We start from the raw sequence: 72,089 nt of genomic DNA, 5'->3' as shown, positions 1-72,089 counted from the left end.
ACAGCTAGCTAGATTTAGACCTTGGTTGTTAGCCTGAGAAACTATCTCTTGGTGATTAGTAGTCATAACATCCGATCTTTCTTTACACATGTGTAGATACACTTTACACTCTTATCACATGTCTTTATTTGTTATCAGTGCTAGGATTGTGCCTTTGATAGCTAGATTGACATCTCCATTTTGCTGTGAGCTTAAACTGACTTGCACATGTCACATTTGATGGAATATGAGCTTATATTTTGACCTAGAACTTTGTAGGTACGTTCTAAGTAAACCTTCACGAGACTTAACTCGTCCACTAGGGACACTTAGTGGTTTAAAAGGCTTAGTGCATATGCTAAATGCATTCGAGAGACCAGCGACAGTGGTATAGGTAGGATTTCCTTAGTTTTGTTTTACTTGAGGACAAGTAAAATTCAGGTTTGGGGGTATTTGATGAGTGCTAAAAAGTGCATATTTCTATATATTTTTCTTGGCATTTAACTCATCTTTTGTGCATTAATTCTACATTTTATCCCATATTCTGTATTTTCATTGTTTTCAAGAATAAATATTTTTATTAATTAATTTTGTATTTTTAGGTACCAAATAAAGACTAGATGAGTTGCGGAGCCAAAAGAGCAAAGACACGGGAGAAATCCGGTGGAATCTCTAGCGGAAAAGAAGTGAAGAATGTGTTATGGAAGACTCAAGGATAAAAATGGGCTTAAAAAGGAAGAAATTGTTCTTAAAGAAGAAGTGGGCTCAAGATTACCTAAGCCCAAATCCAATTCCTAAGCCCAAATCCATATCCTAAACCCAAAATTCAATACCCAAACCCGTTTTCCTTCTTAACCATAAGATTGGATCCATTCCATCATCCAACGGTCGCTGCGTCATCATGCATCAGATTTCGATGCACCTTACCAACACTACAGCACCTAACTCCATCTTGAGACGTTAGTTTCGTTGTATTTTTGCATCCAACGGTCGCTCATAATCTGTCTCCATCTCGCCGTTAGATCCGTTTCAGAAGTTATCATCCCACGGATTCCCTTCACAAAACATCAAATTTGATGATCCCGTTTAACACCTAAGCAACCTAACCCTATTACCCGCACCAAACGCACCCTTCTGCCAAAACCCATCGAGCCATCTCCTTCTTCCCCTCTTCTGAAACAGCGACGCTGTCTCCATCACCACCATCTTCTCCCCCAAATCACTCCACCATCTTCTCCCCCCAAATCATTCAACCATCACCACTCGAGCCATCATCACTTAGACCTACTTTTCTAGCCACTTATTACATCACCTCCTAATCATTTCATCTCACAGAAACCCTAGGTTAGGAGTTGATGAAATAGGTGAGGTTAGAGAATAAATCGAAGGCATGGGTAGTATCAGCAGACGACAAGGAAGCATGGGTGAGAGATATCAATCGTTTTCAGAGATTAGGTAAGGATTTTTTGTAAAACCCTAATTTTACTGATTTGGGGATTTTAGTTTTTTTTTGGCTGTAACTATAAAAGGGTGTTAGGGTTGTAAAATTCGGCATCTCTGGACTAGCCAGTAGACATTTTGAAGAAATTTTCATTACAATTTCAAATTCAGTCCCTTTATCATAGTTGACAGTTGAATGTTATGTGTATGTTATTTGAATTATCTTGTATGATGAATGCTTGTGTATGTAATATGTTGAGCATGAGCTAAGTAGCATTAAGTTAAGGCTCAGTTGAAGCCTTATGCACTGTCAAATGACAAGTTGCTAGGATAGTTAACTCCTTGCCCTGTTTTGCTTGAGCAATGGGAAGAGGTTAATGCTCATAGTGCCTGTGATTGATTGTTCTGTCAAAAGACAGTCAATGCTAGGGGCAAACTAGTGAGCAAATTAGTTTTCCTTCCATTCTAGATGTATGCATAGGATTTTCAACTCAACCTAGAAATATGTTGTTTGATTAGGACACAAGGTGGATACTAAGCCTTAGCTTAGCCACAATCCCTTTTTACAGTCACTTAAATTCAGTTCTGTTTTGCTTCCTGTTCAGTTTATCTCCTTACCTGTTTTGCTTGTTTAATTCCTTGCAATTTGTAGCTGTTGTGCACTGAAATCAGTGCACAAACTCCCCCTGCCCTTGGCTTACAGCCTTGGTTCCCTGCTATTTTTATTTTATATCCTCTGCCATTTAATCTTTGTTGTTTTGCCATCTTGTGTTAACTGCTTTGGTTTGTTAACTGTTTTGGTTCTTTGCATCTGCCATATTACCTTGCCTTGCTCACTGCCATAGTGCTTTGCACCCATTGATAGCTTAGGATAATTTCTTGTATGCTCCCACTCCCTGTGGACTGATCCCATTCTTACTTTCTATACTAAAACTTGACCTTGTATACTTGCAAGTTTTTGTGTGTTTTCCATTTTCACACCACCAGGTACATAAAATACATCCATTATGTATGCTTTTGAACCATTCTTAAGAACAATTCCTATTCTTCCTTTTCCCATAACAGGAATTTTAGAACTATTACCAAACACTAGTGGAAAAATGATGATCCGTTACAGTTATAAACTGTTACTGTATTATTTCCGTAACAGTTTTAGTTTTTTCTGCGGTGTTACTAAAGCCCCTGTTACGGAAAGTTTATAAAACCTGTTACGGAAAGGCTATTGAAAAATGACTCATAAATTCTAAAATTATTACTGTTGGTAGTTTTCAGTAACACTTTATAAAATATATGTTACTGAATAATTTCTACTGTAACTATTTTACATAAAACCGTTACCATTAGCAGTTTATTGTAACATGTTTGGGAACAAACTGTTGCTATTATTTGAGTAACCGTAACAGTTTTTATTGAAACTGTCATAAAAACTGACAGTTTTTACTGACTACCATCACCTCCTCCACTAGCGCCACCACTACCTCCACCACCAGCACTGCCACAACCATCAACACTAGCATCTCCACAACTGTCACCACCATGTCCTCCGTGTCCACTACCATGAGTTGGTCTTCTTGGACATGAAATATAAATTCTATAAAGTACACTTCACAAGATTCGACCTTGAGACCTATTGCATTAATTATAACTCTTGAATCACTCTTCCATGTTTTCCTTTTGTTTAATGTTATCCAAATAAAATATTTACTCTCATTAGACAGTAAACTATACCTCCACCACCTTCGTCGTCAGTCGTTACACCACGCAACTACAACACAATTTATATTTTTAATATTCCTACATATTTTTACAACTTGTTTATTATTTTATATTATATTTGATTTTTTCTCAAACCTTAGGTAACCATCAATATGAGCCGTGGCTAGCTCTCGTGCTTAGAACTTAATCAAGATGTTAAATTAATGTCAGTCCATAAGTAGTTATTTTTTTGAACCGGATACCCAAAAACTAGTTATACAAATAAATAATTTACATAAATGTCACGATAATGTCAACTATGGTAACATATTAAACATGTTGCAGTAACATAGATATATAGTAACATTTAGTTTAAAAAACGTTACGATAATGCCAACTACGATGAATATTAAATATGTTACGGTAACAAAGGTATATAATAACAGTTGGTTTAAAGAACTGTGATGGAAATGTCGACATACGAAATATGTTACAGTAACATGGGTATATAGTAACACTTACTATAAAAACAGTTACAGTATACAACCTGGATGACATTATGTAACAGTTCTTATGAAAAGTGTTACTGTTATTTAACTATCTAACATTTAGTAACAGGCATTTTACGAACTGTTACTTTATAAAAGTTTGAAATGTTACTAAATGTCACTTTTCTACTAGTGAAACTTCACAGTTGATTTTATAGACTCATCAAGCTTATCAAATAAGTCTTTTCTTCCACACATATGATTGCTACAACCAGTATCTATGGACCACTTAAGTTGAGGTTGTTCTTCTGCAGTATGACAAGAAAGTAGCATGTTTTCAGCTTTCTGTTCTTCTTCTTGACTCACAGCTATATTTTCTTTGAAGTTGGCTTTGTAGTTATTTTCTGTTGTTTTTCTAGGATTTGGACAATCAAAAGAAAAATGTCCAAAATCTCCACAATTCACTGAAGCTTTGCTTTATCTACTGGTTTTCTTCCCCGATAACCTCCATTATTTGATTTTCCTACAAAATTATATCTTCCCTGATAACTTCCATTATTTGATCTTCCTCCAAAGCTAGAATTTCCTTGATTGTTAGTCCACCTGACTTGACTTTGTATTGCTTCTTCTACTGTTTTTGCAACAACTGTTTTTTCAAGTAACCTCTGTTCAGAAGCCTGTAATGAACCTAATAACTCATTAAGAGTCATAGTTGCAGCAGTATTGCATTCCTCTATAACAGTTACTTTTGCTTCAAACTTCTCACGTAAGCTTCTTAAAATATTTTCCACAATAGATGAGTCTTCTATGGTGTCACCATTAACTTTCATCTCATCGAAAAGATTCAATGTCTTTGAGAAGAAGTCTGATATTGTCTTCATATTTACGCTTCAGAGTTTGTAATCTCACCTTCTTAACTTTGTCAGAACCTTTGTAATAATTTACCAAACCATCCCATGCTACTTTAGCTTCTTTAAAATAGATAACTCTATCCATGAGAGACTCATGAATACCTCGATGAAGAATATAGGTTGCTATAGAGTTATTCTTCTTGTTTGCTGTTAAAGCAGTTTGTTGTTCTTCTGTTAAAATAGCTCCTGCCGCTGGTTCATCATAACCATCTTTCACAATATCCCACACCTCTTGATATATGAAAATATTCTCCATCTGTAACCTCCAGTGTTCAAAGTTTTTACCTTCAAACACTGGTACCTTGATTGAACTTAAACTCGTCATCTTCTTATTCTCAACAACTCATACCCACAGTCCTAGAATATGATACCAGTGCTCTGATACCAGATGTAGAAAATGTGATATCAAAGACTTAATGAACACAAAACGTAACTCAAACAATTCTCTCTATTTATATAATTCAAACTCATGGCTCAACAGCCTATATATATTGTTTAACAGACTTGACGACTAAGAAAACACTTTCCTAATATAACTCAAATTCTAAACATATAATTCTTTTAGAAACTCAAAACTCTAAACAAATTCTTAAGCCAAACAAACTCCTCGATAACAAACTTTTCTAAAACTGACACCTTCCCTATACAAGAAAAACCGTGTTCACACTATAAACTAGTTTCCTAAAACTGGCACCTTCCGTATATAAGAAAAACCGTGTTCACATTATAAACCAGTTTCCTAAAATTGGTACCTTCCACAAATGAAACACCGTTTTTATACTCTCTTGGTTTAACCTTCAACGAAACTACATATATAAAGTTGTACGAAAATCCCTATTATGGTGAGAACCACGGTTCGACTAAAAATGGGGTAAGCTTATCGCGGTAAAAGGCATATTAAAAGAATAATGGCCCTACAATGGGTCTTCAGGGCTTCGAACTCTTGAAGGAGGACTTACGGAGTAAAGTTAGAGATGTTCTTCTATGCCTTCTTAAAAATAAAGATATCCCATATAGGCGAAGCCAAACTTCAGTATTATATACCTAGTGCTAACTAAAGTCTTCTACTCCTCCTTTGATTGTTTTTAGCGCTCCTTGTTTTTGTAGATGTTTGTTGTATCTTCAATGCTAACCCGACACTTTTTTATTTGTTGAATAAAATTTTATTTTTTCGAGAAAGAAGAAAAAAAAGGTATTGTATACCTAGTTGTTCTTTGTCTTTCAAATCGTATGTGTCAAGTTGTGGTGGTAACCTTTTTTCGTTTAGGTTTCTTAAGATTGTCCCTGCATGGGCGTTTCCGAACGCCTTATTTATTCTTTTTAGTTTTTTTTTCTCCAGAAAGAGGGGATTTATTAAATAGAGGAGAAAGAATTACAAATAAAAGTTACCAGAGAAAAGGAAAGTAAGTATGAAAAGAGATTACAAGGGGATACAGACCAATCAGAATGGATTGGAAGTGAAAGAGATAGTAAAATTGTAGCTAAGCATTAATGGAAAGATGCAGTAGTCCAACCTGAAGTTATTGTTTCTTTTGAAGGCTGATCTCCATGAAAGAAAAGATTCTTTGACATCGACGCTTACTTGGAAATATGACTGAGATTTTCCTGAAAAATTCTTGTGATACGTTCATACCAAATTCTTTCAGAGAACAACTGCAGGAACCAAACCTCAAATCAGTTCAGCAGACCCTGTGATGCCATTACCTTACCATAATTGTGCCAACTGCAGAATAGATAAAGGAGGGATCCAAGGAAAATGACTAAGGAGAATAAGGGACCACACTTTGCGAGAAAATTGACAGTTTAAGAGCAAATGTTCGATGGATTCACAGTCAAACAGACAAAGTGGGCATCGACTGGCAAGTGAGTTTGAAGTTCCTCCTTTAGTGAGAGTCTTGAATAGTAATTTTATTAAGGGATGCAGTCCAATAGAATAAATGGACTTTTGGAGGGACATGGGGGTTCCAAATTGTCTTGTTTGGGAAATTAAGAAAGCTTGGGGATTGACTGAAATAATAGAAAATGCTTTATATTCCCGGAGAAAATTCCGGTATTTTTACCGCAACTCACAGATCACGGGACTCATTTCTGTCAACTTATAATCCCAATGTTAGAGGGATTTGCTCTCGTTCGTCCGATCTCCTCACGAGATTTTTCTCGGTTTTCTTTGGGCATCAACCTGTAGGTATAGGATTCCAATTTCTAGTTTTGTGTTGATCCGAGAGCAGGGTTGGAGAGTGACCAATGGGTGCCAACATGGATGCTAGTTGATTTACTTCGTCTTCTTTAAGGAGTCTCTTAAAGTGAAAAGACCAGATGGAACCATTTATGGATATCTCTGAATCCCTTTTGTGACTGAGAGATATGTGCGTATGTAAAAATGTCTGCTTCATGTATCCAATGCCAATCATTTACAACGGTGTATTCGATTAGGATTTACATGATATTTAACAATCCAAAAAACTCCTAGGTATTCAATTAGGATATGTAAGGAATCATAAAATATCCATGGTATTCAAATAGGATTTATTTAGGTTTCACAAATATTTTAGGTATTCAATTCATTTAAGATTTTTTAGGATAGTTAATAATGGCAACTGCAAGATGAAACTTATCTTATATAAAGACAACTCTCTTTATTGATGTTTAGAAAATCTCGCAAAACTAAAAACAAGCTCTAATCTTGCTCATATGATCAACCACAACTTTGGTGATCGTATATATATATAGAACTATGAATTCCTTTTCCTAGTCCTATTACCTTATTACATGTCTTTCCTTTTCTTAGAACTAGATGACTTCTAATTCCCTTAGGATTACATCAATTGTCTTTTCTTATCCTAACCAACTTGTTAGAGATTATCTTAGTCTTAATGTTGAAGTTTATCCAACATTCTCCCCCTTAAGCTTCAACTGTGCTTGTGAAAAATCTTGTACTCCTATTAATTTCCTCATCTCTTCAAACTTGATCCGAGCCAATGCCTTTGTCAATATATCTGCTTTCTGCTCAGTTCCTGGTATGTGTTCAACGTTAATGACCTCCTTCTCGATGCATTCTCGTATGAAATGATACCTTTTGTGAATGTGTTTCGTCTTCCCATGAAACACTGGATTTTTAGTGAGTGCAATTGCAGACTTATTATCAATCTTGATGAGAACTTTTTCAGGTTCTCTTCCTTTGATTTCACCCAATAATTCTTGAAGTCATATTGATTGTTTAGCTGCTTCTGTTGCGGCCATGAACTCAGCTTCACAGGATGAGAGGGATACAGTGTCTTGCTTCTGTGAACACCATGTAATAGGTGCTTCACCTAGATAAAATATATGACCAGTTGTACCTTTTCCATCATCTTGGTCAATATTATGACTGTTGTCACTATACCCAACAATTTCTTTTGATCCTCCTCGACCATACTTCAATCCATAGCTGATTGTTCCTCTTAGATATCTCAATATATGCTTTATTACATCACCATGAGACTTGCGTGGACTCTGCATATAACGGCTTGATACTCCCACAGAGAAAGCCAAATCTGGTCTTGTGTGTAACAAGTATCTAAGGCATCCAACATTTCTTCTATAACTCGTTGGATCAATCTCAGCTTCTTCTTGTGCCTTTGAAACTTTAAGTCCAAACTCCATTGGTATCTTAGTTGGATTACAAGTTTCAAGTCCTGCTTCTTTCAGAATTCTCCTTGCATAAGCTTCTTGTTTAATCTGAATCCCATCTACTCCTTGATGGACTTATATACCAAGGTAATAAGTGAGTTTTCCGAGGTCTGGCATCTCAAACTTTGATGACATTTCTCTCTTGAACTAATTGATCACCTTAAGGGAGTTGCCAGTCAAAAATAGATCATCTACATAGACTGCAATCAAAAGAAGCGTTCCCTTTTCTTCTCTTCTGTATACTGATGTTTCTTTAAAGCACTTAACAAATCTGATTTCTCTTAAGATTTGATCTAACTTTGTATTCTAGGCTCGAGGAGCTTGTCTTAGACCATATAGAGATTTTGATAACTTATAAACCTTATGCTCTTGTCCTTTTACTTCAAAACCTTCTGGTTGTTCAACATACACATCTTCTCGCAATTCACTATGTAAGAATGGTGTCTTAACGTCTAAGTGGTGAATTTCCCATGAGTTTGATGCATCTTCTGCTATTAAGATGCGTATTGTTTCAATTCTAGCAACTGGTGCAAAAACTTCATCAAAATCTATGTGTGATTCTTGTACATATCCATTATCTACAAGCCTTGCTTTGTATTTATTGACAGTACCATCAGCATTGCGTTTTATTTTGAAGATCCACTTAAGACCAATCACTTTTACCCCACCTGGATTATCAATTAGAAACCAAGTCTTGTTTCTGTTGATTGAAATAATTTCTTCTCTACATGCTTGTGTCCATTTAGTCGAGACCTTTGCTTCCTGAAAATTCCTTGGTTCATCATTAACAGAAAGTAGCATAATCTCACATTCTTCTGCAGCTTGAAGAACATAATCCTCCAGATACTGTGGCTTTTGTATCTGTCTTGTTGATTTTCGCAGTGGAATTGGTTGAGTTATTTCATCGATATCTTCTTCTTCTACTTCTTCGTTATTCTCAGTGGTTTCATTATTATTCTCTTCTTCTTGATTAACATCATTGTTTCCATTGGTATTGATGATTATGGGTCCTTCGCCTTCATCAATTACTTGACCCCATCTCATGTGAAACATTCCTGGATCCCTACTTGGTCCATCATTAGTTTCTTTCGAGTTCCAGTTTGCTTTTTCATCGAATACCACATCTCGACTCACTATTACTCTCTTTGTTGTTGGATTGAATAATCTGTAAGCTTTGGATCCAGGCTCAATTCCTAGATGCACAAGAGTCTGAGATCGATCATCCAGTTTCTTAAGAGTTGCAGAATCAACTTTTTCGTATCCTTTGCAACCAAACACTCTTAAATGATCTATGTTTGGTTTTTTCTTTCGCAAACTTTCATATGGAGTCATATATTTCAGAGCTTTCGTGGGTATCCTGTTTATTAGGTATGTGGAGTGTCGTACAGCTTCTCCCCATAGATAATTAGGTACCTGCATAGCCTTTAAAGAACTTTTTGTCATCTCCATTAGAGTCCTGTTTCTCCTCTCCACCACTCCGTTTTGTTGTGGTGTATATGGTGTAATAGGACCACATAAGTCATCATGAAGAAGCTATAATGGCTTTGAGCCTCTGAGTGTTGTTGCTTTTGGAAAACCTTGACGCGTTTTTTTCCCAACTAAACATGATTCACAGATCCTTGATTCATCGTTTATCTGTGGTAGCCCTCGAACCATCTTGTTCTGAGACATAGTTTTTAAGGTTCTGAAACTTATGTGTCCTAACCTTGCGTGCCACTTCCATGTCTGATCTTCCAGTCTCATATTCAGACATAATGGTCTTCCAATCATGAGACTTATCTTGTAGAGTCTATTCTGTGAACGTGAGACTCTAACTAAAAGTCTTCCACTTGGGTCATGAACTGTTAGATAATCTTGTCGCATTCTAACATCACATCCAACTTCTATAGCTTGTCCTAAACTTAGAATGTTGGTTTGTAAGTTTGGAATGAAGTAGATGTTTGTGACAAGCTTCTGTTCTCCGGTCTTGCTCTGAAATAGAATTGATCCTTTCCCTTCAATTTCTACAGAAGATCCATCCCCAAACTTCACTTGTCCTTTGATTTTCTCATTGAGTTAAGAAAAGTAGTGCCTCTTACCAGTCATGTGATTGCTGGCTCCATTATCTAAATACCAGATTCCTTCTTCTCCATCCTTTGATTCGTAGTTCTTTGGTATTATTTTCCCTTCGTTTAAGAATACAACTTCGTGCATGGAAAGAGCTGTATCTGCTTCCCTTGTTTCATTCTTGTTTGCTTCTTCCATCTTTTGTATTCTTTCAGGGAATACAGAGGAGAAGTGTGCTGGTTTATCATATCTGTAAAAAATAATGTTTGATCTATCCTTCTTTTATTTCCCTTGGTTTTGATCATTCTGACTTGTTGTTCTATCTTGTGAATTAAACCTTCCTCCCCTTCCTCGGCCTCTGTTTCCTCTACCACCTCTTCCACGATCTCTTCCTCTTGTCGCAGAGTTTTGTTGGTAAGAGTTTGTGTAGAAGAGTTTTCCTTGAGTTTCTCCATTGTTTTCTTCATCAAGGATTATTTCTTCATATGCTTTCAATCTTCCAATTATATCTTCATAGCTAGTCTTCTTTAAATCTAAGACTTGTTTGAGAGAAGCTATGATATGAATATACTTGGATCTTGGTAGACTGTTGAGAAACTTCTTGACAAGCTTGTTCTCTTCAATAGTTTGTCCAAGTGATGAAGCTTTTGAGGCTATCTCTGATAGCTTTCCTGCAAAGCTGTCAATAGTATCAGTGTCTTTCATCTTCATTCTTTCAAATTCAGACATTAAGGTTTGCAGACGGGCTTCTTTAACTCGATCAGCTCCGAGATTACGTGCCTTTATTGCATCCCAAATTTTCTTTGAAGTTTCCTGTTCACCAACTTGTAGAACAAGACATTCTGGTATTGCTTGAAAGAGTAATCCAATGGCAACATTGTTTTTGTCTGGGTCCAATGTACCAGGATCAATTATTTCCCATACTTTGTAGATTTTCATCAGTACCTTCATTCTCATGGCCCATACTGTGTAGTTTGTGGCGTTGAGGATTGGAACTTGTATTGATGGTGGCGTGAACTTTTTTGCACCCACAATGGTGGTTTCGTTTTCTATGGCTCAGAAAAAATCTCTGATACCAATTAATGACAACTGCAAGATGAAACTTAGCTTATATAAAGACAACTCTCTTTATTGATGTTTAGAAAATCTCTCAAAACTAAACACAAGCTCTAATCTTGCTCATATGATCAACCACAACTTTGGTGATCGTATATATATATATATAAAACTATGAATTCCTTTTCCTAGTCCTATTACCTTATTACATGTCTTTCTTTTTCTTAGAACTAGATGACTTCTAATTCCCTTAGGATTACATCAACTGCCTTTTCTTATCCTAACCAACTTGTTAGAGATTATCTTAGGCTTAATGTTGAAGTTTATCCAACAGTTAAGGACCAAGATATATATATATATATATATATATATATATATATATGCATTCTTATGGATATTTGTGATCAAAATATGTGTTTTATTATCTCATATCAATCTCAACCCAAAGCACAAGAGTTTTATGGATTCTTATCGGCAAATTATTATTTTCTTGGTTTTATTTATTTTTCACAGCAAGTTATGTTTCTCCACCACCACCGTCCCTCACCACCGCCACAAACTGCCAACCAGCACCACCAACAAAAACCACCACTGACCACCAGCACCGACCACCGACGACTACCACCACCACCACACACCACCAACCACCACCACACCACCACCAACCAGCACCACCTCCAACAATAACCACCACTGGCCACTAACAATCACCACCGTCACCACCACCTCACACCACCCACTACTACTAACAACCACCAATATTTCCACCATCACATACACCTACCACCACCACCAACATTTATTGATGGTTCTTTTTTGAAAGGAAAGCATGATAATCTTTGTTTTTCAATTATATTACGGTTTGATAGTCCACTTTAATTTTCATTAATTTTTTGAAAGGAAAGCATGATAATCTTTGGTGGCTTCATTATAAATCCACTAGATTCTTATAAACTAGCATGTATTGTTATCTATATAAATCTTGACCCAATACATCCTGTTAATGAAAAACGAAAGTAAAAATATTTTCACTGCATCAATTACTTACGGTGTATCAGATATGAAAATAGAGTAGATCTTGTTTTATACGGGTGGTTTTTTAGATTCTAGGGAGATTTTTAAGTATCGTAGAAAACAAAATGAGAAATCAATAAATCATGCATCAAATTTAAGTCAACCATTGTTGTTTGGTAACCATTGCAAAATCGTCTGTTATGGACAAACTTTATAGTACCTTCATAATCAATCATTACATGGTATCACTTTGGCTCTTCACGCCTTTTATATGAAAACTCATTATACTTGGCTTGATTTTATCTAAAGTTGTTAGGATCGATCATGATTTTTACCTGGACCTGTTTATGCGTGATGTACAAAGTTATCTAAGCTGTTGGAAAGGAGTTCCGCAGGTTACGCTTTTGTGCCACCTTATATACAGGACACTTCATACACATAAGGATAGATATCTAACATTGATGGAAAACATTGAGTTTCAATAAATAAGACGGGGAACTTTGAGATATGGGAGGAAGCTAAGAGAGAATATACATTATGAGATGACCGGACTTTGACGGATAAGTAACCTTATCCAAACTGTTAGTATTTGATTATTTAACCGAGTAAAAAAAAATAGTATTTGATTATTTACAGAAATGACAAATAATTATTCCGTAGATTTTGTATCAATAAGGTATTACCTTATCTCCAAATCCAAACATATGGTTGTCTTTTACTAGCTATATGCATTGTTGACTAGAGAAAGAGAGGCAGAGAGAAGTAGATAACCATTGTTATTAAATACACAGAATTGGTTAAAAAGACTAAAACCAATAATTTCTAGGTGAAAAGGACACTTAGATTTTGATACTCTTTAAATGGACAAAAATGTAAAAATAGCCAGGATGTAAACAGTTTCATCCTGTCAATTTTCAAATACTTTTTTTTATTTTTTAATTTACACAGGATGCATCCAATTTCATCCTAGCTATTTTTTAAGTTTAAGCAAGGATGAATCCAACTTCATCCTTGCTAAATTTTTTTTTGTCCATTTCACCCATACTAATTTTTACTCGTCAATTTGAACCATGTTTTAAAAATATTTGGACAAATGACCCATTTTCCGTATTAAATAGTTATTGAATGAGTAAACATTTTGGTACTAAACATTTTGACTCGATTTTTCTTCATCGAAAACGCTATTTGAACAACTGTTTAACAGCTGAATAACAACTGATTTGAACAGGGCATGCGATGTGGTGGAAAGAGATCACTTTTCTTTTGCCATATCATTAGAAAGAGGTCTAGAAAGTAAACTAGAAAAAGTGAGATTAATGTTTCATCTCCATCCTTTGTGCTCGTTCACCTTGTTCCATCTTCATTAATAAATTTTTTTTTCCAAATGTTATATCCTACTTCGGATTTCACGCCCACGAAACTCCTAAGTTTACTAAAATTATGATCAAACTAATTTTTACCATTTTATTCCATGGTGATGACTTTTTACCTAAAAAATTCAAATTTCACATGGAAAGTAATGATGATTTATTTGGTAACCCTTAATTATTCAAAATTCTTTCAATTTCAGGCAACAAAATCGAATAAGTCTCGGTCCACCTGATTGTATAATTGCAGTTCTGAAACTTAACTGCATAAATCATGGTGTGTTTTTTCTTTTGTTTTTTTGAAGAGCTTATGAATAGCATTGGCAAGTTGGTTAATTTTAGAAATGGGAAAGAAAATTTAATGGAGATTTTAATCTTTAAAGAAAAAGTAGTATCTTTGATTGATAACGATGGACTTATGTTATATGTCTTCGATAGATATGTATCGAGTTGAGATCTGGCTTATTAATTTGATCAAGAATATAACTAAAATTAGGGCAATGAAAGTAAAGATCTAACACACTGATTCGAGGGAAGAGTGACGAAAAGCCTTTTTTTTTTTTTTGATGACATGGGTTGGAGGAGTAAGCACTCCAGTCTGCCACATCAGGTGCCATGTGGATCAGCTGGTACCTAGCTGTTCACCTAGCACGATTGTTTCTTCATCTCGATGCCTAAAAATGAGTTATTAAATAGCCGTTTCAATTCTCAATGGTAAATGAATTGAAGCATATATGGTTTCTGATACTATATACATATCCAAAACAAATGGTTTCATCTTCACCTTTTCATCTAAAGTTTCAAAAATATATCTTCGCTATTCAAACATAAATTTCATAATGAAAATGGCAAAAAGTAGTAACCTAATTGTTCACTTCAACGGCTTCATCATTATAACCACTATAACTAATGATCCTAATAAGGTGAAACTTTTTCATGCTGACTTGGTGCGTCTCTAGCTGCAAACATCAAATATAAAATGAACGACAACATTCAGTACTCTTACCACTATTCAGATGTGCCATGGAAATCGCTGTCTCGTTATTCAACTTTCTTACTTGGATTCAGTCCCAGGATCCCTGTAAATATTTTTAGGTGATATGGTTTGCTGGTGTTAATATACATCGAGGGTAAGGTAACGCTATATCGTGTGTGTGGGGTCTTAAATGTATTGAGTTTGGTGCAATGGATGATAACATTATTGACATCTTATGTTACGCTTATTTTCAAATCTTGGGTAGTCTGAGTTAGTTGTTGAGGCACTATAGGTGTGGTCATTGTGAAGCCACCAAGTATACCTCGGTCTGACTGGGAAGTTAGAGTTCTCACTGGCGAACAAGTCAAATATGCTTTAGATGCTGATGCTTGATTTGTGATTGTAAAGAAGTTGTCAACTGTTCATGGAAAAAACTTCAGGAGGTTCTTGTAAGACTGCTTGGCAGAATATCATGAGTATACGCAAAATGAATTGATATGTATGTTTCGTTTCATTGCTTAATTATGGTTGAAACTTTGGGATGTGTGTAGGAGTGAGATATCACACATGTTAGTAAGTATGCGAAGTGAAGACTATATAACTTAAACGAGGGAGATCGCACACAACAAGGTTGAGATGACGTAATGGATGATGTCAGCAAAGTCACGAGTAAAGTGTGAACATCTGTGCGAAGTATAGTCCGTGCGAGAACGAGTGATTATACATGAGCGAGTGTATCGCATAGAGATTCCGAAAATAAAGGATCTCTTAGCTGTCATCCACTATGTAAGATCTTATATAAAGAGGAGAGGTTATTACTTGTGGGAAGAACTCTTTTAGTGAGTATTAGACAAGAAATCAGAAGAGAGAAAGTAAATCTAGGAGCAAATAAGATTGTTGTAATACTTGTATCCATCTTGTAAACCGACTTAAGTCTTGAGAATCAATGAAGAATTTAATGATGATTACCTAATACTGATTATAGTTATAGTGGAATGTGGTTGTGAGGAAACTTGCAACTACATTTTTGGCGCTAGAAACAGTTTTGGGTGATAAATCATGTTAGTAAATCCATTGAATCTTGGAAAAAGTAAGATCTGGAAATTGTGGAGAAAACTTTTAACTCTTTGAAATTAAAGATGATGAGAATTGGATCTACTGTTGAGCATGGAACATTGGCTAGAAGGAGCAATAGAATCGCAGAAAGGAGAAGAAATACAAATCTTGATCACCAAGAGGAAATAATAGAATAAACTCAAGAAAATGAACTCCAAAATGAACCTCAGCCCGAACAAGAGCGGAACAATGATATTAATTATGATAGAGTGAGTGTTCATACTTCGCAAACAAGTTTTACTGAAGAAAGCACACAAAGAACTGGAATACCAGGAAGGATTGATGAAAATGAAGAAGAGCGTGCGAATTTGATTCGTCAAAATGATGATCTGAGAGAAGAAAATCTTAGGTTACATCAACAGAGATCCAGAAGCGCTACAAGATCAAGGAAGTTCATCAAAACAAAGTCAATGTAACCGTGAAAGTGATAGGAGAAGACATCGCATGGAAGTTATTGAAGAAAAATCGCAAGAAAATAACAACTTACAGGATCAACAGGAGAGAAGACATATAATTCAAGATCGAGGAGTCAAACGATATGAACATCCATGTGAGCTTCTTCGACGCACAAATCATGATCTTGAAAGAGAAGAAACAGATCCAAGGAAAGGACGGATGATATTGCGAGGAAGAGAAATGTTGAGAGAAGAGAATGAACGTGAAAGGGAAGCTACACGTGCGAGAGATGAAGGAAATAGACAGAGAAAAAGAGAAGAAATCGAAGAGAGAGAATTGCAGGAAGCGTTACGTCAAAACAATCATGACAATATATAAGACGACATGAATGTTATCACATGGATGATACAGAACAAAAAAAAGATGAAGAAGAGAGGCATGATAGAGTGCATAATGATATGAACATTGAGAGAGAAAGGCGTAGCAGAAGAAGAGAAGAAGCTGAAGAATGCGAAATACAAGAGGAAGTACGTCAGAATAATCATGAGAATAGACTGAGGCAAGCAAGATTAAAAAGACCAATGCGAGAAGATTTAGATCAAACCTTAAGTGAAGAAATTTTGAGAGAAATGGCAGAATTAAGAGAAATGATGACTACACGAAGAAATGGTGGAAGGAGACAATTAGAAGAAGCAGTAGAAGAAGCTGGAAAAACTCCTTTTAAAATACAAATCCAAAGGGCAACAATACCGTCCAAGTGCAGATTACCAGTTTTTACTAGTATATTTGATGGAAGTGCTTGTGCAATACAACATGTGAAAGCCTACACCCGATCTCTATTGCAATGGAAAAATAATGATGCAGTCATGTGTAAATATTTTGCTGCGAGCTTGGCGGGAGAAGCTTTAAAATGGTTTGAAGGGCTACTAGTAGAATCAATTGGGTCATTTCACCATTTATGGAACGTATTTTTAGGACAATAAATCAGCAATAATATGTCAAGACCAGGGATTGAGACAGCATTCGGACTTCGCAGAAGAACAAATGAGACTTTATGTCATATAACAACATGCTGGAGAACCATGTGTAGCACAATGGGAAGAAGAGTAGATGAGAGACACCTTATTCTTTCATTTATCAATGCTCTCTGTGCTACAGATTTATTGTATACACAAATCTTTCGGATAAAGGATACGATAACAATGTCAGAATTGCGCGAATTTCAAGAAGATTACATAGTACTTGAAGAGAAACAAAGAGATATGGAGTCGTACCCAGTTGCAATACCAGATGCGAAGGGTGAAAATGCAAGTTTACTTCCAAGATTGACAAATACTTATGCGAATACATAGCAAGGGAATCAAGGAAGGAATGTTGCAGAAATGGAACAAAAACTGGTAGCCATGGGTAGTGCAGATCAAGCAGAGTTTGAAGAGCAACATCAAAATCGCGGAGGTACTGATACGATTCCACCAGGATATTCTGGAGGTCCAAAAACACATTATAATTAAAAAACTGGAAAAATAGTGTGGGAGCAGATAAATTTTCCAAAGTTGAATACCACAGTGGATAAGATATGGGAAGCTGCCATCCTAATGGAAGATATTCCAGAACCACATAGTGCAGGAGACGAACCATCACCAGGGAGGAGGAGTAAAGAATTTTGTGTATATCATAGATTTCATGGTCACACAACAAGTAACTGTAGAAATGTAACGAAAATCATATTAAGGATGATTGAACAAGGAAAATTGAATCATTTCTTAGCACAACCAAAGAATTTTCCACCACCACCACCAAGGGGAAATGAGTATGGAACGGATAATGGAAAGAATGTACATATAATTGAAGTAGGTGCGAAAGTAAAGAACTTGTATTGTAATTCGATTATACATTCATTCAAGAATATAGGAGATTTCCATGATAATATCTTATGTCGGGTGTATGCGAGAGATGTTGAAGGCAAAGAGATCCTAAATCTTGTGAAAGTATCACCATTAAAAGAGTGGCAAAAACAAGTTATCTCATTCAGTGCGGAAGAAACACCAAGCGGAGGAGAATCACATGAATGTCCATTGGTGGTAAGATTAGGAATTAATCCAAATCCGAAAGTAGAGGATGACGAAGAGGATGAAGCAAATACATGGTCTATGAATAGAATACTAATAGATACTAGGAGTTCTGTTGATATCATTTTCTATCACACATACAAAACTATGGGCGGAAGAGATGACGAGTTAATTCCTTCAACATACAAAATTTATGGATTTAATGTAGCTGCGAACAAGCCAAAAGGAGAAGTGACAATGCGAATTCGCCTACAAAACCTATCAACGAACATTGTTTTCTGTGTAGTGGATGTCAAATCACCTTATAATTCTTTAATTTGTAGACCATGGTTGCACAATATACTGGGGGTGGCATCGACATTTCATCAATGCATAAAGTTCCCTTTGCCTAATGGCATTGGAATAATCAGAGGAGATACAATTGAAAGTAGGAACTGTCAAGAAATCGACATTGATAAGTGCGAAGAAAGAGAAACTAAGCGAAGGAGTTGGAAACAATGTATCCCAGAGAGTCAAAGAGCTGAGAAGTTAATGGTAGATGCAGTATATAAAGTTGAGGAATGCACAAACTTTTACAGAAATTAGATCTGAGAAGTTAATTGTAAACAAATAAGCAGAATCTTCTGCGAATAACAGTGTTAAGCGAATCAGACATATTGCTTCAACAGAAGGAAGGAAGCATGCAGAGGCAGAAGTTCTATTTTCAAGACAAAAACAAAGGATACTAAGAATCTCGCATAGAGAACTAATATTCTGCAAAACATTTGCAAGCTTAAGGAGAGAAAAAGAATACTATGAGGAATGCACATGCTTTTCTTTATGCGAAACAAAAATAATAAAAAATCTTTGTACTAGAGTTGTGAAAACTCAAATATTGGAAATATGGAATGGAAAATTCAAATTTCATATAGTGATATTGCGTCAAAGAAAAAAGAAAGAGTTAAATCTTTAAATAAGACCTTAAAATAAGGCAACCGAAATGATATTTATTATCAGATAGACTAGGAATCCGAATCTGGCGTGCAACCTAGTTGGCATACATGCAAGAGGCATAAAAGTAAGACCTATCGCACGTCATAATCGGAGAAACCTAGAAAGCATGACTCAAGGTAAAGCAACACCGACCCTGGAACTTGAGTTATGGAGATTTGGGGTGAGAATAAATGAAAATGCCCATCCTGGAGAGGTACCTTAAATTTTCAGTCTAAGATAATAATCTTAGATTGAGAGACTAAGGTAAGAAAGTCTCTCCCAAGGAGTGCAGAAACTCGATCAGGGCGTCGAGGTACATGGTTGAGTCAAGAGTGCCCGGAGCGTCTGGAGCGTACCTTGCCACTCTTGACAAGTCCTGACTATGATGGACTCGGTCCGAAGATACCCCACCTAGGGTGTAGTCTCGCAACCATAAACCTCATCGGTAGTGTATGCGAGACTGCGAAATCAACTGGTTTTTGAATTACCGGATGGGAAGAGGCATAACCTTAACCCGGTAGAGGTAATCTTCCTTGAAGAGGCAATCAGAGGGGAAGATAAGGACGGCACCCTCCATTAGGGAGCTGAATTGTGTCAAAAGACGTAAATGTCATGAGAATTTTTACTCACGGGAGTATTAAGACTTTTCATATTTATGCGGTAAAACCTGAAGAGGTAATAATACAATAAAAAGGTAAGACGAGATCAATGGGTCGATACAGTACAGTGTAAAGACTACCTGCGATATCGTCGCACAAAAATAAGGCAACATAAGACCTTTACATAGGAAGGAAAAATAATACCTCAGAAGAAAGATTACATATACTAATGATTATTTTAAATGAGAAAAAGAGAAAAATTATTGAAGCTAATTCGATAATGTTCGCACAAGAAGAAGTTTATGATAAATGATATAAATCATACTTGGCCTATCAAGATGCGTCAATTAACAAGAGGCAAGAATGGGAATGCAAAGGAAATGTTAATTGCCCCATTAGTCTTATATACATGCGAGAAATAATATTTTCAGTATGAACACGAAGAAAAGGAGTTTTTCATTAAAAGGATGAAAGTTAATATCTTCAAGATATACAAAAAGAAAGAATAATTTACAGCAAAGGAATTTGTAACAAGAAAAAAAAATGAAGGATTAATCTTCATTTCCTTCATCTTCTCGCTCAGCTTCAGAATCACTAACTTTTTCTTCAGAATCTTCATCTTCTTCATCACTGATTATAATATCAGGAATAGGTACATTTTCAGGAATCTCTGGAAACTTATACTTCGAGAAATAAATATTATTCTCTAAACAGACTTGCTTAACAGCAGCTATACGAGCGCGATTAGCATCACTGCTGTTGTTTGAAACCATACGGTTCCAGTTTTCCTTCAATTGCTGGTACCTGAAGTTGCGGGTAGAATATTATTCTTCTTTAGTAGATAAGCGAGTTTATATCTCTAATTTTCTCAAGATAATCCTTCTCCTTCACTGCAAAATATGAGAAAGCAAGTTAAAACGATGTAAGATGTTATTCTTGAGGTATGAAAGCGTTAAAGAACAACAAATGACCTTCATAATTGGAAACAATGTTTGCGACCAATGCGGAATGCTCAGTCTGAAGGCTTACATTTACACCTAAATTATTCCTAGCATCATTCAGAACTCCAGCAGCCCAACTAAATTCAGCTCCATTCTCTATAAGTAGTTTAGATCGAATTGAATTTCTTTCTTCAATAAGTGTGTTCCTTTCGCTCAAAGCTGTATCACGTTCTTTCTTTACTTCAATAAGGGATTCTTGGAACTTTTCTAGTTCTTTCGCACCTTTAAGAGCGATCTCATCCTTTTCAGTAATAAGTTTATTCCTCTTCGCTTCCAATACTCGAACTGTTTCTCTACTTTCATGAAGACGATGTTTAAAGCTATTGAATGAGGTTAATGCATTTCTATGGCTTTCCCTAAGGGTAACGTATTTCAATCTTAATTCTTCCAAGCTAAGGTTCTCAAATCCTTGAGTGGGATAATTATTTAGGGAAGAATTGAGATGCTCTAAGAGAATTTCAGCATCAGGGAGATTAGCTGCTTCATCTGAAAGGTTATACAAGTCTGCGAACATAATAAAGTAAGAAGTGTGAATTATCGCATAAAAGAATAAAAATGAAGAAACTGATAATTACATACCAATAAGTTCATTATTTATTTCTCGAGCCTGGAGAATCAGTTCAGAATTATTTGAGTTCTCATCTTTAAGTTTGGCATTCTCATTTTCAGCTTGAGAAGCTTCCTTTCATAATCCACAAAAATTGCATAAGAAAAACGAGCTCCCTATGAGAGTATAAAAGAAGCATTATGAGTAAAGAGAAATAATACTAAATGAAAAGCTAAAAATAAAGTTGTGAATATTACCATAGCATTAAGTGTAAATTGGAGATATGGGTTTATCGCAGAGGCAATTCCGCGAAGAGAGGAATCCTCCAAATTATGAGTGATACATACATTTGAGACCATTTTAAAGGCACGATCCATTCCTTCATGATCAATAGTAGTCAGCATATCCCTAGAAAAAAGGTTTGATAATTCTTTCGCATAAGAATCAATTGATGAATCTTCTTCAGGAGCGAGAATGTCATCATTAGTGGATTCCGAACTTGAGGAAGAATCATATGTTTTGCGCTTATTAGAGATATCATCCATGGAAGAAGTCGTTTTAGATGAAGACTTAGACACGGTTTCTTCAGAATATTCTTACCCTTGCCCAAAGTCTTATTACCCAAAGATTTCACCTACGCGAATAACTAAGATAAGAAACAGATGCAACAATATTGTTAAAATTGAAAGGGATGTTTCTTACTTTCTTATTCTGCGAAGGGGATGCATTATGTGAAATTTTGGCCTTCTTAGCAGCCTGAAGAGAAAAATACAGGAAAATAAAAAATTAGAAGAAAGGTTATGCGAGATTGAGAATACTTATGCAAAAGTTACATACCACTATCTTTGTCTCACTCTCAGACAATGCAATCTTCCAAGGTTGATAAGAAGAAAGATTATCGGGGAGCAGAAGATCAGAACCATCCTCAACTTTACTAGAAATGTAGGGACCTTCTAAAATGGCAGGAAAATTAAGCCAACTTGAATCATTAGATCTCCGAGCACTTTTATTGTATTTGTCATTCCAGTCAACGTCTCGCATGATCTTTTTATCTTCATCAATGTCGTCTTTTCTTCTTAAGAGAACGACCCATTTAGTAGAGTTGCTTTTCATAAGCCCAACATAATAATGATTGAAGCAATTATCAAGAGTATATTCGGTGGAATCAATAACCTTATCGCGATACAATTTGTTTCGGACCTCATAAGGGTAAGAGGACTCTAATCCAGTTGCGCGACGAGAATATTCTAATGCTATTCTAATCGCATCACCACTCAGTTGAAATATTCCCCGTGCGAATCTCTCATCAACAAGAATTTTATAGAAAAGAGGAATTTATGGGTTATGCAAGGAAATTGGAAGAATTTGAAGTTTCCCTAATGAAACAATGACTCTCTGATTACTCCACTGTTTAGAGTTGATCAAATCAAAATTAAGTTTGGAGGAATAATCAGTTGATGGAGGAAGAGAAAGTGTATAACCTTTCGAATGAAGTTCATCCTTTAATTTGGTAAATTCTGTCTCCATCTTTTTACCAGCGGGAGCCATTAAAGAATGAGAATGGAGGTTATTTGATAAAGAACAGTAGAAGAGAAGACGAAGAAGAGTAAAAGAAATAAAAAGAATGAATAAGAAGATAAATGAAGATATATAGGGAAAGTGTGTCCCGTTTTTCAAAATTTCTTCTCATTAATGCAAGAAAATGAATGGATAGAAACATGCGGTTAAAAAGACGTGTCAAAAAATGAATGGTTAAAAAGACACGCGTAAAGAAGGGAAGATGGAATTCCGGAAAATTGTCGGCAAAGAAAAATGTGAAAAGACAAGCATATGCGATAATATAAGGTGGGAGTTTCTCATATCACTCACTCTGTAGAATAAGCGAAATGAGAAGAGGCATAATGTAGGAGTGTGATATCGCACATGTTAGTAAGTATGCGAAGTGAAGAGTATATAACTTAAACGAGGGAGATCGCACACAGCAAGGTTGAGATGACGTAATGGATGATGTCAGCAAAGTCACGAGTAAAGTGTGAAGATCTGTGTGAAGTATGGTCTGTGCGAGAACGAGTGATTATACATGAGCGAGTGTCTCACATAGAGATTCCGAAAATAAAATTCACGAAACCGTAAAAGTAAGGTTTATCAATTATCAAATTATTATGATAATGACATTATTGTTAAGTTGTTTGGAAATCACCACAGTGATTTCAAATAATTTTTTGAGCTATAATAATTATATTGTTAAGTGCTTATAATATTTTTTTCTTAAATATATTAAAACAAAAATTACCCACAGGTGATTTGAGTTCACATATTTAAAAACACTATTGACGAGTATGATCTTTATTTGACCGTACATAATAGATTTGAATCACTCTACGTTTTAATGGGTGTCTAATGTCATTTTTTCTTTCCATTTTCTAACTTGAATGCAAATTTTGATTGGATTTAGGCATAAAAAAACAAAGATCATGATTAAGTAAATGCTACATAATTTTTCATTATTTCGTATAAAATGCATAAAACAAAATTTACTTAAATTAAATAATTGTCGAGTTGAGTGACCCATCATGGATCTTTCATATTTTCATGAATACTTTTGTTATGTTTTTTTTTTATATCCAAAACTTATTGCATCCTCTATAGAATACCCTTCATTAAATAATTGTCGAGTTGAATAAATTCCTCCATATTTGTGAAAATATAAGATGTTCATTGAATATTTGAACACCCTTCATTTTAATCCACTCTGAATTCCTTATTCATTACGATTTTTTAAACTTTTATCAAATTAAACTAGTGATGCATCAAAAAAAAATTCTTCTATAAATTTTCATTATTGAAACATATTTATATACTTTCTTAATGCTCGATTTTCGGTTAAGAAAGGTTCGCCATGTTTGGATATTTTTCATTTAAGGGGTGTTAGTCTTTTCATATTTTATATATGATATTCTTTTGAATGCATTTTTATTATTAATGGTTTAGGGTTACTCATAATTGTTTATAATCGACTAAATTTATGATCAGATCAAGTATGTCTATATCATTGTATGGGACCATGCAATGTCACAAGAAAATTTAGTCTGATATTTGCAATTGTACATGTTTGCTGGATTGTTAAGTTATCACCACAGTGATACTAAACTCTTATCTTGTAAGTGTGGTATTTTTTTGAGTCCTTTTAGTTTGATTTAACGATTAGGACAATGCTGCTCACAAGTAGTTTTCGTTCACACGTTGAAACAAGCATTAAGGTTATCTAAATGTTTCATATAATGTGAAATAATAGCCACCCACAGGTGACTACAATTCACATTTTATTAGGTTGAACATATTTAGAATTATTTGAGTTTGTTAATACATTTTAGGATGTGATTCGCCCACAGGTGACTCTAGTTGTGGTACTAAACAAACATAATGTTGTGTGTATGAGAAGGTAAAATATCTATAGATGTTTTTCATGACTCACATTGTTCCTTGATAAGGTTTTACCCACAGGAGAATCTTATTGAAGGTATGAAACAATTGTAAGCTTAATTGTCATTTATCTCTATTATGAATTTTATCTTTTGTTCTTATTAATTGTTGATTATGATTATCTTGTAGATTTTTAATGGTCCAATTTTTGGAAGATAAAATTATGTATCACCTTATAATTTTGGCATTACTGTGTAATCTATTGATTGCATTATGAATCTCAATCCGTAGATGTTTTCTCGAACATTCATTATTGAAATTGAAAGGCAATTATAGATAAAGTGAAAATTATAAAGTCTGCAAAGGTGGTGAATATTGTGAAAGGTATGACAAAACATGATAATATCCTGAATCTTTTGTGAAGTATCTCCAAAAGTTTGGAATTGTTGCTCAATACACAAGGCCAATTTATTCTTGGCATAATGGTGTATACAGCAAAAGGCAAAAACATACTTTTATGAAAACTGATTAGAAGCATGATGGGTTATGCATGTCTGTGAATGTATGTTCTTTCTACAACTGTGTAATTTAAATAGATTTCCGAGTAAAGCAGTTTCAAAGATACACTTTGGACTTGAAAAGATGGAAACCTAGTTTAAATTAAATCACCTTTAAGTTATGGTTGTTCAGTTGGATGTGAGACCTTACATTCCCAAGTATGAAATTGGTTTTGAAAACTATTACCGATTCATTGGTTTTCCTAAATAACCGAAATGGTATTCTTTAATGTTCTAACCGTAGTATGAGATTTATTGAAACCGAAAATATAAATTGATTAGTGATGGCATAATCATTGGGAGTATCTGTATATATTTGTTCAAGATGTCATGATAATGATCCCATTATTTAATATTTCTACAGATATTGTGAATCTTCTCATTGTCGGAATGTTAGATGATTAAAGACCACAAATACTCCATAATAAAACTATTGCCAATAATTTTTTGATTACTATTGCCAATAATTTTTTGATAACAACTTGAACCAGCATTAAGAAGGTTTCAAAAGATACTGAAAGAAAGTTATTCACGTTGTTTCAGTGATTTGCTTAGTAGAATTTATTTCATTTTAATATGAAATGGAAAAGACTCGGTTTCGGATTCACAAATATTACGTGTAATAATTTTACTTAATGGATCGATGCCATGTGAACGAAAAATCAATGGTTGAACGTCAAGTCTGGGATATTGTTTCATTATTAGAAAGATACAAATCAGTTGTATGTAAGTGGGTCTTTCAGACCTAGTACGACTGTAATGGAAATGTTAAACGATATAAAGCTAAACTTTTATCCAGACATTTCACGCATAAATGTGGCATTAATTATAAATAAGTTTTTCTCTCGTGTCAAAGAAATACTTATGCAGAATTATCACAGTGTTATTTGTAGCTCAGTACTTAAGAGTTGCATAAACTAAATGTGAAAAATAGCCTTTATTAATGATAAATTATAAAGAAAATAACACGTGTTAATATGAAGGCTTTGCCTTATAAAGACAGGAACACGTAGTCCGCAAACTTAAGAAATCAAAGTATGAAATTAAGCAAGCTTCCAAAATATTACATATCTAAAATTCAACAAGACCACTAACGTTATTTGGTTTTGGATGACATTAATATAGATCAATGCATATACCTCAAGATCATTGGGAGAAGTTCATACTCTTGGTATTTTATGTTAAGACTTACTACCTATGAGTAGTGATCTTGACTTTACGCATGTCCCTGTATTTTTAGAAATAAAGGATATAAATGAAGCTTACCATGTGATAATAGATATCATATAGATTACTAAAGCTCTCATATAAAGCATACATCAAATATTCAAAGAATTTTGAGATAATAACATATTAAAGAAATTGTTTTTCATGTTGGATGTAAGATATAAACTTAATCTTCATTATGTCTTTATTTTGATATGGAACATATAACAAGTTGTTGATATGTTAGCTAAATGCCTGAATCGAAGAACAAATAACAGGAAAGCTATCAAGAATTTTGAGGTACTAATCTTTCTTTATGTCTTAGAATTAGTTACCCAACTCAGTTAAAATATGACTGGGTTTTTCAAACATTATTTTTGGAATATGTATGGATTCTATAAAGGAAGAATCCATTAATACTAGTCCCATAATTAATTAAGTTTGAATATTTATGACTGTGACACTTAGAGACTTAAGGTTTGTCTTTACATTGATGAAATTTATCGTCTTAGCTTTGCAGCATTAAAGCACGATATGATACAAAAGGAACAAAACACGTGAACCTTGAGTATATATGCGTGAATCAAGAACTTCAGAAACAATAGTTTTTCATGTATCAGTTAATCACAATTACATTAAGAAATGAACTTATTGAAAAAATACATTTTAAGACCTCTCAAGAAAAGATTAAAATCTTAGGTCTGTGGGAGTAATTGATTATTGAATTCAGCTAATTTATGTGCCTGTTTTTTTCACACTTAGTGAGCTCTTATTAATGTCGTTCTGAATTATTTCTGTATCCATGCTTAGTATACACTTATGTAAACGGATGAATGTTAACAGAAATTGTCTTTATTTTGAAGACATCACCGGACCATTATGATATCCCAATTTAAGGCCTAGTTAAGTAAGTTATTTGTGTTGTGGTACATGGAAGGGAACATGTTGATAATAAGACAACGTGCAACCGCTATGACTCGCATAGATAGCTTATTTGGCCAAGGCATTACGTTAACCATTAAATTTTGTTAGTAATTACGCGGGCCTTATGTTTTTATACGATTAACCGTTAAATAAATTATCACATGGACCAGTGGGAGAATGTAAGAATATTTCTACACATAGAAGTATTCCCTTGGGCCACGTAATAATTTTGGTTAATTATAGAAGTATTCCTAATATCTCTTCTTTGATGGACGGTCGAGATCTAATGCTATTAGTTAAACCCTAGGAACTTGGTCCTCCTTCTGCCTATATGAGGAACACAATAGCCATCGGTATTGGGTTCGAGAATTTTACTATTCAAAACATAAAAGGTGAAGAAGGAGAAATCAAGACCTCCACAAGGTATTACCGATCGATGCTTCAAAATAATCGTTGTACCATGGATTAGCGCTACAAGGTATTCTTCATAAACCCTATTAGTATATTATTGTGTGATAATCATGAAATTCAATGATCCTAATTAATTATTTATAAAATTAAATCTTACAGAACTTTCATAAATTAGTCCTTAATAAATTGATTACTTTGTTGAGATAATAAAATTTTGAGTTATTTTGTAAAAGGGTCGTATCTTTTTTGTTATATTAGGGTCTGGGTCGCAAAACATGCCGTTTATGCGTTTGGGTCGTTGACTAACCAAAGACCATTAGAAAAACCGTTGGCTGACTTTTCAAATTTTTATAGACACCCTGACCATTAGTTGACTATGATGACCGATTGAGTCATTTCGGTCATTTCAGCAACATACCGATTAGGACTTGAATGGCAAAACATCTTGGAAGAAATGGACTATTAGTGGGCATGAACTCCACCTACTTGAATACGCAGCAAGCTGCCCCCTTGCTGACCCATCGAGCCTTATTCCCCAATACAAAGATAGAACATCTTCTCTAAGAACTAAAACCAAATACGTTATGTGCATCTGTGAAACCTTTATCAATCTTCAAAAATTTGGACATCTCCCTTATCAATTTATCAGTTTCCTAACAAGATTAGATCAACTTGAACGAAATCTGTTCAAAATTACAGATATAAAAGTAAAAACCAATTGCCTGACAAAATTACATTAACCATTATCCATCTAATTCCAAAATATCACAGATTCATTCATATCAACTGGAAGCGACAGACAAGAAAGTTCTTACCCATTTTTTTTTTAAGAAGTCAACCTCTCAATTTTCTTCATGAACTCCTACAGTTCTGATCTATTCTTCTATTCAAGAAAGTTCCATTGGTTCCAGCTTCAATTATTTTGAGTAGTATAAAACCTCTTTTAATTAGTTGGGTTTGGAGATGGTTCTCGAAACTCATAGGTGAGGTTATTAGCAAGATAGGTTGAGAATCTTGAGATTTAACCCAAGCTAACTGTAATTATAAGTATACCAACTCAAAATATATCGGATCATGTATTAAATGGGTCGGTAAGTTAAACCCGGTTATGTGATAACTGAAGTTAGGATATTATGTCCTTTACCTATTTTACAAGGATATTTTTAGTAAACAGTCAAAATTAGTCAATGACCCAAACGCATCAACGACATGTTTTACGAACCAGACCTTAATATGACAAAAAGATATGACCCTTTTATAAAATATCTCTAAAATTTTATGGTTCCAACTATCCTTGCATAATCTAAACTTTAGTTCGATAAATTAATAACTTTGAAAAAATAATAGGGTTAATTGAGTTTTGGTACTTATATTTCGTCCAAAGTTAGTCTTTGGTCTAACTTTTGTCCAACTTAGTAGTTGGTACTTGGAAATAACGTTGACCCAGGTTGACTTAGTTATTTCTTGACTTCCGGTTAATAAATTTTTAATAAATCAAATAAAATCTATTTAAAAAACGAGTTTATCATAATACCCTTTACTTTAGTAATATTTACATAATAGCCTTTTACTGTGCATACACTCTTGAATACTTCTCTTGTTAATTGTCGTCCCCAACATCATACAGCCACCCCTACTAAACAGAGCAAGACAAAATACCACCATCTATGATTTGGAAAAACATCTCATTTAATTCAAAATTCTCCCATGTCCAACCAATCATTTTCCTAATCAACCCACTTCCAACACCTGAGATGAAGAAATTAGTCTCATTTGCGAAGCAAAAACTTCCATTGAAGCAACAAATCCCTTGCTTTCCAAATTTTTTTTTTTTTTTTTAAATTAAATTTGTGAAAAGCGTTAGTGGTAGTGGTGATGCCGGAAGAGGTGGAGTTTTGGTAGTGCTGGTAGATCGATATCGGATGATAAGAATAACGAAGAGGAATCACTACCGTCGGCTGATCCATCTTTTGATTTTGTCTATGGGTTTATTCAATTTTTGCCCAAATTAAAAATTAGGGTTCCAATTTAATTTTACTGCGAATTACTTTCATATTGATTGGGAGACTGTTCTTTGTACTATATACTTCAATTTCTTCTCAAATGATACTGAATCATAAATTTCTTCTAAAGCTTATCATTCACATCGTTACTTGCAGTATTAATAAAAGCCCCCTTTTCTTCTCATTTTCTTGAACACCCACAGCAACCATACAACTTAAGATAAATCTCTTAATTCTACTACTTCTATAATATTATTGTTATTATTTGAAGATGGAGATCTATTAGGAAATAATATAGGAGACTATAATTAGGAGATATAATTTAGGTTAGTTGGAGTTATACTTCAAGAGAGTTCTAGAAGAGTTCTATTTTAGAGTTTGGTTTATGTTAGGAAAGTGTCTGTGTTTAGAGTTTGATCTTAGTTAGGAAAGTGCCTTGAGTGGTCGTCAAGTTTGTGAACAATATAAATAGGCTGTTGAGCCATGAAAGTTGACATACCGAATTATTATCAATGTAGACTTTAATGCTTCGGCGTTTATACTCTCATCTCTCTTGCTCGATCCTTAACATGGTATCAGAGCAAGGTAAGAGAAAGAGAGGGGAGAGGGAGATTGTCAGATAGATTCGTTTAAAGAAAAATTGTGAGAAGTTCGAAGGTGCTGCGTTGGAGTTCTTAATGTTCGTGAAGGATTTGTTCGTCCGAGTCTTAAAAAAAAAAGTGAGGTTGTCATCTGTTGTGAAGCAAAATAGAGAAGATTGCAGTAACGGTGTTGGTAACTGTTCAACAAAGATCGAATCTGTTGATTCGCAATCAACACAGAAAACGAAAGGGGTTTTCCTGTTGTTTTTTTTCCGTGAAGCAGACGAGAAAGTTTTTATAGTTTTCAGGGAAAAACTAATGTCGTGCATGCTATGGTTACAATATTTTAGTTTCCTAGGGTTATAACCCGAGTTCGAAGATGAATGGTCGGAAAAAAGAAGAAGCTAATATTCACGAATGATTTAGGAGAGCCGGAGTTCACTCGTTGCTCCTCCCGGACTCGTTGCGGTCAGTTCTGGTGGTTCATGGAAGTGATGCTATCGAAGCATGTGATGGATAAAATCAAGACAAGCTCGAGCTGGTTTGGAACTGGAGAGAGCTTGAAGACGTTAGAAGCTAAAGAAGATGGTGCTGCAGCTCGGGGTTGGATCTGATGATGAAGCTGCGATGTTGATTATCGAAACTGTTGGGAACTCGAGCTGTGGTGATGATATGAAGCTCTCTGCCAATGTTAGTGACGAGACTGAGCGAAAAATTAATCGTGGTGCTCGAGTCTGGGGTGGTAAGTGATGGAGTCTTGCCGGTGAGGATAAACTGATGTCATTGCTTCTCGATGATGAAGATGGTGGTTAGTGTCTCTCGGCGTTAAATTACAGTTGATGGTGATGGTTTGAGAAGAGCTTGTGGAGGAACAGAGGATGGAGAGCTCGATGTTTGCTGTGATGAAGCTCGGGTTAAGAAACATACATGGCGATGAAGGGATGACGTAGTGAGAAGTGGTCGCTGCTGTTTGTGAAGTGAGAGAAGCTCGAGTCTGCAATGAGGTTTTGCCATTAGTTCTTGCTGGTGAAGACAGGATGATGGAGGTGCTAGAAGACTTGGGTCGTGATTAAAATCAAGTTAAACAGCTCAGAGATGTTGCTGCCATGATCAAGGGTTGAGGTTTGATGGAACAAGAGAAGAAGAAACAACATTCATGTTGTGAAGATAAAAAAAAAGAGAAAAAAATAAAAAGAACAATCACCAAGAGGTGATGAGAAAAAGAATAAAAATATTAGGTTAAAATTCTATGAGTTGTCGAGAGAGTACACAAAGTATTCTATCGAAGAAACCAAGAGTACAAGAAGGTTTCTACCGAAGAAACGAAGGGGACCGCAATGTCCTTAAACTACGATTGGGACCGAAATGTCCTTAAACTACGAAGATAGGACCGCAATGTCCTTAAACTATGAATGAGACCGAAATGTCTTTAAACTACGAAGATGGGGACCGAAACGTCCTTAAACTACGAAGAGGACCGCAATGTCTATAAACTACGAAGAAGACCGTAATGTCCCTAAACTTCCGAAGAGGACCGAAAGATGTCCTTAAACTACGAAGAGGACCGAAACGTCCTTAAACTACGATCTGAAGAATTTTTTTTTTTCGCAAAAGCGTTGAAAAGAAAAAGAAGAAAAATTTCTTTTGTCCAAGATGGGCATTCGTGATCTACATGCTCCATCTTGAGGGAGGGTATTAAGAAATAATATAGGAGACTATAATTAGGAGATATAATTTAGGTTAGTTGGAGTTATACTTCAAGAGAGTTCTAGAAGAGTTCTATTTTAGAGTTTGGTTTATGTTAGGAAAGTGTTTGTGTTTAGAGTTTGATCTTAGTTAGGAAAGTGCCTTGAGTGGTCGTCAAGTTTGTGAACAATATAAATAGGCTGTTGAGCCATGAAAGTTGACATACCGAATTATTATCAATGTAGACTTTAATGCTTCGGCGTTTATACTCTCCTCTTTCTTGCTCGATCCTTAACAAGATCCATTAACATCGAGTGATGAAGATCTAGAATATAAACTAATATTTTAATTTACATCTGTTAATCTAACCATTACTACTTCTTCTCTTAAAGTCTGCTTAATGTTCCTGATATTCGAATTAATTTTATGTTTAATGGGTTCATCAACGGAGTTGCAGAGTGGTGGAGGCGGAAGAAGATGGGTTCATCAACGAGGTTACCTGCAGAGTAGTGGTGTCCTGGTGGATATCTTGAATCAGGGATATATTTGTAAACTCATAAAATTAAAATTAATTAAAATCTGGTCAGTGACCAAACACTACTGTTGGAAAAAATGTGAGTACTAAACACCAATTAACCCAAAATAATAACAATTTCTGATCTTGAGGTGTACATATGTGTACCCAAATTATAACTAATTTCTACGATCAAGAAACTCATTTAAAAATCATGGAGTTAAAAAGGAACACTTTTGATATTACTGTAGGTTTTGCTTATCTAGTTTAGATAAGTATTAAACTCATGATTAATTTTTCCAATCTTACTAATTATTTTTTCTTAAAATTTACATATGTATTTGATTTTAATTAACTTTTTTCCCCCTGTTTAGGAATGATTATAGTAATTTATATACTAACTAATTGTCCAAATCATTAATACCAGTTCTTTAAAAGTGAATAGTTGGTACTTAAATAACTGTTTGTTTCCAAGCAGATTTTTATCATCTAGCTTTGAATATATTCCTCAGAATGGCACTTAACCTTATGAACATTAGGTTGTGGCAACTAACAGTCACGAGAGTCTTCATCAAAGAACTGCTACACTCTTTTTCCTTTTCAACTAACGAAACAAACAACCACCTTGATTACAAATTAGTGGCAGTAGGGAATTAGTTGGAAATAGCGTAGTACTCTAACAGTAACAGTGGATGTGATTTTAGTGGAGAGAAATCAAAATAATTGCTGCTTTTTTTCTCCACTAAAATCACACACACTTTAGACAAAGTTCAATAGTATAAAATTTCGCTTAAAGGTAGTAAAGCTGGGTACCCCATTTTTTAACTTAGCTTTTATCAACTTTAGGTGTATCCAACTATATATATATAGAGAGAGATAGAGATGACGACCAGCAGTTAGTCTCCGAGAAATAGAAAGAAAAATGGAGAGTAATGGTGTACCTATGATCACTCTCAGTTCCGGCATTCGGATGCCTGCTTTAGGTATGGGAACAGCTGAAACAATGGTAAAAGGAACAGAAAGAGAGAAATTGGCGTTTTTGAAAGCGATAGAGGTCGGTTACAGACACTTCGATACAGCTGCTGCATACCAAAGTGAAGAGTGTCTTGGTGAAGCTATAGCTGAAGCACTTCAACTTGGTTTAATAAAATCTCGAGATGAACTCTTCATCACTTCCAAGCTCTGGTGCGCTGATGCTCACGCTGATCTTGTCCTCCCTGCTCTTCAGAATTCTCTGAGGTAAAAATATTTTGGTGCAAATCGAACCTATCTAAGGCTTATGTACATAGGCACCACAACCTGGACTGAGTTCTTAAACATCTATATATAAAACTACAGAATATTAAAATTGATATTAATTCATCTTGTTTTGTGTCATATAGGAATCTCAAATTGGAGTATCTTGATCTATATTTGATACACCATCCGGTAAGCTTGAAGCCAGGGAAATTTGTTAACGAAATACCAAAGGATCATATTCTTCCAATGGACTACAAAACTGTATGGGCAGCCATGGAAGAGTGTCAGACCCTTGGCTTCACTAGGGCAATCGGTGTCAGTAATTTCTCATGCAAAAAGCTTCAAGAGTTGATGGCAGCAGCCAAGATCCCTCCAGTTGTGAATCAAGTGAGTACAAATTGTTCCTTAATTCTTACTACAACGTTTGGATAAAAATTAGTGGTTGCCTTGTTCGACCTTTGACGATAGTTAATGCCCATTTTTTCGAATATTATAAACACCCTCCATTTTAGTTGACCTTGTATAAATATCCCCGGAGTAAAAAAATAATATTTTTTGATATCAACTTAAGACAGTTGTTTCCATTTTTGGAGTCAAGTTGAGACAATTGCTTCCACTATTGGAGTCAACTTGTATTAAGTTGGATCCGGGAATAAGTTGTGCTAACTGCTTCCACTTTTAGAAGATATGGGTATTTAAAAGTTGAATAAGGGCATAATCAGAGGGTTAGATTTTAAAGCCTATTTAAATAGGTTGCCTATCAAATTACCACCATTTGACAAGCATTTAGCCCGTATTCGCATTAGAAATCTTACAATGTTGATTGCTTACGATTAAGGTGGAGATGAGCCCTACTTTACATCAAAAAAATCTGAGGGAATATTGCAAGGCCAATAATATCATGATCACTGCACACTCGGTTTTGGGAGCCATAGGTGCTCCATGGGGCAGCAATGCAGTTATGGATTCTAAGGTGCTTCACCAGATTGCTGTGGCAAGAGGAAAATCTGTTGCCCAGGTTGGTTGTACTCTCCTCTTCCAATCACATGTATAATGAACTTCTTAGTTTAACTTATATTTGTGTTATATTTCGTCTGTTCAGGTTAGTATGAGATGGGTTTACCAGCAAGGCGCGAGTCTAGTGGTGAAAAGTTTCAATGAAGGGAGGATGAAGGAAAACCTTAAGATATTTGATTGGGAACTAACGGCAGAAGATATGGAAAAGATCAGTGAGATTCCGCAATCTAGAACAAGCTCTGCTGATTTCTTGTTATCACCGACTGGACCTTTCAAAACTGAAGAAGAGTTCTGGGATGAGAAGGATTGAAACATCAATTATATATAGTTGATAAGAAAAGACTCTTAAAAAAATAATCTGTTTCTCCGTCCGTTTTTAAATAAAAAAAGATATCATCATCTTTTTAATTTCGTGTATTTTCAAGTTGAAATAAAAAATAATATCTTTTCTCGGAAATGAATAGAGTAAGCTAAAAGTGTAAGCTATAATTCGAGATGAAGAAAAGGCAATGAAAGTGTAACTAATATTAATAAACTAGCGCTACACAAATGCGCGGGATTACTGAATTGGTTCGACTGGAAATTCTGACATTCAAATACTTAGAACAGATACCAACTTTTAATTTAGAAGAAGTAGGAAATACCATTAGTGGTAATAGTGAATTAGCTGGAAACAGCGTAGTACTGGAGAGAAATCAAAATAATTGCTGCTTTTCTCTCCACTAAAATCGGATACACTTTAGACAATTCACTCCACTAAGGGTCCGGTTGGCATGGATGTAGTACAAGGATGTAGTGCATTCAACGGTGTAGTCAAGGGCTGCATTCCGTTTAGACATGTTTGGAAAATGCATGAATAGGAACTACAGGTAGTCCATACTTCCTCCAATGGGCGTAGTTGAATACCGACCTCAAAAGGTCTGCATTGAATGTTGCCTTCTATTGCAACTTCTAACTACCCCGTTTGAAAAATTTTGACCATTTTATTCATTTTTCATATTCTTCTTTTGGGAGAGTTGGTGTTCTTATTTTCAGATTTTCTTCAATAGCTCAGATCATTGATAATCACTGATTAGCAAAAAAAAAATCATTGTTAGTCACTCTCCTTCCGTTGCTCTTTATTAATAAACCCTTCATCAAAACCTTCGAAACCCAACTTTTCATTCCCAGTTGAGCAATCAATCCTCTAATCCGCATCTACAAAGTCCGAAGTAGCCCTAGTTTCAAAAGCTCTGGCTTTCCCTTGGAGCAATTTATGGGAACACAAGAAGAAAATTTGTAGTGATTATTTGTTAATTCCAATCGGAAAACGAAGAATTGAAGAAGTATTAGATGAAAACTTGAGTTAAAGATTGCAAAGAGAGAAAACTGGGAAGTTTATTGGGTTCACATGTGATTGTGGGGCGAGGAAAAATTGAAGCTTCCGTTACTAAATTCATGGTGATAGTCAACTATTTTAACAACAGATAAGAAATCAAAATAGTTATTGATGTTTCCGTAAGTACTTGATCTGTTTTTCATTCATCTCTATCCTTGTTTGGTTTATTGATAACATCATATCTATTTTTATTGCATCAGATCTATTTTTCTTTTTCAATCATAGATCAAACAGATTTTGACATGATCTAATACTTGCGTCGATTAATTTTAATGGTGATTCCAAAACTAAATGAAACCTGTTTAATGTTTTGCAAGATCAACTAAGATTTTAGAAAGGAAATAATTGTAGGTTACTCTTATAACGTGCCAAACGCCATCAGTTTTAATACATGTAGTCGAATGCAGTGTTGTAGAACTGCCTACAGTTCAATTACCTTGTAATGGAAAAAAACTGTGTGCCAAGCGGACCCTAAAATCATATACACTTTAGACCAAGTTCAATAGTATGGAATATAAAACTTCGCTTAAAGGTAGTAAAGCTGGCAGCTGGGTACCCCTTTTTTTAACTTAGCTTTTATCAACGTTAGGTGTATCCAACAATATATACATAGATAGGGAGATTGAGACGCCACCGGCAGTTAGTCCTGGAGAAATAAAAAGAAAGATGGAAAGTAATTTTCTTTTTTTTCTTTTTTTGAAATAGGAGATTCATTAAAACAAAGACGAACTGTACAAAGATTACAAATTACATAAGCTTGGAAAAACTTAGAAGCAGATTGCACTCGAGACACAGAGTCATCACTCAAGCAACCAAATTCAAGGTGGCTGCCATATAAACAAATTATTCCAACCGGATCCAGCTGCTAAAGCATGTATCAATGAAGCAAATAGAATAGCTCATTTCAGCGGTAATTTTTTGGGTTTCTTTTTTATTCATAGATTAGGCAATCAAGTAGCGGATATTTTCACCAAGTCTATTAGGCCTTTGAACTCAATTATTGAATGGGGAACTTCTCCACTTGTTTGTATTATGAAACATCTTCTAATAGATAAATCTAATATTGGGAACTCTCACAATCCCATATTAGATGGCTCTACACCTTATGCAACCGTGACTCTTCATAGTATTAGTCTTTTTAATGCAGTATCTTATTTACAAAAAAAAAAAATTGATTTGAAGAATTGATGACCAAAACACAAGAAACACATGCAAATTTGAATGGTGGGAGCACGAGAAATATTTTAAAGAAAACATCCAGGAAATAACACTATTTGTTTGGATTATAGAAAGGTAGTGCTATTCAACTTCCTCTTTTCCACCTGACCACCTTCCTATTCACCTCCCTACAATTAAAACTCCACATCTGAGAATAGTGAACTCCACATGTACCTGAATGTGAATCTAAATCTAGATGTGCAGTTTAGATTATAGGGAGGTGAAAAAGAGGAAGGTGAATATCATCCGATTATAGAATGTATACCAATCGCAGTAAAATAAAAATGATTCGGAAAGAACAATTTAATTTTTTATAAAGTGCAGCTTTGTAGTATCCATTAATTTTTTATATCTCTTTTCTCTCCTCTTTAAATCCATTATGGACTAGATCTGAGCAGATTTCTTTACTATTTTTTTTTCCTTAGGTAACTAGTAGTTAGGTTAGATTTGTTTAAGTTTTTGTTTCAATCTCCATTGTTTTTAGGAGATTTTTATGGTGTTTTTGTGGATTTTTTGTTTTTTTGTTTATGTCTTCTCCTTCATGGAGATTCTCTATGCGCTCTCACGGCGTTTCTTTATGATCTAAATGGAGATTTTTGGTGGAAGTTCAAGTCGTATGATCAAGATTCAAAACTTTGGGTATATATTTTTATGAGAAGATCTCTTTTTCAAAAAGAAAAATCCTATCAAAATGGTTGGATCATTACCCCAAAACCATTCTTTCAATCTTCGGATTTCTTGGTACTCTTGTTGATAGTTCCTTACTTCTCTTCACGGGTTACTCTTTGTTAGTACCTTTTAATCGTATTTTGATCTTTCATCTCGATGTTATTGAAGTCCATGTAATCCCTATCTCATCATGAAATTTTTTTTATAAAATGTTTTAAAATTATTATATTATCTTTCCCAATAAAAAAAAGAAGAATATTATATTGTCCGACTTTTGCTTGTTCTTTATTTAGTATCCTAATCTGTACCCACTTTCATAATCTGTATCAAGAACGAATGGTGAGGGAGGACACATCCTCAGATTTTCTTCAACTAAAATTAAAAAAATAATTAACGATTTATTACCTAGGCCAAAAGAGTTGCTGAATCAACACAGAATGATTGGTTTGATTTGTGATAAACTAATTCTTCATAGTTTGAAAAGGAAGATTTAGAATAACAAAGGATATTTTGAGTCAGATGAGATAAATACTTTTGTTTTTGGACTAATTAAACTAGGATTATCTGGGAATGATTCTTTGCAGTGAGGCGCTTGTCACATAACTGAAATTGCCTAGGAGCTCACTCGATGAATTTGGAAGATGGAATTAGAGCTATTGGGCTATTAGCTATTCTTTCATGATGATGGAAATCAATTACAGTGCATTTAAAGTACTAGCATCGGTTGTTGAGTGAGTAAATGTAAAATGTGAACACACTTTTAGGTTTATAAACAGGACCGTCTTACAGTTTCGGAGTACTCTAGGCGAACTTAAATTTTGAGGTCTTTTTATACGTTATTAAGTCAAGAACCTAGAAATTTTTTTAATTTTCGAGATAAGTTTGCATACTACTAAAAGCAGTAATTTAAATTTAGCTTGGCGGTCGAAGTCCGTTGATTTTGTTTTTCCCAGTATTTTAGGTTAGATTTCGGGTCGTATACTTCTAATTTCGGATAATTAAAGTCTTTGGTTTGCCGAGTTTAATTAAGAGAAAGTAAGGTTGGTTTACACATGGAATTAGTATTCTTGACGCGGCTGAAGTCATATATTGCATAGTGAAATACAGGGCCGGCCCTGGGACGAAGTGCCCAAAGATGAACTTTGGGCAACAAAAATTTGGGGGGAGCAAAAATTTTTTTGTCCAGTTGTTTATATCACGACACGTTGGGATTATTGGATCTCTGTTTGAAAACGAAAGTGAATACATGCTGGTATTCTTGTAATATTAGACATTCATAGGGGCATTAAATTAAACAATTGAATAGGTAGACAATTAAGTACAACACGTTTCTTTTCTTTTGGCCATTCATGCGTTTTTTAGCTTCAACCTTTAGTCTGCTTTTCGGAGTTCTCTTCTAATTGAGACCAAAGGGAAAAAAGCCAGTAAGATAGAAATTAGGGCTCGCATCCGTTCCTCTAACTAATTATTAATCACCAATCCTATTTTGATTAATTGATTATCCTTTTTCTTTTGTTTAAATTTAATTTAGGGCATAAATTAAATTATTAATTATAATTATATTTTTAGGGCATCTATTAATTAAATTATCTAACAATTTTTGCGTGTGTGTAGCCTGTACAGGGGCATCATTTCATAAATTAACTTCAGCGCATCAATATGTCAGGGCGGGGCTTGAGATTGATATCTCCGATATGCAAGATATAAAAGTAGTCACAAACATCTTCGTCTCTTCGTTAGTGATTCCACAATATCTTCTTTCGCCATGTCGACTAAGATTATTGTGAGGTGATTGATAATACTAGGATGTTCTTCGGGAATATAAGACCGGGTTATCAATTGGTTCCTGTTCACTTTGATTTATCAAAAGACAGAACAAAACTCGTAGGTATATTTGTGGGAGATGGATTTATCTATCTCTTAGCTGTCATCTACTATGTAAGATCTTATATAAAGAGGAGAAGTTATTACCTGTGGGAAGAGTTCTTTTAGTGAGTATTAGACAAGAAATCAGAAGAGAGAAAATAAATCTAGGAGCAAATAAGATTGTTGTAATACTTGTATCCATCTTGTAAACCGAATTAAGTCTTGAGAATCAATGAAGAGTTTGATGATGATTACCTAATATTGACTATAGTTATAGTGGAATGTGGTTGTTAGGAAACTTGCAACTACAATGTGATTTGCTGAAGAAAATTTATGACGTAAATTGCGTAACTATAGACGCTCCTGTCCAACTAGTGTTAAATGAGTTAAAGATATATTCTGTCGCAGCTAATAGATTCTGTTGTTCAAGATGCCCAGGAACGGCCTAAAGCAGAGTATAACAAAAGGATTTAAATAGGTATTGAATTTGTCATAGAAGAATACGTAATACTAATGAAGTATCAACTTCAGAGACTTGATCAGATCAATTCCTTCAGTTTTGGAGAATACCGTTTCTACTTATGATGTTTTAAACTTGTAAACTACACCAAGACTACGACTACTTCCGCATCAAACAGTCTGACAAATTCTTAAATTTGAGCACATATAAATAGGAACCACAAATGAAAGAAATAAGATCAACTCAAGAGAAGGACTAGCTAGGATTAAAGAGAGGATAAAATGGAAACAGGAATTACTATTCTTCGAATTATACTTGGCCTTTTATTTTGGGCACTTGTGATAACAACAATTGTATGTTGCTGCCTCAAGATGAATAATAACCAACCGCCTGGCACAATACCCATTATTGCTCCTAATAGTACTGTGAACACGTAAATCACGAAGGAATCTGTATGTTCACAAACAATGTTCGCATTCTATACACATGCTCGCACTGATGAGACGATTGTATTGTTTCCTTGGCTCAAAACCTTCGGGTTTATCATTGCCTCGTCTAATATCATCACCAGAGGCGTTCACATAGAGGAAGATAAATAAAACGAAGTGTAAAAATAATACTCGTGGAGTATGAAATGGATGTAAAGTGCTGAAATGTAAATAAGACTGGGTTTACGTGGTTCAGCACTAAGGCCTACATCCACGGGGTTGTCGTTTTCACTATGCATTTGATGATTACAGAGGTAGTCGAATGACTTTGGAGTTTACATAGGTCTGCGAATTTTAAAAGGTAAACTTACACTAACAATTCTTCTCTCTCGACTTCTCTCTGAACCTCTCTCTCTTTTTCCATCCCCTCTCTCTTGGTGGAGATGGGGTATTTATAGGGTTAGAGTGTGGGACCCGTTTCTGAGAGCCGTTGGAACCTTATCTTCTTATGCTTTGTGTCCATCACGCAGGGATCTTCGTTCATTGCTTGATCACGCAGAGTCATCCTCGTTCGTTCCACGGGTTGATCGACACGTACACTGCTCAGAGTGTTTAATGCGGGTAGTTGAGACGCATGCTTGTGTCAGACAAGTGTCTTCTGCCCCTGTCACGTCCATGTCAGTCAACCTTCTCTTCACTATTGATCTTGGCTTCTTTTGGGGATGAGATAAAGCAACTCTTCGGGAGTTATTTGGTGCTCGGCAGTACACCGTGCTTTTGGTACATCCTTTAACTTCTGCCCTTGGATTTGTTTGGGCGAAGATCCGACGTCGACGGGATGGGCTTCTTGGCTGTGGGTGTGTGTCATCATGTTTTGATGACTTGGTCCGCATGCTCTCCACGTGTCTTCTCACATACACGTGTTTGATGATGAAATATGTACACACAAGTACAGAAGAGCAACGTAGAGATGGAGTGGGTGCAGCTGGCACCACCGTATAGCTAGCTGCCTCTGGCTGTAGTGGGGGTGATGTTTGGGTGGTTGCCGTGGTTGTAGCAGTTGTGGTTGCGGTGTATGAGATTGAGTGGCTTCGGTGATATGTGTGGTTATAGAAGAACAGATGCTTAAAAAATAATTTAAGATGTGCAAGTAAGTTAGTCGGCCTTCGGGTTAGCATAGCTATTGAATGTAAAAACGATAAATACTCCATGTAATTAACCGTTTTTTTATTTATATTGGCTTATTAATTTCCTTGGTTGTATTTCAAATATTACTCAATTGTCTTCACAACACTTATATTTTCAAACAAAAAATTTGTCACATGTAATCGTTGCAGTCGTCTTGATTGCTGGTGAAGCATTTCATTTCCTTTTTATATGTCATTGCCATGTTTCCAATAAAAGAATCTCTTTAGGCTAATTAACAAAATTGAGTTACTAACTCTAAATGGTTACCGGACGTTAGTATGACTAATCCCTGGAGAGCTCCATGATCGTGAATCCAAGATTAATGTTGCACCTCACTAATCCCATGGGGCAGGTTAAAACCATTGACCTTCCTATCCATATACCTAACCTGTCCAAATTAAAGTACTGTATTTATTATTAGATGGCCATCAGGTGAGTGTCAAACCATTTGACTGTCCTTCTGATGGTTAATGCCTATATCGGTATCAATATATACCACCACCGCTCACGAACTTCAGATTGACAATCTTTAACACTTTGAAAAGAATTTAGGTGCTTTAACTCTTCGATCCCACGCTCTCTTCCGCAGCAAGTAAGAGATTCTACTTTTTTAAGGCAGGTTAGCTAGGGTTTCTGTACCTATAGGTATTGCACAAACTCAGCCTCGGAACCACAATTTAAGGAAATAAGATATATTCAAGAGAATATCTAGGAGGATTAAAGAGAGGATAAATTTGAAGTTCCATTTATTGCAACTGTAACACAAGAGGGTTTCTTCTGTTACAATTATTCTGATCTTCGATTGTCTTAGTTAGCTGCTGAGATATTCTGTGTGGTCATTTCGAAGACGCCAAGTGTAGCTCGGTCTGACTGGGGAATTAGAGTTCTCAACGGTGAACAAGTCAAATATGCTGCTTTGGATGCTTGTTCTTGTTTTGGAATTATAAAGAAGTTGTCAACTGATCATGAAAAATATTCACAAAATGGGTTAAAAAGACCAAAATCAACAATTCCTGTGTGAAAAGGACATTTAGATTTTGATACAGTTTAAATGGACAAAAATGTAAAAATTGCTAGGATGTAATCAGTTTCATCCTACCCATTTTCAAATATTTTTTTTTTTTTTTTTTAATTTACATCAGGATGCATCCAGTTTCATCATTGTTATTTTTTAAGTTTAAGTCAGGATGAATCCAGTTTCATCCTTGTTATTTTTTTGGTGTCCATTTCACCCATACTAATTTTTAGTCGTCCATTTGAACCATGTTTTAAAAATATTTGGACAAATGACCGATTTTCCGAAAAATATTCATTCATGCGTTTGAGGTTCTTGTAAGATTGCTTGGCAGAATATCATGACTAGACGTTCTTGGCGAGCTAGTGCTAGATAAGTAAAGAGTTAAATTGTTTTCTAGCTAATAGATTCTGTTGTTCTCTAAAATATCAACTTTAGAGACTTGATCAAATCAATTCCTTCCATTTTTGGAGAATACCGTTTCTACTTGAGATGTTTTAAACTTGTCAACTACACCAATGCTACGACTACTCCCGCGTCGAACAGTCTGAAACATTCTTAAATTTGAGAATACAAATAGTGACCACCAGTGAAAGAAATAAGATATCAACTACAACTAAGGATTAAAAAGAGGATAAAAATGGAAGGAATAGGTTCGTTGTTTCAATTATATTTAACCTTATATTTTGGGCAGCTGTGATTGCAGCAATTGTATGTTGCTGCCGCAGGATGCAAGAAAACCAATCGCGTGGTACTATACCTATTACTGCTCCTACTAGTACAGAGCGTAATAGCGATGGAACCGCTGCAGCTTCCACCCATGTATAGCTGCCGGTGGGTGTGGTGAGGGGTGAAAGTAGCAGGGCCAGGGGTCGTTGCGCTGGGTGTGGCAGCAGTTGCAGTTGCGGTGCATGAGATTGAGTGCTTGTTGATGTGTGGTTATAGAAAATTCCATTAAAGATTGGCGTGTTACGCGTGTAAATTATAAGTTGGCCTTCTGTTAGCTAGCTTATTAGTGTTTGGTTGTACATATAATGTAATCTTGATAACGATGATATGATAAGTTATATTAACTAATAAATCTTCTTTATCTTCTCTATAATACAACAAGTTCATCTTCTTAATTTTGCAACCAACTAATTTCACGTACATACAGTAATCTTACATGTCATTTTGATTCTTATTGAAACATGTTATCGCCTTTTTTGCATGTCATTGTCACGTCCCCAACAATTTTTTTTCCTAAGTGTAACTATTGAAATCGAGTTCAAAGTTCAATCCCAAGATTCCAACTCTATATAGCTAGTAATTTTATTTTATTTTTGGAGTGCGAATTTTCTTTCTTACATATGGAAGGCATGCAGTTGGATAAACCCAATATGGAAGCTTTAGACCCGGGAATTTCACGTATTTCCTACCCTCTCAAATTAGGATGTGGTTTTCAGACCCTCATCAAACGCCATTTCATCGTCACCATGCATCCAAGATAGACTCCCAACTTAAAAAATTACAAGGTTTAACTTAATTTGCTTTAGCATTAATATATACCACCACCGGTCCCCCGCTCACAAACTTCAGAATGAAAACTTAAACACTTAGACAGAATTTAGGTGTGCACTAACTCTTCAATCCCACTCTCTGTTTCTCAACGCATGGGATTCTAATTCCTGAAGGCAGGTTAGCTAGGGTTTCTATACCTCTAGTCATATCATCATTCCTCCACTTGATATATAGCAAGCAAGCTCGGAGACGGAACCACAATTTAAAGAAATAAACTCAAGAGAAGAACCAGGAGGATTAAAGAGAGGATATAATGGAAATCCCATTTGTCGTAACTCTACTTACCTATATATTCTGGGGGGTTGTGATAGTAGCAATTGCACTACTAATTTTCTTTTGCTGCCGTAAGAGGAATTGAAACCGATTCCGTGGCGGGATACCCAGTACCGGATGCTCCTACATACGTACTTGAGCGCATTAATTAGAGACGGAGTGGTTGCAGCTGCCACCACTGTATAGCTGCCTATCATTGCGGTGGGTGTGGCCTTCGCGGTTGCGGTCGATGAGATTGAGTGCTTTTGGTAATGTGTACAAATAAGTTCGGCCTTCTTCGGTTAGTGAGTTCGGTAGTTAGCCTGCCTAGTGATTCATTGTACAGAATATAATTACTCCATGTAATTAATTAATGTTCGTTTGTTATGTTTATAGGGGTATGGTTACGGGCTCCATACTCATAGTATGAAACCCTTTATAAAGGTGACACCTAGCGCTATCTAAATCCTCCTTTATTGAAAACGGTTAATATATAGTTAGTTTTAATAATTTCCTAATTTTTCTACCTTACCTTTTTAAACGTGTTCCCATTTGGATTAACAAGATTTTGCTTTAAATAAATATACTTATCCTAAAACATAAAGAATAAAAAAATATTTAACGATAAATATCAGTGGGATCTTAATCTAAATCCAGAGTAGGTAGTTGATCAAAATTGCAATAACTAAGATCAACCCAACGATGGTCGATGGAGCCGCACTCGGAAGGCAGTGTCGATAATGATCTATTGTACTTCCTATAATTTTATTTAGTAATCTATTTTCCTGTTTGTTTAGGCTTATTAGGGGCTTAGGCTTGTTATTGACGACATCTGCAACACTGTGTTTGATATTGTGTTTACTGAACACGTTTTAGTTGATATTATTAGTTCCAAAATCATTCATAAGTGTTAGCAATTTTCGGTTTTTATAACTAGGGGTAACAATTACAACACTAAGTATATATAATATCATAGTGAAGGAAATATATCTGACTGTAAAGAATGACCGTCAGTACGGGAACAACAACAGTTGGATTGGCTCTGATTTCTTTCTTGTGTATTGGCGCATCAATGTGGTCCTTTTTATATATGAAATGAATTTCGGTACATGATCAAAGGAGGGAAGAAAATCTTTCAGTATTACGGGTGAAATGGGGAAACTCCGGAGTACCAAAGGCAAGCATGACATCGTTATGAACATAAAGTCCCAAAATATGGAACCCCAGAAAAAGGCTGACCCAACTTAAATGAGATTTGATAGCTTCTTTCGATTAGGATTTGCTTCTCCGGGTACCAAAAGTAAGCATGACATCCTTATGAACATAAAGTCCCAAAGTATGGAATCCCAGAAAAAGGCTGACCCAACTTAAATGGGTTTTGATAGCTTCTTCATGGTCTAACATTCTTGCCAATACATTATCTTCATTATGCTCTGGATTGTAATCTCTAATGAAGAATATCGCTCCATGAACAAACGCTCCTGTCATTATAAACCCTGCGATGTATCGGTGATGAGTATTAACGCAACATATAGAATTTTATGGGTCTTTTCTAAGAAAAGAATAAGATTAGTTGCTGGGGTGGGGTAGGTCTGAGGAAAAACTGGTGAGAGAGAGAGGAGATAACTTGTTCCTTGAACAGCCCAAAAACACCTCTGAATTTTCAGCTGGATTTTAGTGAAAAGTAAAGATAGAATTCTGTATAGGAGCAAGCAAGGATATTCAATATTGTGAATTTGGGAACAAGGTAGAGATGAACCTTTGTGTCACTTGATTAATCTTCAAAAAAAAAAAATATTAGAAAGGAAATTTAAAATGGAAAAAGAGGAGGAGAAAAATAAGGAAACTGATTACCCGTGAATTATGTTTAACTTTTTTTTTACATTTTTATAATTTAATTGTGTATCAAATCCGTTAAAAAAACAGTTAATTTTACGCTGACTCTAAAAGTTTGAAAACTGGATAGCGCTGGGTGTCACCTTTATAAAGGGGATTCATACTATGTAGGGCTGCACAAAACCGAACCATAACCGAAAACCGAAACCGGAACCGAAATTTTTTAACCGAACCGAACCATAACCATATTCCTATGGTTCATTAATGGTTGTCAGTTTCAGATAACCGACAGTATCGGTTTCGGTTTAGGTTTTGAGATAAAACCGAACCAATAACCAATTGATTAAACGGTTAAAGTGACCATAAGATTAAATGATTTTAGGCCGTGGATGGGGATATTTAACCCTAATAACTTACATCAGTCGACTCGACTGAGTCTTCTCTTCTTTCGTAGATATCAGAAAGCTCTTCCACTTCCAAATCAACCGACTGTGCTTATGATTTGGAGAGGAAATTGGTTCAGGAAGCTCTTTCTCGTGATTCTTCTGATGTTGTTCAATGCAACTTCTCTTTGATTACTCCTACTTCTGGTGTCTTCCAGGTTTGATTTCTTTTCGAAACTTTGTAGATCTGGGTTTTGTTTCAGATTCCTTTAAAAACATTTTACTAGAAATGGAGGTTTGGGGGTTTTGAATCTGCTATTGAAATTACTAATTAAGTTGTTTTTTTTAATTTTTTGTTTTGTTTGATTTTTGTACCTTTATTCTTGATTTACAGGGATCTCTGCAAGTAGTTTGGTTGTGATTGTTGTCATGTTTATGTACAGATTTTGTGGGAATTTGGGGTTTTATTTGAACTGATTTTGATAAAGGTATTGCGATTGTGTATTTGTGTGTATCATTTGAAATGATTTTGATATTATGATTTTAATTATAATATTAGGGTTTGTAAAATTGAAAAAAATTGGGGATTTCAAATTAAGGTCATTTAGGTTGATTTACACAGTGGGTTTTGCTTAATTTTTAATAAATTTTACAAGTTAATTCAGATTAAATGTATGGTTTATCACATTGCAGACTTGCCTTTTGACAATGCGAGGATCCAGTTCAACACCTACTGCCTCTGTTTCTTCTAATAAGCGTCCACCTCGACCTCCACCTAATGCAAGTTCACATGGAGGTGCAAATTCAGCTGGAGGTGCAAGTGCTGCTAAAGATGCTAGTGTTGCTGGAGATGCTAGTGCAGATGGAGATGCAACTGAAGCTGGCATAAAAGTGACAGAAACATATAGAAATAAGCGTAAAACCCCTGAAGATGCAACTGAAGATGAGACAGAAGTGACAGAACCAAAGGGAAAGAAACGTTTTGATGTGTGGAACCACTTTGATATGGACCCCAAGCCTTCGAAATATGCAAAATGTCGCCACTGTAAGACAAAGATTGCAGCTCAGGGTACCAAGTATGGGACAGGTGGGATGAATAATCATTTGAAGATATGTAAAAATAAGCACAAGGAGGAAAAAGGACAACAAACTCTTGATTTTCAACCGGCTAGGCTAGGAGAAGAAGGAAAATTGGTTGCGACAACTTTTAATGAAGATGCATGTACAAAGGCAGTGATTTTATTTGTGATTTTAGATGAGCAACCATTTAGAGTGGTTGAAGGAGAAGGGTTCAAGGAACTTTGTAGGGTACTTGAATCCAGATTCAATATCCCTTCTCGTATGACCATTTCGCGGGGTGTATTAAATTTGTACGAAGCTGAAAAGGAGAAGATGAAGAACTACTTCAAGGAAAACAATGTGAGAGTTTGTCTCACCACTGACACATGGACCTCAAATGCCCAAAATAAAAGCTACATGGTTATAACTGCGCATTTTATTGATACAGATTGGAAGCTGCACAAACTGGTAATCAACTTTTTTCCAAATTTTAGGTCATTCAGGTGAGGTAATTGGGAAGATGTTAGAGGAATGTTTGTTAGATTGGGAACTTCCTGGGGTTTTTACTATTACACTTGACAATGTTAGTGCTAATGATTTAGCTATTGATTATCTAAGGGAGGATGGTCTTTTAAAGGAGCAAGTGATTAGTTCAAATGGTGTACTGAATACTAAGTTTATGCAAGTTAGATGTGATGCTCATGTGCTTGCACTTCTTGTGAATGCTGGCTTGGGAGAGTATCACATGGCTATTAAGATAGTAAGGGCAGTGGTGAAGCATGTGATGAGTTCTCCTGCTAGGTTGAGTAAGTTTATGGATTGTGTTAAACAAGAAAAGATAGATTGGAGAAAAGGTTTAGTTTTAGATGTGGATACAAGATGGAATTCCACTTACATGATGTTGGAAGCTACTTGTAGATATCAGAAAGCTTTTGAAAGGCTAGCACGGGAAGATAAGGCTTTCAAAAAGAAGTTTTGTTTCAACGAAAGATCCATCCCTCCTGTATTTTCTACTTCTACCGGTGCTAGTGATGATGTTGACATGGAAGAAGCTTGTACTATTGCTCATAACAAAGGCAAGAAGAAAGCCCCTCCTCCGCCTCCTATACATGCTCCATATATGGAAGATTGGTCCAATGCAAGATCATTTGGAAAAATTTTAAAGGTATTCTATGATTTGACTGTCAAGTTTTCTTACTGTACTCGTGTTACTTCACATGAGTTCTTGTTTAACGTAAGTGTCATTCATAGAACAATGAACACATGGGTAAAAAGTTCAGATCCATTTCTCTCTGGTGTGGGCACTAAAATGCTAGACAAGTTTAATAAGTATTGGGGAGAATATGAGAAAATGAACACTCTCATGTTCATTGATGTTTTGCTTGATCCACGTGAGAAAATGAAAGGTTTAAATTTTATTCTTGATACTTTAGATATCACGGGTCCGTCATTACGTAAACACTTATCGACTTATGTGAAAACTGATTTTCAAGAACTTTTCGAAGAGTACAAGCGTCTCTATGCAAATGATGAAAACATGTCTAGTGCCACAAGTGATTGTAATAATGTTACTCAATCTTCTGGGGTTACTGATGATGAAGATTCTGCGTATGCTAGTCTAATAGCAGAGAGAGCAAGAGAAGATGAGGAGGATGACAATGTTGAGGGGAAAACTGAGTTGGAGTTATATTTAGAGGAGAAACGTGAACCGAGAATTATCCCTACCGGTGTTCAGTTTGAAATTTTAGGTTGGTGGAGGACTAATAATACAAGGTATCCTGTATTATCACACATGGCGAGAGATATACTAGCCATACTAGTCTCTTCTGTTGCCTCGGAATCTGCCTTTAGTACTGGAAGGCGAGTTATTGATTCATATCGAAGTTCACTGCTGCCTAAGACAGTTGAGGCGTTGATTTGCACGCAAAGCTGGTTACGGACACCGGTTTATCTTGATCCAAACACCTTAGGAACTGATGAGGCCGAAGATGTTTCAGGTATTTTCTCTACTCACTTTTTTAAAATTCTGATTTGTTATTTTCTCTACTCACTGTTTGTCACTTATTGATGTAATTTCTTGCAGAATTTTTAGGTTCTCTTGCAACTTCTAAGTTCATCCGCATTGACATAGATAATTAAGAAGAAGAAGATTCAATTTTGTTATCGTGAAGTTGATTATAAATGATTTAACGAGTTAGCGGTAAGTTTCTCTAGTTTGTAGTTTTAGCAGTTGATATTTTTTTTAGAATAAAACTTAGATTTGTTTAAGCATATGCATAGCCAAGTTGAAACAATGAACTGTCAATAATGTGAGTACTCTCCTTTACGCCAAAATAGCTTAAACTCATGCCATTGCCTTTGAAGGTAGATCATCTAAGTCAACTGTTATGAATGTTCAGGGATTACTTTACTTGTAACTTCTTCAATGTCAGTACAATTCCATTGTAGTTTCATCGGTTGAGGTGACAATATAACATTCACATTAGAAATGCATATTCCAGTAAAAGGATCATCCTCAATTCCAGCTAAACGAATGCTTATTGTTTAGTGCTTCTCTACCATAGTGGTTGCTAATCTTGATGTTCTTAGTTACATTATGTACCATTGCACTGATCATGATTGAGAAATTCATATTTAACTCGAGTTTGTGTACGTGCAGGTTACCATTACAACCTCCTGTGTACCCAATTTCTACACATGCAAAATTCACTATAACAAACTATTTCCTGTCGACCCTTTTAGGAATGAGATCTCTATGTTGATTTTCCATCTAAAGATGTGTAGTCAGTTATGATTATGATTTTTTGATATTTTTTCGTTTTTGTTATTAAGGAGAAACTAGACTCTTTAAAATTTAATGTTTCTATCAATATGTATTGGAAGTTGGAACATTTGATGTATTTGAAACTTGAGTGACAGGTTCAGAAAAATTTGCCCGTCATTTTTGTGAGACTGACAGATATAAAGAATTTCAGTGACTTAGCTGGTTAACCAAAAACCGAATGGTTTTATACAAAATCGACTTGGAACCGAACCGAGCAAAACCGAACTACCTTAATGGTTTCATTGGTTTTCATTATTGGAAACCGAGTAGTTCGGTTTCGGTTTAATTTTTTCCAAAAACCGATGAAAACCGAACCATGTGCATCCCTAATACTATGAGTATGGAGCCCGTAACCATACTAGCCGGACCGGTTTATAGGCTAGCACAGACTTTCTTTTTGATGTCCTTTTGTTCATCATGTTGTGAACAAAAGTATTTCTTTAGCCTAATCAATAAAATTGAGTTTAAACCCGACTATTTTTAGTTCTATAGATTTGGAAAAACCCCACGAGAAACGCCTCATGATTCTCTCCATTTATATTGTTTTGTATCGTTTTGTGTTGCTTAGGATGTTTTGATGAATTTGGTCCTAAATGGAATCATCTTTGCTTAACAATATCTTCTTTGCAATCCCAAGTATTTTCTAACTCTCATTTCGCAAGACAAGGGCCATGCCTGATTGCCTATAAAGGCCATGCACACTTATGTAGTGACCCTCCTAACTCGACTACCTAAATCAGTTCTCGTCAATATAACAATTGGGATTCTTTCTTTTCCCAAACGCATGATTTTTTGCCAGTTGAATTCTCAGGGGTGGACAATTTTTTCTTTTTTTTCGAATAGAAAAGATTATATTAAAAAGAAAAATCCAGCCAGATACAAAGCTAGTCAGAGACTAGATTACATGCGAATAGATTGCTCCAAATTCTGCAAGACTTGAGAGCTGTTAATAAATCTAAATGTATCTCTTTCACGGCTCCACAAAATAAGAGTATGTTTAATTTGAATAATGATCTCATATACAAACTTGTGTCTTCCCCAAACACCTTGCTGTTCTTTCCTCCCAAATTATCCAAAACAGTGCATAATGCATTATACTCCAAAGCTCTCTGCATTTACCAGTCATAACATTCAATTCCCATGCTTCAAATAACTGCATTACAGTGGCAGGTAAAGGCCAGCAGATATGAAAGTGATGAGTGCATATTTCACATATATTTGATGTCAATTCCATGCTAGTATTTGTTGGTTTTCTTGCAAATTATTGTATATTACGCTTGTTTTCTCTTATTTGTGTTTTATTAGATGAATTATCCAAAACAAGTGGAAAAAGCTACAAAAGTGAAGTCACAAGAGAAGAAGGGACAAAGACCTAATGGAACTCGTTCATATGGAGGATTTCTACTCATCATTGTAGAGGACAGGAAGATGAAGTCAATGGCGAAAGAACAAAGTCATTCTGAGTTCGTATGAAGAAGTTATGAGCAGAACAAGAACTTAGAAGATTAAAAGGGTAAAATGGTCATTTTATATAGAAATTGCTATTGGCAGCCCCGTTGTACGTTAAGGGGTAATCATTTTGTTAAGGGGCAGTCAAGTCCAAAGGAACTGCTAAAGGAAGTTTGGTCTTTTACAAAAGGGAAGGAGGAAACTTAAAAGATGTTAAAGACACCCGGCCTATTTACACAGGGGCGCCATCATTCTCTCCAATCGACTTTAGCAGGAAGGAAAATCCCGGCCGGTGATACTGTTGATCGTGATGATCAAGATGGGGATGGTTCGGAGTGATTGTCGAATTCGAATGGTTCAATGGGGTGTAGTAGCAGTTAGAAGACTTGGGTCGAGTTTGAAATAGAGTTTTATGTATCAGTGGTGTTGCTGCCCTTATCGGGCATTGATGGAGAGAAGTTGTTGGCAGGAAGGAGTTGTCTTCGCTGCTTGCATTGACAGCATGTGATGGAAGAATGATTGTTGATGCTGTGAGTTAAACCGTGGCATGCAGAAACAGGAAAAAAGAATGGGGTATTGTTGGTCACAGAACAATTGTGGCTGGTGATGCTCGTGATCAATGGAGGATTTCTACCATCAGGATCAAAGGTTACTGATGATCATGGCAGTGATGTTGTGTACCAGCGATGAAGAGATGATGCTGCAAACAGATGGCAGTTGATAGCGATGCTGAATGCCGGTGATCGAGAACAGAGAATCATGAAGGTTGAGATGGAACTGATCTAGAGAACGAAATGGCTGTTGCCATTGGTGCTGATAAATGTGGATCGAGAGGTTGGTTCAACGGACTGTTGATTAACTGGTGAATGGTCGGAGATGAAGTCGAGCCTGAGAAGAAGATGCGCACGGAACAATGAAGACTTTAGGTGGAGTTGAGCTGTTACTGCCATGCTGGAAGTCCAAAAGTTGTACAACTCAGAAGAGGGAACAGGCAGAGTACGTGGTGGAGCCTGGCTGCAATACGTTTGCAGAGAACTTTGACGTGTTTTGGAGGAGTGAGGATCTTGTGCGAAATGGTGCATCGAATAAAGATATATCAACGGTGTAGATGAAGACATATGAGGTCCCAAGGAGATCGAATGGATTAGAAGGCGTGCAGACATTTCTTGAGTACGACCTGCTACACCGAATTACCATCATCTATTTTTGGATAAGTCAAACCGACTTCGCTTCCCTATCTTGCACGCATAGTTTGGATCTCCTACGCTATCAGAGCAACTGCAATGGGCGAGTAAACCCAAATTTTCAGTCGAGTGGGCTGGTGTAGTGGGACGGACCATCGATCAAAATTTGATCAAAGAGTAAAATCCAGACCAAATTTGATCTGCGATCAGGACCAAATCCAAATATAGTCGGGCGTTGATATAATCTCCGCCATTCATCGGGCGTTGATATAATGTACGCATGAAACGGGGCGTTGATATAATGTTCGCCTGAAACGGGGCGTTGATATAATGTACGCCCGATGGGGCGTTAATATAATGTACACATGAAACGGGGCGTTGATATACTTAACGCCCCACTTTCACAAATTTTCAAAACTTACATGGGGCGGGCTTTATACCTCCGCCCCATTTTTTTTTTTTTTTTTGTTTCTGAAGCGTATACTATACCAACGCCCCACTCGCGCGTTATCTTTACCAACGCCCCACTCGCGCGTTATCTTTACCAACGCCCCATTCGGGCGTTATCTTTACCAACGCCTGATCCCAGGTGTAATGTTTATCAACGCGCGACCAAATATACTCTTTTCCCACTACGCCACATGACGGACTAAACCCAAATTTGGTCTTTTTTTTTAGTCTTTGGTTATACTCGCACCACTGTGGACGCTCTTAGAAGCCTATAAATAGCAGCCAACAGAAATAGATTAAAATAACTTTTCGGAGAAAGAAAAATACATAAAAGGAGAGAAGAAAGGTTTTTATTTTATATTTTAGTGTTTATCTCTTTAGGAGGGAAAAACCAAGCTATTTTCTTCTACTTTTATATCTAATTTTTTATGGGTTTTAGTAGTAGTTGATTTTCATTGATTAGGGATGGTTTCAATGTTCTAAGTAATGAAACTTTAATTCTTTTTACAAGTTTATTTTAAGTTGATTTTTTTTTTGTCGATTATATCTATTTATTTTAGTGTCTAAGATTACTATTGGGTTATTCAATTGGCCATTTGAATTAACCTGGAAGTAATTCTTCTACTAGTATTAAGATTGGCGATACGTGTAATAGTCATTCAATTTCATACACAAATAGTACATCGCAGAAGCTGACAGAGAGATTCTGTTAAGCAATTGTGTATAGAGATGAACTAGTAAGCAGACCGAGCTTATGCGTTTGATGCTAGGTGCATCGGTAGCTCATGGTTACTACGTCGAGGTATCAATGTCAATGGCGGCATCGGCAACATTTGATTGCTGCGTATTCCCATGGTTCCAGTAAATGAATTTGGCTCCTGAAACATGAATATTATTTTAACAATAATCACTCATAACAAGTCAAAAACAGAAAAAAAAATGATTCATGATTAACAAGAATGAACTACATTATTTAGCCTTGACAATGGATGATTGAATAATTAAGATATATCCAACCAAAAATCAAGAAAATTTAATTTTACCTATTGGACTTGAGAAGGAAGTGCAGACGGGTGTTAAGGATCTAAAACCGTATGTCGAGGTTTTTTTTTGGTGGTGTAGCTTTTTCCAAAGCGTTCTTTGGCCTAAGAGAAGTAGTACCAGTTGTCTTCTCTTTCATTTTAATCCCCTTCACTGTTTGACAATTATTATCAATAGCAGGGACAACTAGCTTTGGGTCATCAGTAGTTTCCGGTGTGATGTCTTTGTTTATTGTGTCTTCCTGAATTATAAGTCCCTTAAAACTTGCATCAACTTCCGAGTTTTGGAAATTAAGAAGTTTTTATAAGAGTAAGAGAGAGTCTTTAGCGGTGCTTTTTGGGCATGGAATTGAGTTCCTGAAAATAGGTTATTAACGTTTTGAGGCTGACATAGCCTCTTTACATTTAGTAATTTTTGTTTTTGTAGATCAACCACGTATTCATGCGATGCATATATAGCATACAAAGTCACAAACAAACAAGAAATCGTTTTTTTTTTTGATCTGTAAATTAAAGAAAATGTATCCTGATCAATGGGCTGCCCCTTGTAGTTGGTCCACATGTACATGCTTTCCATATCCACAATAAGAAAACCCTAAAGCGAAAACCAAACAAAACACACTGACAAGAAGAAATAAAAGTAAAAAGGGAAGACAAGACTTCAGCCCCATTTAGCATCACTTTGATGGCTGTCATCCCAACTAGGTTGACACCACAACCACGACCAATCATTTGCAGAGGCAAGAAAGAAGTCTGATACAAATTAACCACAGAAGACATTAGAATATCGACTATTACTGGACCCTAAGATGTCATCAAGAGAAGGACTGATGACATGTGACTTCTGATTATCTTCAACTGCTCTGAAGTCTGAATTGATCCAACAGGTGATGAAGTTCTTCTTGGTAACTCTCAAAAACTTCCTGGTTCTACATTTTGCAGCCTCTTTAGTCAAAAAAGTACTGGGTTGCCATTGACTCATCATCACTAATAATTGACGGGCCTGCACAAACAAGATTGAATGAGAATTAAAAACACACATGATCCGATAGTAATCACAACCAAACATGGAAGACAAAGACTTGATTAAACATATAAAAAAGAGTTGATCTAAGTTTGAACAAGTTACCTCTCTGTCGCCCGCCATCAAACATCTTTGTGTGTCCATTCGAAATGAAGCTCATATTGAGAAGATCAACCAACAAGTTGTAAGGTTATTAATCGAGCATCAAATACTAGAACCTTGTACGTTCTCTTCTTCTCTTTGAAGAAAGTCAACTTCAAATTCTTGAACAAAAGGAAGAGCTTTCTTGAGATCGTATCGCAGTGACTCCTTCAGTTTGTCGCACTTATGTATCCTTAATTTCCGGAGAGAAGTAAAATACTGTAAATCCGGAAGGATAGTCAAAACAGGACAGCAACCAAATTCTAATGAGTGGATAGAATTGGGGATAAGTCCAATACCAGACGAAAAATAAGTGTAATCACGTTCATCATCTTCATAATAACTGAAGTACTTCAGATCACAATCATGAAGAAAACCTCGAAACTTTGAGCAACCCCAAATAGATAGTTCCTGAAAATTCGGAGTACAGCATTGGAGTATGCGCATTGGGATGTATCTTAGATTTGGACATTCTGATATGTATATGGATGTGAGGGAGCTAAAGTAACTGGAATCATCTAAGATAGAGGCTATTGCCATGCGGTCGGTGTCTTGTAGATTCAATTCCCTAATAAAAGGGAATGAGGTTGGTGGACTTCTTAGCTTGGGGCACCTCTCGATTTCTAGTTCCACAAGGGAAGGAAATGATTGTGGCGTGCTTCTCAGGTTCGGGCAGGCACCAATTTCTAGCTTCTCAAGGGAAGGAAATGATATATACCTGACGTAAGGAAATGAATCATAAACCCGAACAGGAACAACCCATTCTGTTAGATTTTCCATACCGTAAATACTCAAATGAATTAACGAAGGGAAAAAAGTTATTTCATTTTCCGTACCAGGGCCACTGCCATAATAGTTGCCGTTGCTGATTCTTTCTCCTTCTTGTTGCTGGTAATAAAACTCTTTGCCCAAGCACCGCACTGACCACATACTCCAAATAGAGAGAACCCTAAGACATGGGAGTATACCTAACGCTGGTAGCTTCTCACAACTACTGCAATACTCAAGCCTTATTTCCACTAAATTCGGAAGGCAGATGGATGAACCCATCCATTTCGGAAGGTTTAAACCAGGAAAATGATATATTCTCATGTTTTTCAAGTTATGATGAGGTTGGAGACCATCCAAAGTGTGATCAAACGTCAGCCTACCGCCATTAGAACGGGAAAAGGAGCTCCACCTTAAAAACAAATCACAGAGGTTTATCTTATCTTTTAGCTTTGCTCTCTCTGCGTCAATACCACCTCTCACAAATTCCATATTGCGAATGTCTAACACTTGAAGAGAGTTTAAGTTGGCCAATTCTTTAATTCCACTATCATCAGGATTAGAGATGGTTCCTTGTTTTCTAACCATAAAGGTGTCTAACACTTCAAGGGAAGTTAGAGTTTCCATACCTCTAGGCATTTCATCATCTTTGTCATCTCTCCAATGTTTAAAAATTCTCAATTTTGGCAAATTTTTTATTTCTTTGGGAAGCTCACAGTTCCCAAAATTGATCAACTCCAAATTGAAAAGGTTTCTAATGCATGCCTCAAGCAATACTTTGATATTAGTACCGGAAATATCCAGACACCGTAATCGTGTCAGTGTTCCGAGTTCTCCAGGTAAAGTTGCTAAAGCTTCACAGTCTTCAAGTTTCAACCGTCTTATATTTTTCATAGCCCCAATATTTGCAGGTAATTCCACTAGTTTTTCACAAAAATATAGATCTAATGTTTGCAAATTAGTAAGCTGAACGACAGAATCAGGTAGCTTTTCGATATCCGAATATGAGAGATTTAGGTGCCTTAATAACTTCAGAGACCCAATGCCTACGAGAATCATCTTAACATTTTTGCATCCCTGAAGCACTAATGTCTGCATATTGTAAAGTTGATTAACGGATACATCATGTCTTTCATCAAAACTACAATAAGACAGGTCAAGGTACCTCAAATGCTTATTCTTAAAAACCCAAGACTGAATATCTAGAGTATGCTGATGAAGCAAACAAACTACCCGCAGATTCTTGCCATAAAGTAAATGTTCTCCCAAATGATCATTTTTAAGAGAAAAAAAGGACTTCAAACTTTCTGCATTTTTCAAGAATTCTGAAAATGTTTTTGATGTATTCTCGTCTAAATCTAACTGTAAACGCCGATATTTAGAAATGGATTCCATTCCGGCAGCAGAATTCACAATCTTGATACCATGAACACCGTTGACACTCTTGGCAAGATCATGCACTAAGACATGCATCTTACATGATTCGATATCTCCTAACTCATCTAATGTTACATCTTGAAAGAACGAACTGGCCAACAAACTATGGAAACTGTAATTACCAACATCTTCTAGTGATAACTGGTTTCCTTCATGAAATGGATTAAGGAACCCTTCAGCCATCCACAGTCGAATCATTATTTCCCTATCAAACTTCCAATCCTTTGGAAATATAGAACAATAGGAAAAACAAAGTTTCAAATGTGAAGGTAATTTATCATAACTCAATTTTAATATTGATATGATTTTGATTGATGCATCTGTTGCGCTCAAACTACTGTGGTCTCTTAGTGACAACCAATCATTTTCAGTTTTATGCAAGCGCATAAGACCCCCAAGAACATTCGCCGCTAGGGGCAAACCACCACATTTTCTTGCAATTTCCTCTCCTATACATGTCATGTTTTGAGTCTCTAATGCTCCACCTGGGTAATATGCTTTAGATTTGATGATAGACCAACAAACACAATCTGGTAACTCTTTTAGGATGTATGGTAGGGTATTATCTTGGACAATTGAAGAGACTACTTTGCTACGTGTAGTGACTAAGACCGTACTCCCTTGAGCACCCACAATAAGTGAACCCTTAAGTTTATCACATTCCTCTGCATCCTCATTCCACACATTATCAAGTACTACTAAATAATTTTTGTTGCTCAACACTTCTTTAAGTTTGTTAACTAAGACCGTTTCATTTGATATATCACCACACTTCTTATTGGTAACCGACTCAATTATGCTTATTAGGATCTTTTTGAAATCAAAATCATCAGACAGATTGACCCAAAATTGTTCATTAAAGAAACGAATTATTGCGTTATCATTGTAGACCATTTGAGCAAGTGTAGTTTTTCCTATTCCAGCCATACCCACGATGGAGACGACAGAAAGTTTCATGAAGGATGATTCCTGGATTGTAGTTAACAAATTTATAATGGCTGACTTGTCAATTTCTCTTTCTAGAAAACTTGATTCATTTGAGAAGGTTGAAATCAGACGGTTTTGTTGGACAGTGTTATGCTCATAAATGTAACCATCAGGAATAGGAATTAATTGATACTTTTGGATCTCCATAGAAATATCATCTAGCCTCTTGTTTATAATTTTTATTTTCTGACCCAACTTGAAATTAAAGGCAACTGAGTTGGATGATACCTTATTTTCGTTGCCACACAATTCAATTTGACGCATGGCTTCATACGAAAACTCGTCCAGAACATCATCAGCATCATACACTACATCCTTGAGCCTTTGTAGCCAAAGACTCACAACCTCAGATTCTCCTTGCTTGTTCTCAGCATCCATTGTTACAGCCGCTATCATCTCCAAAGTACCTTTAAGTTTTTCCAGATCATCTTTGACACCCCAAGACTCACTAATTTGTTGGGAAACAACATAACTTAAATTTTTCAGTAATCCAGTTATACCGCTTACAAAGAAATCTTGGATTGCCATGATAAATAAGAATGAAGAACGATAATTATAAAAGGAAGGCTAATGAAACTGGTGGATGAGTAAACTCAGTTAAACAGAGAAAATAAGAAAAGCTGGTAGAAAGTATATAATCTCAGATTTGTTTGTGAAATTATAGTAGTGACATTAGATCTATGGGAACCAACTATTATTAATTGAGGATCGGAATTAGTAACTAATTAAATGTGATCATGTGCAGAACAAGTCTAATCACAGCTGTAGAGATGAGTTTAATTATGATCTGTAATTAATCCTACATAATTGAACTTAATTGTGATGAGTCATGACATGCCCATGTGAAATGGTAGTAGTGGAGAGCAACTATGTATAGTTCGTCGATGCCTAGAATAAAAGAGCAACTATTCATGTGATTTTTGAAAGATGGGTTTTGCACAAATACACCGAAATTAGGTTCGGCAGAAATAGGCATTCCATGTACAAATTTATACAAGAACTGATATATTATGCCTTAATTGCAATTCAGGTTGTACATGTCTGCAGTTCATTGCTACTCTCTTCAAGAAGTGTGTGAGTCATTGCTCTAGTCAGCTGATTAGACAGGCCATGTCTATCGAGGTAATATCGTTACGTGTGCTCCTAAGCCTCTTGACAGCTAAATTATGGCATTTTATTAGTACTTTAAACACGGATCTAACTTTTGAGCGATTAAAAAGTTTGTATTTGAGGAGAAACCGTTACTAAGTGGGGGTTTCTATTTTGATGGATCCCCTGCATCACTTTATTTTGATGATATTAAATTGGTTGCTTTAGATATTTATATACCTTACAACGGTAAACTGCAGCTAATAGATCTGTCCAACCAAAGGATGAGATACTTCTTTTTCGTGTTTTGAGGAACCTTGGTGGCTTAGTTAACGGATGTGATGTGGGGAACACATCTAAATCAAGCAGGGATCTCAAGATTTGCTCAATGATAGGATGAAAAAGACCATCTCAAAATAATTCAGTAACCCGCCTTGCATGATTTTCGCATGTAAGAGGGAAATTGGTCTTTCTGGTTGTACCCTGTCACTCTTTTTGATTTTGTTTTAGTTTTATAAAAAACTTCGAGGTGTCACTGGTGTCAATAATGTTCTTTCTTGAAGCTTTTGGATGTAAAGATGTTAAACAAATTTGAGGTTTTTTCACTGATAAGTATGCCAAGTATTACAGGAAAACATTATGAGAAGCGGAAGGAAGAATGACAGTACCATGGTTTCAGCTGGGGTGTTGTCAAATTCATCTTACGCAACCTGAAGTCTAAGATGGGTCAGATTCAAGACTTATTGACCTCCTTTATTGCATGTAAGGCTGGCTCAATCGTACTTTCAAATTCTCCATAATTCTTTTAACTACAATGGATGAACAGAGTTAGCTGACCATTATATATGCAAGGAAAGGAAATCGTGTTAGAAATGAAGTAGAGTAATTCAGCTTTTGTTTCTGGAGTGCAATAATGAGTGCAGATGATATTCTTTCGCAGCCTCCACTTAGTTTACCTACTGCTATGAAGGTCCCTTATAGTAAAATCTTGATGAGTACTGAATTATTGCATTTTGTGAGAAGATTGAGCACTCAGATCTTGCTAGTGGTACTTCATATTGTAAATGTGTTAGTCTGCGTGGAGTACTTGAGATGGAAATTCAAGTTGTTTTCAACTGGGCTATGGAGTGGGAGAATTATTAATACGGAAGTACATTTCTCAGTTTTGAGTATGGGCGAAAACTGGAATTCTAAGAGCACTGTGTTCTGCACGGCTAAGATCCATCATCAACTTGAAGCTATTCTCATGAGATTACCAAGTTGGCACTTAGCTGTTGCAACTGTACCTGATCGCAAAGTGTTCCGCAAGACTGCCATGGCCCCTAATTTGTTTGTTAACATTCATATTGGTCTCACTTTGACACATCAGAAGTGTAGTGGAATCAAACTAAAGAATTCTCGCAAATGGCAAGACCCTAAGAAAACCACTGATTCCGTGGATGACACAGGGTTGCTCCACTTAGCTCTATCTTTCACTAGAGCTACAGTATCAGCAGGGCTTTCTATTACTTCTACTGAATCAATGGTTCAGAAAGTGGTCATACAGTACATGCTTGTCAAGATTCATCTTCAGTATGAACGCGAGGTAGAGGGTCCAAAGTTAAATGCATTTAACCTTAAGACAAGCACTAATTGGCCTGATCTGGGTATACCATCTCGGATATGCAATCCAGCAACGACCATTGGTAATTCTCAAGGAGTAATACAAGCTGCCATTGAGGTGAATTCCATGGTGATCAGTGTTGCTTATACTTGGATCATGAAGTTTTGTAAGTGGACGACAATTATAGTGAATGGAAAGGGAGTTGATGACTTGCTGATGGAGCTTAATACTCAGGTTATAGAGCAATTGGGCCATGAAGAGTGGGGGTCATTCAAGCTTACACAACTTGCTGATGAGGCAGTTAGAGCTGTACAGGTCAAGAAAGCAGCACTTCTTATTGAGGACTGTGGTACGCGAGTTGTGGGTCACACATGGTATCTCACTCATTCTGCAACATTGGTTTTTTCTCTTCTTTCTGCTGCCACAATAATCAACGGAGATTGTGAGAAGTACGGTATATCGAGGCTTCACAAATACCTAGACTGTAATAAGTTCTCGACATCAGCTGAGCTGATAAGTACTACAGCCTCAAGCTCGATTCGCACTGACAGCTATACAAGGGAAACTATTACTGTCGTCTGCCATGTTGTACACCTACCTGCCCAGATACAATACCACCCGGTGATTAATTCTACATCCTTGAGGACAAGGATGTTTTCAAGGACAGTGGAATGTTATATCTCTGCGTGGAGAAAGGGTGCCCTTATCACGCTGTATGTCAATCCTTAGTAATAGTTTTGGGTAGTACTATATAAATGTTGTATCCCTGTTTGGAGAGAAGGTGCCCTTATCACGCTGTATGTCAATCCTTAGTAATAGTTTTGGGTAGTACTATATAACTTAGCAGTGAGTGCCGTTATCAGTTTAAGAGAGGGTTAGATGACAACCACGTGGCTTTTTCATGGCCGTTGGATTAGTTGGCAACTTGGCCTTATAAGGTCTGAGTCAGTCTGTATTGGAACCCAATCGATTATCATTTTATCAAACAGAACTGGTTGTTCATGGCTGTGTTCCCTATGAACTCAGATTTGGCCTGAATCTCTTGATTTAGGAGGTGTTTATCACCAATTCTATCCTTCTGTTTGTCTAATTGTTGTAGGGATACAACACGACCAAATATTTTCCTTTCTGCAATATAATTGAGTTACTCATGTCATAAATATATTCCAACGTTCAATATATTTTCCTTATTTCTTAAACAGTCTGTTGACATCTTCAAAAGAATAGGGTGTAGGGTGTACAAGTTACAACGTTCATGTTCCTGGAAAACTTCTGGTTTCAGCGATCACCACATTATTTTTTTCGTTACTGTTTGGAGTTGTTTAACAGTGGAAATGGTGTTGCTCATCCTTCGGCAACCCTAAACCTAGTTGGAAGAGTTGGTCGTGCGATTGCGATTGCAATGGAACATGTTGTTCTGGCGGATACCCTGAATGTTTTAATATCTACCATCACGAGCCTTTATAGTGTAATCTGATGCCCTTTCTTGGGGTAAAGATAAATTAATGTCAGACCTCAAGAAAGAATTGTGAGTATCATATGAAGGACACTGGAATTTTGTTAGGAGGTTTACGAAGATGATGACAACGGCTCAACATTTTCGCAAAATATCATTGACCTCTGGAAAACCGGGGTGTTTCAGGTCATGCATTGCGCAATATATCCTCAGTTGAGTCTGAGCAGTATTATTCAACGGGTTCAACTGGAAACGAAATCCACCGAGGTGTTCATGGATTCAAGAAGTCCATGGACCAAGATGGTGTTTTTTTTTTTTTTTGGCTAGGTAAATAAACATTACATTAAGAAGGGAGGCGAAAAAATTACAACTCCAACAGGGAAGCCACCAAATAACAAAGTTGTCAGATAAACTCGCACATTTCTTCTTATCCAAATAATACTGAAAGCCGTGGCATCCGTACAAAGTGATCAATCTATATAGCAGGTGGGGGTCTTGCTTATCCTAAGTTGTACACCCATGAAATCACATGAACCAAGACGAATCTATGTAGTTAGTGGTTACAATGTCTAGCAATCAGTAAAGTTGAATAGGCTTTTAGCATATGGAACTTTTTGTCATGTGTGTAACAAGTTTTCATGTAATTATGCTATTTATTTTTATCTTTACCTTTGAATGTGATACAACATCACCGGCGTGAAATTTCGTTTACAGACATAAACATCTCACTAAACCGCACCTGATATTGGGTTCTATTCTATTACTATATGCATTGACACTGCATAATGTATTAAAGGTGCTACAAGAGAGACATAGTAAATTCGGATATAGAGATGGACACCTCACTAATGTGTTCTGCGCTATTACTACGATATTGGGTTCTATTCTATTACTATATAATAAATTAATAATGCAATTTTCTTGAGTTCAAATATTTTATGTACCCGAAGTTTCTATCGACCTGCAATCCTATGATTTTGTGATGGATAATGATGATTTCTTCCGAGGAAGATTTGTGGTGTGACAAATAAAGTTAGGTTTGTCCTGGAATATACGAGCAATCGTCTATGTGTAGTATAATACAGCAGAATGCTCAGGTAGCGTAATAACATGGGATTATTCTTAACACACCCCTTTTTGTGTACACTTTAAGATATAACATGTAAAACTCTTTACAGGTGACTCAGGCAGGAGCAGCAGCAGGTGTGGCCGTGTAGGCAAGAGGAAAGAATACGGTTTAGTCCAAAAATCAATCCAAAGGTACAGTTTAGTCCACTCTGAGTCAATTAGGTACAGATTAGTCCAAAAATATGGAAAGTACATTAATAACCCTCATTATTATTATTTAGTCCAAATATTTGCAATTTAGTCCACGCTGACTCATGATGATGTCATCAATTTTTAAATAATATAAAAAATAATTAAAAACAATTTATCTTTTGAACCGCTCGTCCAAAATCGATAAACTTTACATATTTGGAAAGCATTTTCCAGTTGCCACACAAAATCGATAAATTTTTTAATTTACATTGCTGTGTACAGTTATGCACACCGCTGCAAAGACCCAAAAACTCCAGAATCCATGATAACCAAACTGCATCCTAATCCGCACAGACTGAGAAAAATACAAACCATGCCAAGATCCAGTTGGCTAACATCCGGATTTGCAGAGGTAAGTTTAGCAGATAACCTGCATCGAGGGAAAACCAATGAACATAAGAAATCGCAGCTTGAAAAGAAAATGATTATCCTTTCACCAACATTCGCATAAGAAAACAAACAAGAAAACGATCAAAATAAAAAGTTACTCAGTTTATGGTGAGTGACACAATCCATGTGGGCATTACTACACAAACTTAATATGGCTTCGAAACATCCCAGTACAGTGATTCATTGCACTTTACCAAAAAGGAGATTACTAACATGCACAAAAGATCAATCATACTCACACCCAGACCTGCTTTTTCATGAGAAGTATATTGGTGCATCAATATTTTCATCCTTGTGAAACATTCCTAAAACTGATCCTTCATAGCCATAAACAAACCTACTTTTTCTTTGAAAATACACTGGTGCACCAATGTGTACAACCCTGCAAAACATGCATAAAATCGATCATTCATATTCACACTCAGGCACACTTTTTCATGGGGAATCATACAGGTACATCAATGTGTACACCCCTGCAAAACATGCAGAAAAACGATCATTCATAACCACTCACAAACCTACTTTTACATGGAAATTACAGAATACGTGCACCGCTTCAAAACATGAAGCAACAATATGTAAAATTACAGAGCACCAATATGAGGTACAATTACAGAGCTAATCATTCACAACCGCACACAAACCTATTTTTTCATGGGAGTTACTTCCCACAGGTGCACCAATATGTACACCGTTGTAAAACAAGGGAAACGTACTTTTTCATAAGATTTACACGGGTGCACCAATATGTACACCCTTGTAAAACATGCACAACACCAATCATTCATACTAACAATCAACAAGTGTACAACTATATACACATTAGCTATCTACATGTGTATAATTATGTACACATAAAGAATCAATATGTTATTTCATTAAATGAAGATTGTACTTATCAAATTCAACTAAGAAAGACAAAAGCACACAATCATGTTATGAGTTAGGACCAATATTAAGGTAGGAATCATTAAGGGAACCAAAGTATATAACTAGAAAAAATACCTTGCACCGTGTTGCATCATCTTGGGCTGCAAGCTCAGTTCACTAAACAAAAAATAACTAAAATGTAAACAAAAAACAACTAAACAAAAAGATAGCACAATGATGTATAAATATAATGGTGTACAAGTATGTACATATTAACAATCAACGTGTATATGTATGTACACATGTTGTCCACATAAGTACAACTATACATACTACTAGTACTCACCATTGTTCGATTCCTTGACTTACTTATTGTTTTTTCACTTGAGTAATGATGGTGAGTTTTCTCCTGTTACCACCAGTTTCATGAACTATGATCAGGTCATAAGGAACATTTTGCAGCAATAACGGGGCCATAAAATAAAGTCTAGAGCTATGTTCAAGATTGTACCAAGAAAAAGACATTCAAAGGAGCAAAAAGACGTGGTAGAATCAAAAACCAAATAAGAAGAAAAAAGTTTACACCATTAAAGATTGGAAACACCAATATTTAATGCAACTCAAAGATTCATCCCTTTGAGCCATGTTCTAGACCAGCGTATTAGAATTATAAGACATACCTCTCATTATCAGTGCAGAAAACTCGTATAGTTTCTTTTTGTATGTAAATGATTCAATTGGCGCAGGTGCAAGAGCGTAATCTGGCGCAGCATTAACACCAACATTTAGCGAAAGTATCCTTCACAAAATATTATTACCGTTTGCAAGCTATATTATACATTCGCATTTAGAGATTTCAATAACCTCACCATCGTCATCAACACCAGCATCCCTCTGGGTTAACATCACATATCACATTACAGATGCAGACAGAGAATTACAAATAAATCTAAAATAGAACGTTCTTGTATAGTGAGAAGCATGTGTACAACTATGTACACATTAACAATTAAAATGTGTACAATTATGTACACATTAACAATCAAACTTATTTTATGACATCCTATATCTGAGGGTCTCTACAAAATTATTTAGATGTCTACGTTCCAATTTGGAAACTATAAGGTATCATCTTCATATGTAGTTTGAAAATATAAAACCAAATGGTCTGTCAACTGTATACGAAAAGATAGCCGCAAGACTGCATTTATGCATTTTGTAGTTCTTACATAATGTATGGCGAGAGCCACAAATACTAAATGTTAATTCGAAATGCAAAGCCCTTCGAACCCATTATAGAGGTTACATAGAGGAACATTTTATGGCAAAGAAAAAGTACTAATTGCATAACAACAAATCTAATCAATGGCATTAGTTCCCAATTTGAATTACATAACGTAAAATTAATTCCTTAAAACTATAAATACTTTAATAACAAGAACACATTCTGCCGAAAGAATAAATTATCAAAATGGGGCACAAAATAAAACCTTACAAAGCTTTAATGAGGTATCCATAACTAACCCGCTAAAAACAACATAACAAAATCAAAGAAAAAAGTTCTTAAATTAATAAACAAACATAAATACGGCACAATAAAGGACATCCCAAAATGAAAATTTATCAAAAATTATAAAGAAAATGAGAAAAAAAGCATTTACCTCTCTATGAGTGTTATGATTATTATTAGAAACTCTATCTCCTCCTCCTACTCCCTGATTGTTATCATCTCTTCCTCTAGATGATTGGTGGAGTGGTCTTCTTAGATTACTAGCAATGAACAAGAACTGAAAAATTAATTACAGACACCGAACATTTACACTAGGGAACAAAATAGAGGTTTTGTAACCCTTTAATGTTGTTGCAGTTTGTATAGGGATCCAATTATGTTGTAACGATTGAGCAAAATTTTCATTTAAAAGGGAACAAAAACAAGCAAAACAATAACAAAAAACCAATGACGGGTTGCCTATTACATTTCAGCTTAATTGGGAGAGCGAAGATGACTATTAACAACGGAACACAACACCTAATAAATTAATTTGAATTCAGTAGTACATCTCATTTTCTTTCTTTAACCAAAATAACATCAAATTAGTACTCTTATAGAAGAAAAATGCCATAGTTACTACCATTAATACACTTATGCTCCATTCCGACGCTTCCATTAACAGTAACAATTACGGTTTTTACGATTGTAATGGTCTTGTTCATTTCTTAGCCTTATGGCGGAGAATTGTTAGAAACTCATCTATATAATATGTGTTCAAAATTTAGACTCAGTAAGTAGTTGACAGTGTCGCTAGATTGATGGTTAATATTAGATACAAAATCCAATCTAAATCATTTTCGAAAAGATTACATGGGTAATAGAACTAAGTTGTGCTGATTACGGATCAAAAATTAATTTTATATTGAAACTAAGGAAAAAAGGACAAACCGAAATTCAATTAATAGCCCTGAAAAGTTTCTGCAACGAAATCTTTTCATGATTTTCAACTCAAAATGATGAGAATCATCCCAAGATTAAAGATCGAAATACTGGCTGCGAGTCAGAAAGTAAAATTTGGGATAAAATCAGAGCTTTGAGTTTTCAAAATCTGAAGAAAAAAAATCAGAAACTTTTTAAAATCTCAAAATGATTGTGAGTTTTGAATACCTCCAATGGTTACTGGTAGCTCTGCTAAGAAACTTCATCGTCTCCTTCAACAGATCGGAAGAGGCAGAGATACAAGTTTATCGGAAATGAGAAGTAGAGAAATGAAGACGTTTATAGACTGAGGATTGAAGAAATCAACCTAAACTAATTCACGAAAAGCTGATGGATAATTTTGTCATCGAAAATGTCTGTTTTGGACTAAATCGTTTGATAAAGGATTAACCCGTTCCTAATTTTTTAAATTAGGAATAACCGGTAGCAGGCCGGAAACGGTTGGACTAGAGCGTCCAAAGCCCAACAAATTTGCAAACTAAACGTCAATTTCTACAAGATTTAAAGGTCTAGGCAAGAAAAGATCCCACGTTTAACAGTGATGAAGCTCCTGCTTCCTATTAGTTGAAATAAGGCTTTTCTTAGTTTTGTGATAACGTATGATTGAGTTAAAAATTACAAACCTCGAAGGTAAAATTAACCTACCTTATATGGAATTGTATGAAAATTCAATTTTAATTTGGAGGTCAAGTATCAACCATATTAAAGCTATTTTTTTCAAATTAATACATAAATGGAAAAGAAAATAAAAAATAAATATTAATTTTTACGAAAAATAAAATATAAAAATACATTTCTCATCCAGATTGTTATATTTACATCTTGTTGATTTTCGGCATTTTCTTCTTCTTTGAATTTAATTGTCTTTCCACTATGAACAAACTATGGATTGTTAAGGATTTCCTCAAGGCTAGTAATATGAAGAAGACGGAAAATAGCAATACGAACAAAATCCGTGCAACAAATGAATTCTTTGGTCTGGACATAGAAAACTATACATTATTACAATCAAACAAATTCTTGGGTCATATCGTTAACCTCATGAAACCAACGTACAGAGAAGAAAATAAAAAAAATCACACCAACCAGTTTTCCAATGGAAACAAAATAAAAGAAATTGGAATTCATTCCCTATTATACTGTATAGAGGAGGTGGAGAGTAGTACATGGTATATTTCAAACATATCCCCTCCGTTCAACATTTTAATTTTATTTTCTTCTTATTTTTTGGGTTTTTATCCCCCCATGGTGCCCACTGTGCGTATAATTGTCCCCTGATAAAACTGAATCATATTCTTTTAGTAGTTTCATATCCTCTAATACGCTGTCCATTGTATGTCTTTCTCTCCGGTCCTGGCCCAAGCAATTGTATGCCAATGAAGCTGCTAATCTTGCAGATGCTTTTGAGTACTGGCTTTCAAGTTTTTTGTCCATTACATCGATGATATCTTGTGGGCTTTTTAGTTTCCGCCCGTGCCATTCGATGAGGTTTTCTCTACTGTTTGATCTGTTTTGATCACTGATTTTTGATGGTAACCCGGTTAGTATTTCCAAAAGAATTACACCATATCGGAACAAGACATCCGTAACCAAGTTTTCACCTGATAGTAAGTGTAAATAACGCAAGTTAGACTAGTTTTAGCTTGGACTGGTGTCCACAGGCTTTGCACCTTAGTGAGAAAATTTACCGTTTAAGAGAGGATTACCTTCCGTATCAGTTTTGAGGGTTCCCCCTCGACCATCCATTGAGTGTTTGAAATGCATGATCTTGGACTTGCATTTCTGTCATGTAACAGAGAATTAATTTTTTATTTTTTTTTGAAGCATGACAACTAGTTGGTATATGCATATGGAGAGTTTTTGTTTTTTTTTTTGTCTCTCTTCTATTTTTTGAAATGAGAAATGGCTGTTTTGAGCTTATTAACTTACCATGTCTCAAAAAAAAAAAAATCCTCTCTCTCTTCTCAAAAATTAGAGAAAAATCCATCAACTTTTTCTTCTTCCTTTGCTCAGATCTAGTCCTTTAGGGGCTAGATCTGAGCAAAGATTTCTTGTTTCTAGTTATTTTTGTTGTTTCCAATAATGTCTTCGCTATTAGAGCCATTTTTATCTTCGCTATTAGAGCGATTTTTATCTTCGCTATTTGGACGATTTTATCAATACTTTTATAGTGTTTTTTCCTACGAATTTGTTCGTGTTTGGTTTTCTTGGTAAAAGTAAATCGGCGATTTGGCACGAGCGAAGATCAATTTTTTCTTTATCAGAAAAATAAAGCTAGGGTTCGGGTTAGTCGCTGCACATGAAGAATTTTTGGGCATATCACTCCTCTATCATAGGAGCATCTCTTTTCCAAGACGAAAACCTATCAAAATGGTCGATTTATAATTTCGAATATCATTTCTTCTCCAATCTCAGAGTACAAGATTTGGATGCTATCGTGGTAGATCGCTCTTTCTCTTCGCAATTTATTTACGTTTTGTATTTTTCTTTGTATTTGCTTCATGTTATGATGTACTTGTTTCTCTATAAAACCATCGTGTAAACGTTTCTTGTGGAATGAAATACTTATAATTTGATGATAAAAAAAAAAACTTACCATGTCTATTAAGATATTTGAGGTATTAATGCAATCGATGGAAATTGAGGGCTTGTCGGTTCCGAGGAGGCCAGCCAGACCTTTTGCTACTCCTCGAGCAATTTTCAACTTATTGGTCCATGCAAGAGGTACAGAATCTGCACCGAGAGAAAGCACTTGTTATATAAAAAAAACAAAAATAAATAAAAAAATTGGTAAGCGAAGAGTCAATTAACGTACCATGATACAGATTAGGTCCTAAGGGGCACATAAGATCGGCATCATCATATACTAGTATCCGGTGCTTGTCCTTGCAGCAATATCCTATCAATGTCACTAAATGACGGTGTCGCAAATGCCCAAAGTACGTAACATCTTCCTGTCAGATTGGGAAGAATATCTGGTTAAAATTAAACCTACTTGAATACGATTTCGTTGAAAACATTGAAACTAACGAACAAACTCGCATACGCTAGCAAATGTAGAGGCTACATTATAATCTTCTCCATAATTGGATAATTGCAATTTGTTTTTCATAATTCGTTTTCTAAATCTTTTCAATGCTGACTGGTAATAATTTCTTCTAACGGAGGGTGATGCTCTGGGTCTGTTTTTTATGTTGTTGTAGTGCCTCTGGCCATTTTTTCTTTCGAATTTTTTTTCGGAAAATGGGTTATTTATCCAAATATTTTTAAATCACGGTTCAAATGGACGAGTAAAAAATAGTTTGGGTGAAATGGCCAAAAAAGAAATAGTAAGGATGAAATTGGTTTCATC

General features: G+C 35.7%; 3 protein-coding genes across 3 annotated transcripts in view; 1 reads left to right on the top strand and 2 right to left on the bottom strand.

Moving 5' to 3' along the window:
- Nucleotides 1-33,518: 33,518 nt before the first annotated feature.
- Nucleotides 33,519-35,359, top strand: LOC113294469 (NADPH-dependent codeinone reductase 1-4). The gene is made up of 4 exons (XM_026542858.1): nucleotides 33,519-33,885; nucleotides 34,029-34,272; nucleotides 34,724-34,903; nucleotides 34,988-35,359. Exons 1-4 carry the CDS (start codon nucleotides 33,569-33,571, stop codon nucleotides 35,210-35,212), a joined length of 966 nt encoding a protein of 321 aa, XP_026398643.1. The 5' UTR covers nucleotides 33,519-33,568; the 3' UTR covers nucleotides 35,213-35,359.
- A 21,030-nt stretch (nucleotides 35,360-56,389) lies between these two features.
- LOC113293893 (putative disease resistance protein RGA1) lies at nucleotides 56,390-60,046 on the bottom strand. The gene has a single exon (XM_026542339.1). The coding sequence runs from the start codon at nucleotides 60,044-60,046 to the stop codon at nucleotides 56,390-56,392; it is 3,657 nt and encodes a 1,218-aa protein (XP_026398124.1).
- A 9,643-nt stretch (nucleotides 60,047-69,689) lies between these two features.
- Nucleotides 69,690-72,089, bottom strand: part of LOC113294462 (serine/threonine-protein kinase RIPK-like) — a 6,390-nt gene continuing 3,990 nt past the window's right edge. The window contains exons 2-5 of the mRNA XM_026542851.1: nucleotides 71,553-71,691; nucleotides 71,334-71,470; nucleotides 70,444-70,519; nucleotides 69,690-70,338 (exon numbers count right to left, since the gene is read on the bottom strand). Of these exons, the coding sequence (XP_026398636.1) occupies nucleotides 69,947-70,338; nucleotides 70,444-70,519; nucleotides 71,334-71,470; nucleotides 71,553-71,691 (744 nt within the window). The 3' untranslated portion in view covers nucleotides 69,690-69,946. The remainder of the gene's footprint in view (nucleotides 70,339-70,443; nucleotides 70,520-71,333; nucleotides 71,471-71,552; nucleotides 71,692-72,089) is intronic.

This window comes from Papaver somniferum, chromosome 7 (genome assembly GCF_003573695.1).
Source record: "Papaver somniferum cultivar HN1 chromosome 7, ASM357369v1, whole genome shotgun sequence".
NCBI classification, from domain to species: domain Eukaryota; kingdom Viridiplantae; phylum Streptophyta; class Magnoliopsida; order Ranunculales; family Papaveraceae; genus Papaver; species Papaver somniferum.
The sequence above is the reverse complement of the archived record's forward strand: the minus strand, read 5'-3'. Positions and strand labels throughout refer to the sequence as shown.

Coding starts and splice junctions, on each gene's coding strand:
- LOC113294469 (XM_026542858.1), top strand. CDS start 33,569: ATGGAGAGTAATGGTGTACCTATGATCACTCTCAGTTCCGGCATTCGG. Junction 34,273..34,723: donor TCCCTCCAGTTGTGAATCAA/GTGAGTACAAAT, acceptor CTTACGATTAAG/GTGGAGATGAGCCCTACTTT. Junction 34,904..34,987: donor GAGGAAAATCTGTTGCCCAG/GTTGGTTGTACT, acceptor TCGTCTGTTCAG/GTTAGTATGAGATGGGTTTA.
- LOC113293893 (XM_026542339.1), bottom strand. CDS start 60,046: ATGGCAATCCAAGATTTCTTTGTAAGCGGTATAACTGGATTACTGAAA.